This window comes from Melopsittacus undulatus, chromosome 9 (genome assembly GCF_012275295.1).
Source record: "Melopsittacus undulatus isolate bMelUnd1 chromosome 9, bMelUnd1.mat.Z, whole genome shotgun sequence".
NCBI classification, from domain to species: Eukaryota; Metazoa; Chordata; class Aves; order Psittaciformes; family Psittaculidae; genus Melopsittacus; species Melopsittacus undulatus.
In genome coordinates, this window is record NC_047535.1 from 16,554,779 (window position 1) to 16,626,052 (window position 71,274).

The 71,274-nt window shown below is 39.4% G+C and overlaps 3 protein-coding genes and 1 long non-coding RNA gene across 8 annotated transcripts; 2 read left to right on the plus strand and 2 right to left on the minus strand.

The window, feature by feature from the left end:
• Positions 1–6,319: 6,319 nt before the first annotated feature.
• LOC115945962 (uncharacterized) lies at positions 6,320–21,130 on the minus strand. Its single transcript, XR_004080128.2, has 3 exons — positions 20,930–21,130; positions 17,601–17,645; positions 6,320–7,551 (listed from the first exon to the last, which is right to left on the minus strand). It is a non-coding gene; the product is annotated as an uncharacterized lncRNA (long non-coding RNA).
• Positions 21,131–21,272: 142 nt separating this feature from the next.
• Positions 21,273–35,940, plus strand: BNIP2 (BCL2 interacting protein 2). 5 transcript variants are annotated; one of them, XM_031045975.2, is made up of 12 exons: positions 21,273–21,402; positions 23,059–23,186; positions 23,699–23,829; positions 24,556–24,623; positions 25,712–25,879; positions 28,334–28,510; positions 29,187–29,289; positions 29,580–29,711; positions 30,291–30,377; positions 30,501–30,599; positions 32,831–32,866; positions 35,378–35,940. In XM_031045975.2, the coding sequence occupies exons 3-12, from the start codon at positions 23,780–23,782 to the stop codon at positions 35,424–35,426; spliced, it is 969 nt and encodes a 322-aa protein (XP_030901835.1). In that variant the 5' UTR covers positions 21,273–21,402; positions 23,059–23,186; positions 23,699–23,779; the 3' UTR covers positions 35,427–35,940. The 5 variants fall into 5 exon arrangements, with proteins under 5 accessions (XP_030901835.1, XP_030901836.1, XP_005145737.1 ...); XM_034066236.1 differs by lacking the exon at positions 21,273–21,402 and adding an exon at positions 21,573–21,720; XM_031045976.2 differs by lacking the exon at positions 32,831–32,866 and having other exon boundaries at positions 35,378–35,860.
• Positions 35,941–41,038: 5,098 nt separating this feature from the next.
• On the plus strand, positions 41,039–45,737 carry GTF2A2 (general transcription factor IIA subunit 2). Its single transcript, XM_005145679.3, has 5 exons — positions 41,039–41,123; positions 41,605–41,737; positions 42,422–42,526; positions 43,644–43,770; positions 45,408–45,737. Exons 2-5 carry the CDS (start codon positions 41,666–41,668, stop codon positions 45,431–45,433), a joined length of 330 nt encoding a protein of 109 aa, XP_005145736.1. The 5' UTR covers positions 41,039–41,123; positions 41,605–41,665; the 3' UTR covers positions 45,434–45,737.
• Positions 45,738–53,061: 7,324 nt separating this feature from the next.
• On the minus strand, positions 53,062–55,031 carry GCNT3 (glucosaminyl (N-acetyl) transferase 3, mucin type). The gene has a single exon (XM_034066232.1). The coding sequence runs from the start codon at positions 54,888–54,890 to the stop codon at positions 53,595–53,597; it is 1,296 nt and encodes a 431-aa protein (XP_033922123.1). The 5' UTR covers positions 54,891–55,031; the 3' UTR covers positions 53,062–53,594.
• Between the last annotated feature and the right edge of the window lie 16,243 nt (positions 55,032–71,274).

Below are 71,274 nucleotides of genomic sequence, written 5' to 3' on the forward strand. Positions count from 1 at the left end.
AAATTTCCATGTGCATTCTCCTTGTGTCTCAGTAATGAGGAGTGTGCTTGTTCCAAAATAACCATACTGTAGCTAAATGTGAGAGCATGTGTATCTGATTCATTTTGACCTTGGAGTTTCTTGTACTGAAAACAGGAATACTCCCAAGAAGTAAATACTTAAATAAAAGCTGGTGCAAGTAAGAGGAATGCTGAATCCACAGAATGCATTATTAACAGCATATTAGTACACACACTGGCTGAGACACATCGGTAGTTGTGCATGCTGTAAATAATTCTCTGGGTGTCAAAACAGTAGTGTACAGGGTAATTGAACACATTTAATTTTCTTTTAAAATCGTGATTCATTCATGAATCAGTGGATAGCTGTTCTGAGGCTGTAACAATCTATCACAGCAGTTGGGCAAAAGCCCTTCTGGCTGGAGGATTACAGGTGACTTCTGTTCCTACTGTCCTCATCTAAACTGGTGTATGCCTGTGTCTATACACACCTGAAGCCTTTACTATTCCTTTAGGTTTCCTTGCAGAAATATCACAGTGTGGTTGCTTTGCCACATCAACTTGAATTTTGTTCTTGTGCTTCTTCACAAAAGTAACTTCTTTTCTAGCCTGCCTCTGACTATGTAAGAACTTCCCAAGAAGCAGCCAGAAAGAAATCTGCTTCAGATTGAGGTTTTTGAATTCAGGTATGATCATGCAAACCGCCATGCAGAATTTATTTAACCTTCAGCCAGTTGCTTAACCAAGTTGACATTATTGATAGCCCATCAGCAGTGATCAAGATGGAGAGACTAAATGAAGAGGTGCCTTTGCTTTTTCTTCTCCAGTCTCCCCTTCCCCCCCCTGCAGCCCCCCCCCATTTTTAATAAGAGAACCATTGATCTGATAACAGGACTTGAAATGCCGTGTCAGCTCAGCCAGCATGGTCAAGGAGCTCAGCTGTAGAAGGGAAATAAAACTGTTCAGTTACAGCTGCCCTCCAATCAGTCACAGGGGTAATGATGTTTGGCTTTAGTCAGGTTATATGTCAGTAAATATACATCTCTCAGACAGCCTTTAAGACAGCCTTAAGCTCATGCTTATTGTTTTATATAGATAGGGGTCGGATGCTGATATATGGTGGTCATAGGCCACTGAAATAAATTTCACAACATTCAGCTGGTAAAGTTAATCTCAATAGATGAGAATGTGACTGCAGTTTTGATAGAATATTCACTCCATTGACACTGATGTGATGGTTTTTTTTTTTTCTGTGGGGTTTTGTGCAAATCACTCAAATGCAGATATTTTTCCCTGCCTTGATTCCAAGTTTATCACACCTGAAGTGAGCAGTTACATTCAGTCTTTACTGTAGAACCTTGGCAAGTCCAAAATTCCAGGCTCTAACCACAGCTGTGTGCAATGTTCTGTTCACCCGCCATGCTCACAGGAACGTGTGAACCACACTGGAATGCAGGGAGACCTCAGCATTCCAAGTTGTGCCAAGTACTGGAAAATCCAAATGTCATCTCTCTCACATGTGATAGCGTGAACTCTGTCTCAGGAGCAAAGGACCGAGACAAGACCACACCAAAACAGACATTCTAGACTTACAGCCTTATAAATTAAAATCTTACTTTAAAAATCTTACTGTAGACTGTGAAAAATATTTTTTACCATACTTTTTTCTGATGATAATATTTGAGTTTCCACTTGAGCTTCCTGCTATTTGTATCTGTTTGCAAATATTGAATCACACCTTCCGTTACTGTAGATTGAATTAGTCAATAAATTTGCTATGTCTCTCAATAGCATTTGAGAGTTAAGATGTTTTACTCACATTTTTTAGTACCATACATTGAGTTGTTATAAAAAGCAGAAAGTCCCATTATGCCAGCTTCTGCTCTTACTAGTATCCAGTATTACCATTCCACAGAGCAAGGAGATGTAGAACCACAGCCTAGGCACATGTCATGTAACACCAACACAATTAGACCAGAATCTGTTACAGCCACATGTGGTATTTATTCCATAAGTAAACTTGCTTGGGGTCTTAGTGTATAATGTTCATTTTTAATTTAGCAAAAATGTGGCTGTAAGTCTAGGGTTAAACTAAAGCATTGAGCTATGGTGTAGCAGCTTTTAATCCAGATCTAGAATAACAAAACAGGTTTAGTTTAATTTAGTAGGATTTATCAGAGCAATGGCTTAGTCTTTTATTTTGTGATAAAGACCAGGAGTGGAAACACAACAGGTAATGTTCAGGACTGTAGACAGAAATGTTTGTAAGTTGATTGTATATCAGGTGTTCAATGTTAAACTTTGTTAATGTTGTTTTGCTGTCTTTGTTTGGGTTTTTTTTAAAGTTGCTGTAGTCAATGAACAATGACAATGAAAATAAACCAAATCCTTCCAGATATCCAGGTCCTTTGACAACAAAAAACCCCAAACCTCTCCAGAGATCCAGGTAAGCCCAAGTTCATTACCAGTGAGGGAATGGCACTGTTTGTATGTTTAAGACAGATGGAAATTCAGGAAGTGGGAGTGAGTTCAATTTGTATGTGATGCTGAATTTAATCTTCATACTACTTCTGGATGTCTGATTATAAGCATATATGTGTTAGTCACAATGTTTAAATAAGTGTTACAGAGTGTGCTTTTCCGTGATTTAAGTTCTAGATTGCTTCTCTGAGAGCCCAGCCTGCAGTCTCTGGTCCATCAGATTTCGCTGGAAGACTTACTACCTAAAGGGTACAGACAAAGTGGTTTATTCTGATAGCTTCAGACTGCCTTAAATGGACTAACAAATCTAGCTCTAGAACAGATCAGGTGAATTGATACAAGGCACATCCTATTAAACTTAAAATAGATGTTATTACCCGCTCCCCAATGGTCATTATTTTCTTATAATTTAAATGAAACAAAAAATACCCAGTTCTTTGATTATAAAATAGGCAGCAGCAGAAGTATTACTGCATGTTGGAAGAACCCATGTTCACATGATTTCCACTGAATAAAAACAGTGGACTGAAATTTGAAGGAGACGCTCGTTGTGGTTTTGGGGCAGACACTGACCTACTCAACGCATTTATGAACAACTGCAGCTTGCAATTTTTGGTGCATGTGCTGTTCCTTAAATTATTGCTTACTACCTTCTCACTTCTAAAGTAGCCATTAAAATAAAAGCCATCGCAGCTGTTCAGTTGTATTTAAAATGTACGTGGTCAGTATGTTAGTTTCCTACAGACAGGTTTTCCTGCACATTTGATAAGTTTCAATTGGCAATTAATATGATTTATGAAATATTCTAGATCATATGAAGATTGTAAAATTAATTTTTAAAGGAAATACATTTACATCTTTGGCAAAATTACAGCTTTTCAATGGTCCATGAAACATACTTGTATTTTATGACATGAAGCACTGTATGGAAAAAAAAGTTGTTCACTGCAGTTATCTTTTACAAAAGAAGTTTCCCATTTTATTTATCATGCTTGAAAGGTGATAATCTTTATTGGCTGTACAAAGATAACCTTATTTGTGATCTAATGTTTAGATGCAGTCAATGGACATTAAGTTCTGATGCATCCTACGTCATTGTTCTCTCCACTGGTAAAAGATAGGCTGTTTTTTTGTCCTCCATTTTATGTACAAAGCAATTCTTTCATAGTTGGCAATATGGCTCTCAAACAGATATTTCAGTTGTGTGGCATTTGTTTTAGCATACAAATTGAACAGATTTGGGGTTTCTGGTTGTCCTCTTAGAGCTCAAGCTGGCCTACATGTAACACTGTAGTTTTATGTCACTAAGCTGACATTTCCTAATGAAATAATGCCCCTTCTAAAAACTTTTGACAAACTGGTCCAAACTCCACACTAGCATCTAATGCCTTTGTTTCCCTTGGGCCAGTTACTGACTTCAACAGCAGTCAGGATAATACTGAAAAGTTTTGGAAACCCCAAACTAAGTGTATAATTATGGGCTCTGATATTTTTATTAAAGGAAATTTCTGTGTTTGCTTGAGGTTTTATTTACCACTGATGTAATTAATTTATGCAGCAGTGATTTGATTCTATAAATGCATGACCACCTTTTCTTTCACAGCTTTCTTGATGGATTTTATTGATAGTGTTACTGTATTATGTAGTGTTTATCACAACAGTTTGGAGAGCAAATGTTTTCTGATAGGTATCATGATATTGAAACAAAATTCTCACTAGTCTGATAAATGTGCCTTTAGGTAGCACAGTACAAGCAGGCGTTTAACACACAGGCCTTATTCACAACATTATTAATCGGACAGTTTTAAAGAGTTTTTAGAAATGTTCTATGCTCATCTGTCTGATGCTTTTTCCTTTCTTTACCCCATGATGTTACTAAGACGCTCTTCAAAGGTAGACAACTACACTATATAGATAATACCAATTTGTAAAACCAGTATCACTGGATTTGCTTCATATTTCAGGGCACGGGAAACATGCAAACAAAACCAACTTACGTGATCCGCAGCCAATTTGGTTTTGACAAAATGTGCTACAGATGATGTAATCTGTATTTCTGTAGCATTTTCATTTTTAAGATTTAGAGTTAAGCTTAGAGACTGTAATAATCAGAGTACTGCTGTTATATTTGCTAAATGCTGATCCAGGTCCCAAGGGAAAATGACTATATCATCAATATAAACCTAACAGATTTTACCTTTTAAATCTGCCAGGAGAATGTTTATGAGACTTTGAAATGTCGAAGAAGCTGGCTTTTATCCTAGTTGGTATTAATTTCTTTTCCCAATAGCTCATTTTCATTCAGAGAAGATGCTCTAATATTCTGGGATTGTATAGCACTTTTTCAAACAGGTTGTCTAAGGTATCACATGTAGTGAATGACATTTCAGAAGCTTTTTGATGCAAATGAAAAATGGCAACTGTTACTAGGAACCCCATAGTTAAATGAAATCCTCTATGTGTGGAAACTAAGAAACGAGAGTTTATGTTTGCCTGGACTATCAATAGGCATGAAATTATTCTGATACTTTCCATGTGATCATTATATGTTAAATTTCATGTGCTAAGGCCCGCTTTAGGAAAGTGCTTCGGTATTTCAAGCTATCGACTTCTTTGAGCATGTGATTAAGAGTTTTTTGAACAGTGACCCTAATTATCATTCCTATGACTTAAATAAGGTTGGCTATGTCTGAACACCTACTTAACTTGCGGAACAAAGATTCAGCATTTCATATTAACATATTAAAGGTTTGTATTTTCCTCGTTTCATGTATTAAGTTAATTCCTTCAGAGAAGGAGGAAATGTTTTAACTGGTTTTGACCAGTTTGTCAGGGACTGCTGTTTTTTAACTTCTCTTCCCCTCCTGGTCAGGTTTAAAAAGTGTTAAGTTATAGGTCTCTGAATTTTCTATTACAGATTTTACTATCGGCCAATTCTGACTGTTCTTGTGTTTAATATTGGATCAGTGTCTGGAAAGGCTTTCGTCTGACTGGAACATATGATCAGTAATGACTTTGATTTTTGGTCTTGCTGAAAGTTGGCTGTCTTTTAGCAATTCTTTCAAGGCTTTGAAATGGCTTCTATGTTTTGTAGCTTGTATTGAGTTTCAAAAGCTTCAAGTCTGTACATGGCATGCTTAATGTCAATGATTCCAGATCTTTCTTCTTTTACATTTCCTAACTACACGTATGCTATCATCCAGTATCATAAGCAGTTCTCCTGAAAGCTCACTTCTCAGAATAAGAGAAGTTCGGTTTCCTATTTTCTTCTGCTGTTCTAAGAAAATGCATTAAACCACTTGTGCTGTAAAAAGCAGCTCTCATTTAGGGCATGGCTCTAGATAAAAAAATAAAATAAAATAAAAAAAGCTACTGCTGCTTTATAATGATTTAAAGAAAAGTAAAACAAGTTCCCTTGAGTGCATAGGGATTGGTGTGTTTTACCTGGATATAGCTAATTCACCTGAAGGAAATACAAATCTCTTTAGATCTTAAAAGCACCTTTAAAAGCACTGTAAGTTACTATCTCCATGTATGCCCAAATTTTTGCTGCTGTGAAAAAAAACCCAAATCACACCCTTTTCTGTCCATACTTCGGTGTGACTGTTCAATATTGATTATTATTTCTGTGCTGTTATGGATCCTTCACTGCAACATGATGATCTGTAGAAAACCATGGAAATAAATATTTACTTATTAAAAATCTTACAGATTATTTTTGGCAACAGATATAAACTTCTGTAGTTGTTTTTATTATGGCCTGTTCCAACACAAAGATGTCTTCAAGAACTACTAATACAGATACATGTTTAATATTTCATAATGGGCTACATTAGAACTACACCGATGTCCAGAAAATGGAAGGCAAATAGTCAAGTAGTTTATATAAATGGTCTGGTAGTATAGGTTAAATCTGTGTAAAAATATTTGTAGATTGGGTTTTGGATTAAGCTTTTTCTACTCAGATTATGTTTGCTGAACAAATTGTCAACCCTTGTAAGTAAAGCATCTTTGTCTGACTTTTCTTATTCAAGTTTAACAATCTCCAGCTTATTCCCATATCTGGAAAAAATATGAAAATGTTAGGAAAAAGATATTAGGACAAATACTTCATTAATGCATATCCAGAACTCAGACGCCCTGTAAAATGTTGACATGGGGTTTATGTGTGCATGTAACAGAGGCAGGCTTTGTGCCAAGTTTGGAAGGTAAGTAACTCTTCATAGTATGTACTTCTAAATACTTAGCAGAAAGTAATTTATTAGCTACTTAACACAAAAGTTAATCCAACCACAGCTGGCTTCAGCCAAGACAGACCCGCCAATCTTTTGCCAGTGTTTTTGTCTGTTTCAAATATACCTAACTGAGGTACAAATTTATCTTACGACTATGAAGATGGTAAGCTATCACATTAAAAGGAGATATTTTCATGGGTTACTGTACAAGTTCAGTGTGACTGGTTTTAATATAAACTACTCACTGCAATGAATATTTTGCCCAGTTACTGCCAAAGAATATACTATGAAGACTGGTTGATGGTTCTTCTCAGTAAGCACTTCCTAGGCTATCTTTTCAAGAAGAGTCACTTTTGTTACAAGATGATTCTGATTCTGCTTTTAATGTCTAGTGGTCCTGTGGTAATTGGCATGGATTTGGCTTTGAAAAAACACTAAAGATTTCAAATTAAAAAGATCTCATGAAGCATCCAGAGATAAATTGCAGTCTTTAATCACATGGGCATCACTGTAGACACAAGCCATCTTTTGGAATTTAGTGGGATACTCTTAAGAGTAAAGGTTTCTGGAACTGACCTCTATTTTTCTTGTGTCTGGTTGCTGAAACATAGAGGTACTTTTATTAATTGAGATGAATTATCTTGATATTTTCCATAGGCAAAGTTTCTCAAGGCAACAATAACATTATTTTCCCAGATATTTCTCTTGCCCTACAGAAGGTGTTTCATCACTGTCAGAGAAGTTCCCTGTGTAGCTCCCAGTGAAGCCTCACAACCATTTAAATCGCCTGCTGGAGGGGAGGTTGATTTAAGTGGGAGTCAACATATTTGTTAAACCTACAAAAGAAAAAGAAAATTAAAAAATCCAGAACAGTTTTGGGCAGTTTTTTGGTTTTCTTTTCTTTTTTGGTTGGAGTTTTTTTAAAATCAACTCTGGACCCATGTGTGATTAACAGGAAAATCTCTCCACAGCATTACAAGGAATAATTAAGCTGTAAATTTAGCCTGTGTTTGCCAAATGGGAAACAATACTTTTTACCACAGGCTTCCCCCACCCCAACTTTATCCGTCTAGATAAACATAATTAAGTAATGGATGACGGTTTGTTAGCATTTTATTACAGATGTTTGCAAGGGCATTAAGAATAATCATAAAATGCACAACAAATATTGTGGGTATTGAGGTTTTCAGCAGTGTAAAACGTGACTTTTTAAAATCTGGGCTGGAAACATGTATTCCTACAAATTAACTATTTCTCAATGCAGAACAGCAATTGAGATGCTGCTGTCTTAGTTGATTTACATGCAGTAATTGCTAGTTCATATTAAGCACTGAGTGGTCGCCTACTCAGTAATATTCATAAATTAATACTTTCAGATAGCAGTTACTCAAAAATAATAGGAAACACTAAATTCACTTTAGATTTTAGCAATGAACTTGGATTATCCTTTTGTCTAGGAACCAGTTTGCTGGTTTGCTATTCAAACAAAATGACCAGAGTGAAGTCATCAAAAGCTGTGCTGTTTTGTGTGTGTCTATCATGTAGATGTAGGTACATATATTTGTCTAATGTCAAGCAGACAGGGATGGAAATATTTAGTTTTTTCTACACTTTGACTAAGGCACATGGTCAGAATGTCTCTACTAAAGTGACTCATTTATCTGGCTGGGAAATAATTATGTTCACATTTTGCTGCTGAACCTTTAAGCAGATGGAATTCTCCATATATAGGACCTACAGAAATAATCCATATTTATGGCTAATGCAGTTCAAAGGAAAATCTGAGCTGGCACTTGCAGAATTCCTTACAGCCAAACTTCTCCAAAAATCCATTTAACAGCTTAGTTCACTAGCATATGGCTCATCTGTATCTTAATCAATGCACAGCTGACAAACCAGAAGACAATATTATAGGCACATTACGCCTTGCCAGCCTGTGGCAAAAGGAAGCCATGGACTGGAAATGCATAGGCACAGCAGAACTGACACAACCTATACAGGCTGAACAACATCACACACACAAATCACTGCACTGGCCGTGATTCATCAGGTACCAGTGAGATTAAAGCACAGCACTGGCTCGTCTGCTTGTGACTGGGTTATGCAATTAAATATCACACTGAGTTGAGGCCTTTATATGGCGCTGCTTTGGGTCCTAGTTATCAAACAGATGTCCCAGTGGTGGTAAACCCCCCTGTTTTACAGCACACTCACTGACAGACATACTAAGTCACTTGGCACAGACACTTCACATGCAGGACAGGCAACCCTGGAGATATGAGGGCAACTTTCGGTACAAGCTGGAAAAACAGAGAGGAATTCCACCTTTTGCTTCAGTGACAGTGTGGAGGGATTGTTCTAGGAATAACAAGTTCCTCAATTTTAGAGACTCAATTCTGGATCTGACTGCAGAAGATAACAAGTTTTTGTTTTGTTACAGTGATACTTGTCAGTGAAGAATTTCCTCCCTAACAATCACCCTTCCCTTCCTGTAAGGAATTCTTGATTCTGTACATATGTAGTTTAATTTTCTAGAAAATTTAAAAACCAGCAAGAGAAGTAGATTTTTACCTCTGTTTAGTTCTTTGTGGTTTGAGTATGTTCAGAGATGAGTCTCTATGCTTCTCTTGCGAAGGTATAAATGTATAAGATACAACTGAAAGAAGCATCACACCCTCCCATGTGATGGTGACAAATACAGTTCTTAGAAAATGCTTTTAAAAGTAAGCATTATTTCTCTTATGCCCAAACACTTATGCTCAGTTGAAGAGGCACAAAACCATGGCTGCAGGAAGTTCAAGTGAAACCTCAGTTTGCTCCTAGAGGTTTGTGATTTTCAGAATCTCATCTGTGGCCACAGGGGCTGAATTCTGCTCCTGTCGTGTTTCTGTTGACTCCACTGAGAACAGACTGGAGTCCAAGAAGCCATAATTAAGGAGAAAGAAAGTGCAAATGACTTCACAGGATGACTCTGAATTTAGGACACTGTTGTAGAATATTTCTGTACAGTTTTAATGGTAAATGTTGTCCTGCATGAAGCAAACTACTAATAACTCAATCTGATGAATGTAATTAGTTCCCTTTTTACCTAGTATGTGTATATGTGTGCTGGTAACAAACACTGTTACTTGTTTATAACAGTAATACTTCTAATGTTAATCATTATTATCAGCTCAAACAGTACTTCATCCCAAAAAGGTGTGTGAAATTGTGCATCAATCTTAATCCCAAAAGCATTGTTGCAAAGATTCTGAATGTTATCCCTCTTTCATAGAAAGATAAAACTAAAAATAAATTTAAATAATTTCAATAAGATAAAGGCAACAATTCATGACACCACTCAGTGCTGGTCTGCTCTTTGATACCTCACTATCCATTAGCTTTCTCCCCTTACCTTTACCAAAATGTTTGCAACAGTACAAATCTCAGAGAACCTCCAAATTAAAGCCATAAAAGCCAGGTTCATGGCTCTTGCTGAAAACAGCTGAGATTTAATTTTGGTCAAGTTTCATTTTGAATACGTTTAAACCCAACTTTCCAAGCAAAAATTATAGTGGCAACATTTATAAAGGACAAGACCTAAAAGAAATATTTGTTAGGAATAGCTGTATCTCTTTATATGCCTTCATAATGATAGGAGGCAAGTTAACAGTATTGCAACTTTGCTGAAATCTGAATGCATTCCACGTTCACTTTTTTTTAATAAGAACTGTAAATAACGGGCCATTTTGGTGTGTTATAAATGATCCCTTCTGCAGTGCAATGATAGCTTCCTTTAGATACAGCTTCTCTTGTAGCGATAGACAGCTTGAAAAAAATCGTTCTTGCAGCATACACATAATTTTAAAGAAGTGGAATAAAGTTTTGGAACAAGTCCATTCATTTAATTGATACAAGGATAACAAGTATTAGGAGTATCTTTGGTGACCTAAATCTCATCTCATACAGGAAGCTGCCTTATCTTTTGGGGTTTCAGTTTGCACATAGCATTCTTTTCACAGGTATTTCATATTCTAAAGATTGCCTTTCCACTTAAAGCAGTATTTTTGCTTATCCTCAGTGATCAAGTCTCATCAGTTGGATGCTAGAGAAATATGAAGTAGATTTAGAAATAATAAGATCTTAAAAATTAATGAAGTCTATATGAAACATTTCCCTCTGAATTTGAAGTATCTGAAGAATCCTATTTTCCAGATTTTTACTGGAATCCTAAAGAGTAATATTATTTTAATTAAAGCACAAGCTCCTGCTTAATCACACAGCTTTGGAAGTTGCAAACTTAAAAACACAGCAAGTTTAGTGAGGGGTCAAAACAATGCAGCCATATTATTAGCACTAACCACAGCATTCTGGTGTTCTTATATTCTGAGCAGTTTTCAAGCAAACCTAACTTCCACTGCTCTGACAAAAAAAAAAAATCAACTCTTCTTCGGAGAAACACATGCACCTTTTTGCCTCTGGTGAGGCTGTCATGTTGTATTCAGACCAAGACACAGAAAGCAGAAGGATAAAAACCACCACAAACATTAATGCTGTTCATCATGACAACAAATGGTAAGATTGACTTCAGTTTGAAACCACAAGTATCTGGCTTGGGAGAGGAAAACAAATGCTCTGTTATTATAATGTTTTGCTCTTACTGTAGCTGTAATAGTGTCCCATCACCACAGGATGTATAGAGGCTACAGCCACACAGAAACACTCCAGTTAGAGTTTCCTTGTGTCCAAGGAAGAAAGAATGAAAATTATATTTTCTGAGTGAGCATTTTTGTTTTCCCCTTCAAATTTTACTACATGGTCAGATTTATTCTTGAAGAGAGGGTTACCACATTCTTGTTTCCCAGCTTTGTGCTACAGGCTAACCATCAACTGGCACAGCCCATATTGTCTTCTTTGCACTGCTGTAGTTTTTTTTACAAAGTTTAACTTTTCATGCTAGTAGAAAAGATGAAAAGCTATTTTTGGAATAAATAGCAACAAAAGCTAGCCAGCTCTACACAGTATAATGGGATTTTAATGTATTCTCCTTGTCAGCATAGTGTATTTCTGTGATAATTTTATGTGACAGTGTAATTAAACTGGAAAACAATTCCCATTTCCTATGTATTTTATCTATTTATCATCATTTATTTCTTTACTTTCTTGCTCTGCTATAAATATTATTGTAAGGAGAGTTAAATAAGTTAAACCAATGCAATTACTTTTACAGATTGAAATTAACTTCATATATCAATTTATACTGGTTTGTATATAGCACCTCCTATTTGCCCTGTACAAATAAATGCATTTGTTGCAGTATATTTATAGTGTCACTATGGTTTCCATGTTTGCACTCCTTCTGACTAATGCTCTATATGTTAAAACCTGACATCTTAACAGTATTTTCAAACAATTTCATTCATTATCAAATAACCATTTATTACACTGTGGCAATTTCAAACCATTTACTGGACCCTTTAGACACTGCTAAACAATGATTTATCAAGGAGTGTGCATATTTTAGTGCTTATCACAGCAGATACAAAAAGTAACATTAAATAGTGACTTGACAACAGCTCTGCCTAAATGATTTTTCTTTTTTAATCTTGATGAGTCATATTTAGTAATGGCAGTTTGTAAATCTGCTGGAAATTCAGGGCAATATTGCAGATTGCTCCATTGTAGAAGACTCTGGGCTGTTCAATCCTTTTGTATGTTGGGGAATAAACTGAAGACTGTGGGACGCAACAGACAAGTCTCTTACTCCCCTTTTTTTTTCTTATGGTGTCTACAGTGCCCCAATGTTATCATGTGTAACAGAGCTTTTCACATTTTATTTGACCATGCATCTAACAAAAGCCACCTTTAGCCAAATCTGCATTGATTTTTTCTTACCTAGAGTCAGTAGCAGTGATGCAAAGGCTTTTCAGTTCTGCTTTCAGGAAAAATCTCCTTGCTAGTATTGTAGCCAAAAATAGGACTGATATAATTTTGTATGTGACCACTGACTGCAAAATGCTGTGCTTATATCTCCATTCTTTATCTTCCCTATTTCTGTTGAACTTGAGATCCACAGTAGGTCTGTGAGAGAACAGGCTGGTACCCACCAATAATAATTAGGTCTCTGGAAGCATTTAGGTGCAAACTTTACAAGGTAACAGTATGTGAGGGAGACATCCCCATTCCCAGAGATCTCATTAATCATTGCAGACCTCACATTCAGCTCAACATTAAGTAAATTGAAAGGCTTAAATATTACAGAGGATATTCATAGAAGGATTTTCAATGACTTGAGAGTATTATTTCATTTGTGAGGTTCATACGCCCACTACAGCTGAACAAATACGATTAATACTGAATTTAAATGATCCCTAAATCAATAGTTTGGTATTGCTGATTTCTATTACAGTACCATTAAGTAGCTCCAGATAAAGCCAAGGCCTCACTGTGCAAAAATAACAGCTTAACATCATCCTTGCTCAGAAGAATTTATAATCTGGACAGTTTCTTTATGAACTGGGGTCATGAGGAACCAAACCTTAGATTGCAATCATCCTTGGCCAAGGTAATGAAAAGAGCAGAACTGAAAATTACACACAGATTTCCTGCATGTCAGACTTAATTTCAAAGGCATTCCAAAAGTGTTTCATTATCTCCAATTCATGAGTGCTTATTCCAAGCACTTATTATCTTACTGCCTCCACAGTAGAGCCAGCAGAACCAGCTTTAGCTCATTAACCTAATAATGTAATGATTGAGTCTGAATTGCCACAGTTTTCAACTTTTGCTGCTAAGATAGGCTATAAGCTATAGAAGAAAAGAACCAGTTGCAAAGCTTCTGCCATGAAGGCACAGCTAGGCTCGGTAACTTCAACAGGCAATGCAGCAGCAGCCAAGATGCATGAGAAACTGGTGCTCTACACATGCAGAAAGGTAAAAACTTGTTTGCTTGCTGAAGGTCCCACTACCTCTAGTTGAAGATTTCAACTCTTTAATTTTACTCATGTGTATCCTATGATATCCTAATCTTAGGATCTCAAAGTTTATATGTTTACTTGTGATAACAGTAGCTGATGTTTGGAGTTGGGGAGGGAGGTGGTTTGTTTTTTGTTCACCAGCTCTACTAGTATTCTACGAGAATTTTGTTAGACCTGTAGGATATGACCAAGGCCAAAATACATTTACAGAGCACACAAGAGAAGTTCATCCAAAATGGGTAAAAAATAATTCAGAATGGATTTTACTCCAGTAGAATTACTTACTTGTCTTCTCAAACTTCAGAGATTGTTTCTAGAAATTCTTCATCTATTCCTGAAGCACATTAATCCTTAACACACTACTGCTTTAAACAAAACAGTCACTGAAGGCCGGTAGGCCAGATAAGGTACAAAAAGAAGTTTTGGCTAAAACCAGTCATTTAATCAAGTGATGCCATCTGAGGTCAGAATAAATGAACCATTACACACATGTCCCTGCTTATTTAAAAAAAAAAAAAAGAAAGAAAATTGTCTGAGAAAATGAAAGTGTCTGAGGAACCTGAGCAGACAGGAGTAAGCATTTAATCATCAGAGAAAATCACACGGAGTTCAATCCCAGGTCAGAGCTGAAGGCCTGCCTAGAATCAGGTACAGCAAATTAGAGCACTTTGGGCACAGATATGTCTAGAGCCAAACAGTCAAATGAGCCACAGGTAAGTGGCAGTGTGTTTGCTTCCTTTTATTTGAATCAGTCTCAATGACAAAGTCGTAAGATAGCAAGGTATGTTCAGACCCAGCTCTTGTTGATCCAGACCCTATTCCTGAGATGACTGGTCTCATAATCCCATTTCCAGCCTCCTTCTCTCCATTAGTCTGCCTACTGAAGATTACTATTCTTTGATTTCCACTAGTTAAGCTGATTATTTGGCTGCTCTTTTTTTTTTTTTTTTGTGGTAATCTTTGTACGTTACAATCCATGGAGCTGCAGCAACCCTCCCCTGTCAAGTGCTCACCTATTAAGTGCCAGAGATCAGGCCTGAAAATGGCAAAAAATGGTTTTTAACATAACCATTATGTGTGAACAATACTCCCCCTCAGAATCCAGAGATGTAAGAAGAGAGTTAGTTTTCCCCATAATCAAAGATATTACTTCTCTGTGGACAGCAGCATAGATGTGAGGGAAGGAAGTCATCGAAGCAAGCTCTTCACTCACTTAAGGAGATATTATACAAAACATTAAACCCAATGAGGGTATCTGTCAAAATCTAAGAGACTCTATCTCCTGCTGTTATCCACCTTCCATTATGGATTAATTTGACACTAATTGCAAAAATGATTTAATTTAGCTAATCTTTAAAAAATACTGTTTGGAAATTAAAATTAATGGCTAGGATAAAATCTAAGTATTTTAACTGAATAAAAGCTTTGAGATGAAGGAACAGGGACTGAGAGAATGCTTAGAGGGGAATTACCTCAAAAAAAATGCATTTAATACATAAAATAACAGGGAACCAAAAATGAATTTAAAGAAGAAAATGACAGGTACCAGTGGAGGAAATGTCAGAGAAATGCGTGTAGATGGAGAGGGATGGATAAAAAACAAATTTGAAGCTTTTAAAAAGGACTGTGGGGCTATATTTTGTTAATTTAAAAAAGCACAAGAAATTACACAGTTTAAGAAGATTTATCCAACTAGCAGAACTTAGATAATAATTTATGAACTCTGCATGGGACAAACTGGAGAATGTGATTTTTGGGGTGTTCAGGCTCTTCATGTGAGGTTTTTGGACCAGCAAACTCACCGTAGCTTTGTGTTCTTCCAAGTCCCTATTTCTGATAAAGACACTGTGTAACATGATAGGCTGTCATCTGTACCAGATGGTACTGGTCCCTGATGAATCATATGACAGCTGTGCACAGCAGAGTACCACACACTCCAAGAGCACTTCCTCCTCCCTCTTACTGTGTGCTCAGCGCAGCAAGGCAACACTGAGATGGGGGCTCATGAGCATGCAAAGCAGCACAACACATGGACTGGGGGCTCTCTGTATAGTAGGTGTATGAGAGCTGATACCTTTCCAGAGCTACATGCTTTGTGCTACTAGTTTCTTCCTTTGCCAAACTTAACAGGGGAAAGGAATGCAAAACTAGCCTCCTTTGTCTGTTGTGCTGGTTTTGTCCAGGGGGGTGGAAGGGTAATGTTCTCCAGCATACAGAATGTGGTTTTCCTTATCCTTATGTTAGCATTGAATTAAAGGCTGCCATTTCAACATCACCCCAGTGCCACCAGCCTTGCCTTACTATACAGCACAGTGGAAAACCTAACTGCCCCACTGCAGCACTAATGCTTGCTTCCCTTGTGCTCTTGTGCGCTTACCTAATCTAATTAGCAATGTGTGTAGCTTGCAAGGGAGAATAAGGTTGATTCTAACACACAGTTCATTAAGATATTACAGTTAGCTATTTGCTGTGCTGACTCAGGGGAGCAGTAATAGGATATGGAGTCTTTCACCTTAAGTTCAGCCATTCTTACCCCCAAATTCCCAAGTAGTGATCAGTAATTTTTCATTAACCCTGGCACAAGCTGAATCTGACTCCACCCAGGCATGTGGATGAGTTCTGAGCACATGTCTGTCAACAAGGAGTGTCACCGTCTCTGATAGTTAAAGACTCTGAAATTTCAAAGTGAAGAACCCCACTGCTGTGAATGAACAGCAGTTGATGCCTCCCTGTAGCATTATTTTAACTCCTGGAATTTTGTTGTTTTGGTGGTAGTGGTTGTTTCCAGACCCTACAAGCTATCATAAGATATAATAGTATCAACAGATACAGGTTTAGGTTTTCAAAACTACAAATTACTGTTGTCCTTAGGTTCCCCTGCAAGACAAACAACTAATAGTAATACAGCCATAAAAGCTGGAAAAATATAGCTTTAAAAAATACCCAACCCAATACCTAAATTATTGTGAACCTGCAAGAGGCCCCTCATTTCATGATCCTACCTGCACTGCCAAGAACATAAAGAATCATTGGTTCTAGACATAGTTCTCTTGCCGAAGGGCAGTTACCTCTTCTGTATGCATTGCCTTAATCATGTCAAGTTGTGTCCCATAAATTTGCATGTCTCCGAAGGAAGCACAGTGCATTGCCAGCAGCCTGATAGGCCAGATCAAAACAATTTCCTAATGTGTGTTTACATCAGCTTTGGTATCCTGAGCTGCTTTTGCTCTATTTTTTTTACACAAAAAGAGCAAATTACCCCTCTAAATTGTGTGTTGCATTGGGGACAGCAAGTGGAATACGGATGGATACATTGTCCTTACCAGAATTGGGCAAGGCTTTCTAGATTAATGAACTACAAATCAGCTACACAAATGAAGCCACATGCTGGATATAAACACAGTCCTCTGAGATGGGCTTGTTGTCATAGTTAGAGAGGGAGAGAGTGCACATGCCTATGTGTGATGGGGGGTGTAATGAATGCCAGACCCCTCCAGACTCTCTGGGATATGTGAGGATGACAAACTCTCTGAGGAACAATTCCTTTGACTGGCTCGTTGAGGAAAGGAAACTTGTCACTCTGCCAAGAATAAAACTGCTTCTGGGCTTAGTTTTGAATTTTATAAAGTGAATAAGTGAAAAATGTATACACATTCACTTCAGACCCAAGTCATGAATAATTAAAAGAATATATAATTGTACCCAGTTTTCCCCTCAAGCTCAACCAGCAAATGTATCTTCTGTCCATGTAACAGGGTACTTCATGTTTTTTTCAGAAACTGTTAAGAAGTGAGCTGAACCAAGTCTTACTGAATTCATTCTGCATGCATGTATGAGTAACAACCTGACCATCAGAACACACAGAAATGCCAACTGAGAATGCCACACTTTCATATGGAGGAGGCTGCAGATTTTTTGATTATACTTACATATTTTCCTGGCGTGATTCATCCACACTTCATATTGGATTCTGACTGCAATGCGATGAAATCTGTATTATTAACACAGCATTATAGCAGACATTCAGCTGATATGGCAAATGGCAACAATCACAAGGCACAGCAAGATAAGAATGTTTACATGTCAAACCTACCAATGCAGAGAATAACCTCAGAAAACAGAAGTTATCTGTATCTATGTGTACCTACCTCCTTTTTCTGAGATAGGCAGACTTTCTAGTACAAGTTAAGGAATGTGAGTTAACAGTATATAGCCATGCATTTGTCTGAAATTTCATGTGTGCATTGGAATTGTCTGTATTTTTATCTGTATTTTTTGTATTTGTGTTTGTATTCCAGATAAAAAATATTTATCTGGAATATTTATTCCCACAGTTAATGGGCCCCTCAGTTTTCAACCAAAGTGACATTTAGGATTAGTATCTATTTTTCTTGAGGGCATAGTAGTTAGCAAATACTATTTATTTAATACTAAAGAAGTATTTAAATACTAAAGAAGATCAATAACTTCTGTAAACAGGGTAATTATTGCATTTCCCCTCCCCCATACAGACATGAAGATTCTCATGGATAGGAAACTGGTGCTTGTTTGCTTTTATATGGGTATGGCTGTTTGTACCCAAGAAACCATGATGCTCTGATAGAAAAAATGTATGAAAAAAAATGAAAATCTTACACACACAGGATGAGCACATTCTCTCTTGTATGCAGGTAACAACTATGTCCTTTGCCTTTGAAATGCCAAAGGGTTTGGTTTGATTATTACAAAAATTGTGCATGCTTTTTAGTTTTGTACTTCTCCAGCTGAATTCCAAACACAAGATCTTCACTTAGACCTGACTTAGACCATGACTTCTTTTCAACAACAAGGTATTTGTTCAGAAATAGAAAAAGACAAAACATCAGGAAGGAATGCTAGGAGATGTGAAGTGCAAGTCTGCTTAGGAACCGGTCCACAGTAGCATCATGGGTTGTGTCTGAAGTAGCTTAGGGGGCTTTGGGAGAAAGTACAAAAGGACATAGGACTGTGGTCCTTTCTGATCAGTATCTTATCCCACAATATGCAAAGAGGATGGAACTAGAATGGCTCTAATGAGTTGATGATGTATCTGACAGGAATATCAGAGGCAGAATACTATACATTACCTACTTCCTATACATATCTGAAGGCTACTGCTCTACCACGTGTTGCTCTTGTCATTTTCTATCACAGGTATCTAAGACAAGAGCCAAGTTTTATGCATGGACTACAAAAGCAGAGGTGAACTATAGCCCCAAAGCCCTTATAATCAAAAAAGGGCAAACTAAGTTGGGAAGACCCCCCCCCCCCCAGTATTCATACTTTGTGTATAGGGAACAGGGCAAGATGGTATTCTACACAAGTGCAGTCTCTACACCCAACCCTATAGAGCCAAATTTTCAAATGAATGTTTTAAAATTCCAGCGTTTCTGAGCTGTTGCTTGAACCACTGGAAAGGAGCCAATTATAATTAGTCATTATGTAGGGGGTTTTTAGCTTACTATAAAATATTTTTGTAATAAATATAACGGGAAAAGGCCATGAGAAAGGTGAATGTTTTGTATTTTGTTTCTTTTAATGACTACTTTCTATTTAACGGGTGATTGTGTATTATTTCAGACCTGAAACTGTGTAACAGTTGATTTTTTTCCCATGTACAGGACAAAATTCATGTGACAGAGCATTATTCCTTCAAGCTTGTTCTCTTTGGTAAAGCCTTCATGTGAGAAACTGCTTATATTTGCAATTGTCTGATGTTTAAAAATAGAATTATTCAACATTTCCCTAGCAGTTGGCTCTGACCTGTTTGCTTGTTTTCTAGGTTACATTTGAACACTTGATAGATTTCCAGCTATATTGTGCCACCCAGTGTAAGAGATGGGAAATTGCACAACTTTGCTGATCATGATGACATGAGTTTGGCATTGGTGTCCTGCAATGTGCATTTTGAAGTTTTGAGTTTATCATCAACTGAAGCGTATTTAGAAAAGCATTAAAAGTAATTAATATGAGACTTAATTATTCTTAAAACATTAATGTGCTGGAAAACATTCAAACTTTTGACTTAATAAGTCATGGTTGCCCATGGTAGCAGGGACACTAGTAACATTAAGTTTGGTGTGCCGCTGGGAGAAGACTGAAAACTACCATGTCCTTAAGCATGAAGTATTTGGTCAGTTTCTGCTGTGTCCTACAAACTGCTGAGTACAGAACCTCACAAAAAACTTGTAGGTCTATGAAAAAGAAACAATGTAGATAATGTAATAATTTGTTAAACCTTTAAAAACTTGCTTAGCCTCCTGAAATCTTACGTGAACTGTAGGTTGTGCACATAGAATGAAAAATTCCACTACAGGCAGACTGGGCAGCTGCAACCTCTGAGTATCTAAGCCGAAGGAGGAGGGACTTTGTGGATGAGGGAGGTATAAAATAGGTAGATACTTAAGGCAAATTTAGAACCCTGAACCAGGTGTGTCTGGTGGGGATCTCCCTTTATCTGAATAAAGCTTTAACCCTCACTCTGCCTCATGAGTTACTCTATTGTGGAAACCAGGTTTTCTCAAAACTGTTCATTTTGTGCCTCCTTGTTCCGCTTTTTAACTCTTTCCACACTTCACATCTGTTGCATTTATTTCAAGTTCCTTCAGTACCCTACAATAAAACAAACTTCGTTGCCATTGCTGCATCATTCACCTGTGGGCAGCAGAGCAGCTGTGATCAAGTTAGTGTCTGCCTATGTATTATAATGAAGTATTATAATAATTATAGTGGCAAGTTTTAAACCTTAGCCAAAACCTTCCTGCCATCTTGGATCTCCTCCTCATAGTAACTCCCACTACTGTCACCGTGTGGTGATAGGACAAGGGGGTATGGTTTTAAGCTGATCGAGGGAAGAATGAAGTGAGATTTCAGTCAGTCCTTCTCTGTGAGGGTGCTGAGGCACTGGCACAGGGTGCCCAGAGAACCTATGGCTGCCCCATCCCTGTCAGCATCCAAGACCAGGCTGGACTAGGCTTGGAGCAAGTTGCTCTAGTGCAAGGTAACTTTCTTCTAACCCAAACCATTCTCAGATTCTATGGTTCATCCTTAAGTATGAAAAAAAGGAAAAAAAAAGATATTTATCTAACTTCTCATGCTTCTATCATGCATAATATGCCATGAGGGAAGGCTGTATGCTGGATGCCGTATTTGTACACCTCAAGTTGTAGGTTCAAATGCTGTGGAGATTCGGGTGCTGTGCTTAGCACTGTGCCCCACCAGCCTGCCACACGGATGTTACCTGCTCACCAGGTCCCGCTCTGGTTTCTGACTCTCCTCTCGCCCGTTCCCGCGCCCCGGGCGCAGCACACTGCTCCAGCACACGGAATTCAACCACTCTACCTCACGGCTTCTGTTCCGTGCCCCGTTTACCGCCACCCAGAACTCTCGGTTATGCTCCCTCGGGAGCGGCTGCCCCAGCCGGGCGGACGGAGACACCAACAGGAGCTGTGGCTCCGCCCCCCGCCCCTCACGGCGCCACCGACCGCCACCTCCCCTCAGCGTGCCGCGAGGACACAGTGCGCACGCGCACTCTGCCAGGGGCAGGCGGCAGCGGCGTTATTTCTGGGCATGCGCCGGAGTATGTCAACTCCTCGCGGAGGACGCTATCACGTGAGTCCGGTGGTGCGTGCACTTCCGGGTGAGCAGGGGTCCGCGGCCCGGCTCCGCTCCGTGGGGGCAAGGTCCTGTTCCCCCACGTACCTCGAGAGCCAGGTACGGCCGTGACGGGCCGGGGACAGCGAGACGGGGGCTGCGAGCCGCGGCCTGGTGGGGCGGGCGCGGGGCAGGCGCAGGGCGGGGCCGTGGCCTGTCCGGCCGCGGGGCAGAGCCGGGAGGCCTGTCGGGGTGTCGAGCTGAAGAGCCGCTACCGGCTGGTGAGCAGGGACCGCCGCCGCGGGTGGCTCCTCAGAGCACTGCAGTGCGGTGAGCGGTCCTGGGCACGTCGGACTGGAGGATACCCGCTCCAGCCCCCGCGGGCGCGCCTTGAGCAGCACGAACCCCATTTCTCTTCCACGGCTGAGGAACGAGCGGGTGCGGGGCCTGTTTTTTTTTACATGTAGGTTTAGTGAATGCGGAGCGTAGAATTGTGCCGTGGAGGTTAAGGTCTGCTTTCCTTATTTTCAGCTACTAATGGAATGCACTATGTAGTAATTGGTTAATTTTGGTTAACTCGTACACGTATTTAAACCTTACAAAGGAAGGGAACTGTTCAAGTCTTGGAGCAAGACCTTACTTTAAGCTATCTTGTGGGAACTGCCTTGTGAACACAGTGCAGGCAAGCTCGAGTAGCATTTTATAGCCACGAGCACAGTGACAGGGATGGTTTGTGGTGTTGATTTTTGGTTTTATTGCTGTGTGTTGGGTTTTTTCCTGTCTGTTTTCTTCAGTTCTGCATCCGTTCCATAAGAATGAGGTTACCAGTTCAGGTTTTCGTTTAGGTTTAGTGTCTTTTCATTTACAGTTAATTGCATGTTTGCATCAGATTATCTGTTCCAAGGAAAGCTCTCATGCTTCATCTCAGTGTCTGAAACATGCACAAAGAATTATGTGCATATCCACTTCTGTTACCATCAAAATTTCATCTCAAATATTTGATTTGATCTCATGAAGCAGATATTTAAAACACATTGCTGCAAACATTTAGCAGGTTTGTACCCAGTAGAAACTGAATGCTGAGGATACCATCATGTTAATGAAAGAGAGGACATGTTTCAGGAGGAAAGTAGTATGATTCAAGCAGCAAGGAGCTGCTTCAAATAGTGTATTAGTCAAAAAGAACAAACAGAACGAGGGAGAGCTGGGAGGACAATTCCTAGGGGCAGCTTTTTGGAGGTTGTGTGCACAGGCACACACTGTCAGCACCTGAGTGCTGCAGGGGCTGAGCTGTTCAAACCAGGGCAGTCTGACCTTGAAGAGGAACTAGGCTGCTGCCTCCTAGAAAATTAATTTCAGCTCTCTTGGTGAGGGAAGCAACAAATACCAGTAAAATAAGCTTGAATTTTTGTCTCTGGTACTGCGGTTTTAAAAAACCCAGTCTCTTGTGTTTGTTTGCTTTTAACTAATCAGCTCATACAGTGTAGCTGTGCGCATTGTAGGGCACTTTAAAATCAGTCTGTGGCTGTAATCAAGTAATGAGAAAAGAAATGGAGACTTGTTGTGAAAGGTGATCCTACAGCATAGTAAGTGTATCTTTCTTCTTTTTGGGCATGTAAAAAAAAAATTAATGTCTTAATTAGCAGTATGATTGCATTCAAACTTGTTTTCTCTTTTTATTGTTTCTCTACTTTCAAAAGTAGCTTCCTGTTTGGATTAGTGTTGGTTTTGTTAACATCCTCATTGATAAGTGTACCTGTTCCTGCTAATCTTTAGAGCCAGCGCAGCCAAGAGCTTGGACTTGCATATCAGCAGAATGGTTTATTATGTTCCATTATTGGGGATTTCTTATTGCTGGTGATGGGTGAGCGTGAAAAAGCAGAGCTTGACTTGCACATCACAGGGTGAGATTGCTTTCTGAAATAGTTATCTGTAGAGGTTTTCGGGTTGGTGTGGTGGGTTTTTTCTTTTCTTGCTCTTTTTTGGGGGAATAGGGGGTTAGAACTTGGTTGTGTTTTAGATCTGACCATCTGGGTGGTTGTTATTAAAAATATACACTTAGTATCTCCTATAGAATCTAGAGAGCTGTCAAGTTCCTTAAAGTTTGGAGTGAACTGGAACGGTCCTAAATGATACATCAGGTTGCTTTTGGGCCTTCAACTGAAAAGCTGCTCCTGCTTGAGCAGGGCATTGGGCTGTACGATATCCCTTTCAACCTAAATCATTTATGATAAACCACTCCATAAGCAGTTCAGTATGAGGAAAAAAGTATAAATAGAAGCAAACCATAAACTTTTCCCTGCTTCCTGCTGCCCCCACTGCATAGTATCATAACTTGGTGTTAAGTAAAAGGATGTGCTGCAAGTGTGGGACTTAAAATAGTATTGAACTAGCATCTTCTTTTATGTTCCTACAGCTCCTCTTTAGCCTACTGTCCTGAAGGCAAGAGCTTCTGGCTTATAAGGAGTCTCTATTAACAATTCAAGTTGGCTGGAGAATGGAAGGTGTTGAGTTTAAGGAAGAATGGCAAGATGAAGATTTTCCAAGGTTTTTATTTTTTTTTAAGTGATTTAAATCAAATGCTTAACATCCAGAATAAGCTGCCTCTTTATCTTCCATGTGAACTACCACTCAATAATAGTCTTGAAGTGACATCCATTAATATAGATTTTTTTCAAAAGCTCTGTGCTCTGGAAGAGGGAACCCTTACTTCTGTTAAGTAATACAGGAATGCCACTGTTGAAGTTGCCAGTGTTACTAAGGTTAAAATCTGCAAGTTTGGCTTTGTTCTCTGTGGTGATCTTCTGTAACTACATTGTTTGCATATTATTACCTGTGTCTAAAGGCCCAAATATTTCATTAAGCAACATTTCTGAGCAAAATTAATAACAGTTAAAGACTGCTAGTAATGCTTGGGCTTGCAAACAAACTGAACCAACTTACATCAGAGGTATTCCATAATAACATGACTGAATGACTTTTGTAATGTATTTCATGTCAAATGTGCTCAAGCAAAAATGTGACAGGTTTCCTTAAGGATGAGGCTAGTAGAAACCAGTATTTTGGCACTTATCACATCAACAGATGTTTGCTTGAATGCAGTAAAGGAATTTTCAGTGACTTGTGTGCTTTGTTTAGTGAAAGCTTGAGCTTCAGCTGTAAGTAAATTAAGTTTAATACTAAGCAGTGTGTAAGTCTAAATAATTGGCATTTAGCTGGCTATTTAAAAAAGAAAACAAGTTTTGTAACAACAGTTTCCACTTCGTGCACCAGGCCTCTGCCAGAGGATGATCCTGTGGAGTCGGATGTATTGGCTGCCACTGGAACAGAAAGCGAAGCTGGTGAGAATATTCCACTCCAGTCAAGCTGATGGCTTCCTACTTATATGGCTGTCTTAAAGCTCTTTTTTTGGTGTAGGATGGTTCTGGGCTGTCTTTTTTTTTTGGGTGGTGGGTGGATTTTTGTTTGGATTTTTTGGTGGTGTGGGGTTGTGGTTTTTGGTTGTTTTTTTTGTTGTTGTTGATTTTGTTTGTCAGGCTTTAGGAAGCAGCATTCTGAACAGCCTCTTTGTGTGTGAAGGGTAGTATAAATATTTTGTCTAGAAAAAAAGGGTTTGGAATAAAATGAGACTTTTCATCTTCCCTGTGAACAGAGCTGTCTACCTAATACTGGACAAAACTGAATTACTGCACTTCCAGACCCAATTTAAAACTTTGGTTCACTTGGCTTTGTGCATCAGTTAGGGCCTGCTTTAGTTTCACTCCAGATTTCAGACCTCTGCAGCCTTTTAGGAATGTTGCCTGAATGGGCAGGAGGGAAATTGTACAGATGGGGTTTTTTATGTTTTAATTTTTTTTTTAATCTCATTTGTCTGCTTCAGTTGTGACATTTCCAGTTCTGGATCAGTCATTTTATTTCCTTCTTTCAACTGCTGTCTGGGTCACACAAGTGTTTGCCCTGCGTCTCAAAGCATGCTGCATATTCTCACCCAATAGTTTCTTTCATGTTTTCTTTTTGCTGTTGTCTGTCACCCTTTTTTATTCTTTTATTTTTAGCTTGTATATTCTTTATTTCATCAGAGATGGTTATGATGTTTTGAATACCTAACAAAAGGGCTAAGGACATGAACCAATTGCATTATTTGCAAGACTTTTGAGGCTTTTCTTCTGTAGGGAGTGTGGTGGTCTAGCACTGTGATCACAGTGTGTATGCAGCTGTGTAAACTTACAGTCTTGAGAACTCTGACCTTGAAGTGCTGTTCTTTTCACCCTGTGTTTAACTCTTATTCCAAAGATAGGTTGTTTAAATTATGGGTCTTAACATATAATACATTATGACAAAGCACTGGGCTCTTCTATCTTGTCAATATGCTTAGCTCAACTTCCTTTAACTGTGAAATTAAATAATTTGTTTTTTTTTTTAAATACAGAGGCTAATGGAACCAAGGTGAGGAAGAAACTGACGGCTCCAGATATTAGGTTAACTTTGGATCATAGTGAGGAGTCTGTTTTGTCTGATGACTTGGATGGGAGTGGAGAGATTGATTTGGACAATTTAGATACTCCTTCAGAAAATAGCAATGAGTTTGAATGGGAAGGTAAGTATTTTGTTACTTTTGTCTGAGGCTCTGAAATATTTCTGTTTTCTTACGTGCAGGTCAACACTATTTCAGGTGTGACATAACCATGACCAGTTTTACAAGCGGAAAAAATATAAAGGGAGTTATTAGGTTATAAATTGGAAATAGGTGCAGTGGATTTTTAAAGACCAAATCAGACCTTGATTGATTAGCAAGCAGGCAACAGAATAACTGTAACTCAGACTTAAGTGAAGATCCTTAAACACCTGTAAGAGTCCAAGTTCCTCTCTGTTGCAGTATGTTTTTAAGAACCAACCTGGGGGGGGGGGGTAATCCCACATGCGTTACATGTTCTGCAGATACTTTTAAGTGGAGGTGAACCATATAAATGGGTATAGATAAGCTAGTCAGATATCAATGAAAATGCAAGCCATTGTGTCTGAGGGCTGAATGTTATTTCTTAAAATACTCAGTAATACCTGCTGTCACATCTTACTGCGGTGAGAATGGCAAATGCTCAGTAGCCCTAAAGGTTGCATGCTTTTCTGCATTGACTGGAAGCTGTAAAAAAGTCTCTATTTTGTGTCAAGGAGTTCTGATATTACTTAATAGTGTATTAGCTGTAGCCACACTAGAAATGATGTTCATTTTAAGAAATGAATAGATGCCTCATTTGTATAGGCAAAACCTGAGGATTCTGGCAAATTTGAGATTAAGAGTTCTGTGTAGGAGAGTGCTGGGTTCAGCTGTAACAGTTTTGTTTTTGTTTTTTTTCTACTGGTGCTGTGCTGTGTTTCAGCCTTAGTCTGAGAACTGTGCTGATAACACACTGATGTTTTAGTTGTTATTAAGTAATGCTTATACTGATCAAGGACTTTTCAGTCTCTCATGCTGTGCCAGCGAGGAAGGGCACAAGAAGCCAGGAGGAAGCAGAGATAGGACACCTGACCCAAACCAAATACCCAAGCCAAAGGGGTATTTCATACCACAGCACATCATGCCCATTATATAAATGGGGGAGTCACCCAGAGGGGCAGATAGCTGCTTGTGTTGGTCTTGAGTATCAGTCAGCAGGTGGTGACCAATTTGTGTTTATTATTTGGGGTTTTTTTTTCCCTTTCATAGTTAGTTTTATATTCTCTGCCCTTGTTATTTCTGTTATTATTATTATTAGTAGTAATATACTGTACTTTAATTATTAAACTAAACCTGTGGGGTTTACATTCTTTCAGTTCTCCTCCCCATCTCACTTGGAGTGGGAAAGTGCAGGAGTTAGCAAATGCCTGTATGGTACTGAGTTGCTGGCAAGGCTTAAACCGTAACAAGAAGTTAAAGCACAAATTTTACTTGCAGTTAAATTTTGTTTTAGGGCCCTTTTATGTAAGCCAAGAACTGTTGTGTTGGTCAGCAGCTGGAGTCTTCAACTTCTGCAAACTTCATGACTTAAGAATGTCTCTTACTGAATTATGTTAACTCGGTTTCTTTTTTTTTTATTACTCTGGACATAAAATAATTTTAATTCCTGAGTAAACAGGAAGCTCTTTTTACTGGTCTAAATTAAACATTGCCTGTTCTTCATTCCAAGATAGCTTATAAAAGGAGAAACACTTTAGAATAAGTTGGGTGGGTTTTTAAATATATAAAAACATGTTGCAAGGGAACTTTTCATAACAAACTGCTGGTTTACTTATGTAGAAGGGTTCTCATCATCGTAGTGAAGAAGTAGGGTTAGTTTTGCAGTGATGTGAAGGAAATGTTCCAAATGTTTGTGTCTTGTTTTTTAAAGTGGCTGAAAAGGGTTTCTGTCTTTTCTTCCTTTAATGCTGCTGCCTTCATTTTCCTGGAAGGATAGTTTCAATTAACAGCTTTGTCTTGGGAACAGACAACTAACTTGCAGTAGGTTTTTCTCACTTTGGGTAAGGTCTATGCCACAAAGTCAAGAATCTCATTTAATTGGAGCAAATTGTCTTACAGATTGCTGTCAACATGAATTTCAGATATATATTGATTACACGCATGTGAATTAGATTTAATCCCTAATAATTTGGCTGCATGTCTGCTTGCAAGGTGCTCAATGTTTTAAATCATGCTTTTATGTAAATCTCTGATCTGGCAACCTGTGTAATTATCGTTGGAGTTAACCACTTTGTTTATTTTGGTGAGATTCATCAAGGTCTGTGTTCTGAAAGCCTACAATTAAATAGGCTTCTTAAACAAATGGAGATTTGTCACATACTTTAACATAGAATATTACAGTTGATGGATAACTGCCAGCATGGAGTATTTTGATAAACTATAGATGACACCCGTCAGATCATATTCTGCAATGACTGAGGGAACTAAGTCAGCTGTTATGTCTGACTGGCTAGAGAATATTAAAATAGATAGCAAAGTGGTTAACCCGTGTTGTAATTGATTGTCACTGTATGTAAGTATTCATAATGAATCTTGAATGTGTGTTAACTTTGGCAGATGACCTTCCAAAACCAAAAACTACTGATGTCATTAGGAAAGGATCACTTACTGAATATGCTGCGGCAGAGGAGAAAGATGATGGTCGACGCTGGCGAATGTTTAGAATTGGTGAACAGGACCACAGGGTGGACATGAAGGCAATTGAACCATACAAAAAAGTTATCAGTCATGGTGGTAAGGATATGTGATGTGCTGAGAAGGAACTGTTGAGGAACTACTTCTTTAAGCTGAGTTGGGGTGGCACAAGAAGAGCTTTGGGCATGAAGACTCAAGTAATGATTCATTTGTTGCAGTATTAAGGCACATGGTTGATTTAATCCAGTTGTTTTTTTTCCCCTCTTAAATTCAAGTTCCAAAATGCACGTTCAGATGAAAGTATTAACATGCACCTATGCCGTAAGATGTCCTTACCTGTTCTACAGTGTCAGTGCTACCAGTAGAATTTTTTTGAGTTTTTTTCAATTTTAAGATATTTTTGCTTAAAGAGTGTTTGAGGCATTAACTGTAGCTCTACTAAGGCATAAATCAATTTAATGACTTTTTCTAACAGTCTGTGGAGTTTAGGTTGGAAGAAAATTTGACTAAATAAAAGTGTTATTAAATCTTATTAAATATACTGAGAGTCTACACTAAGATGTTGAATCGGCATTCGACCTACGTCAGCTTCACCTGTTTCTTTAGAAGCAGACAAACTTGAAATCTTCTGTAACTGTATGAAACCATATAGAATAGATGTTTTTAGCCTCTTTAAGGTAAATAAAAAAGTTTACTGAATGTGCCTGGCTTGGTGAAAATGTAATCAATGTGCAGTTACCTTGGTCACTCCTACTGCTTTTTTCTTTGTTTTTAGGCTACTATGGTGATGGGTTAAATGCCATTGTTGTGTTTGCTGTTTGCTTTATGCCTGAAAGCAGTCAGCCAAACTATAGATACCTAATGGACAATCTATTTAAGTAAGTCTTCTACATCTTAGTACGTAATTTTACAATGTGAAATTTAACATTTTACTGCAAGGGAAATAATTCTTTTTAATGAAGTTTTTTATTTTTCAGATGGGGGAAAGAAAATAAATGGAGAAGCAACTCCATCTGCTTCCAGGGGAGAGGGGGAAAAAAAGTTACTAGATGTTGCTCAACACTGTTGACAATTCTCTCGATATATTTTTTATTTATTCAAGCACTACTAGCATTTACTTCAATATTCACAGATCTCACTTGGAAGTTTTCTCTGCTTGTCTCTGTAGGTATGTAATTGGCACTTTAGAGCTGTTGGTAGCAGAGAACTATATGATAGTTTACCTGAATGGTGCAACAACACGGAGAAAAATGCCAAGTTTAGGCTGGCTCAGGAAGTGTTACCAGCAAATTGATAGAAGGTAAGAAGCTCTGCAGTGTCTTATATATTCGCGTGATCAGTGATCTACATACTTAAGACAACTCCTGTTTACTGTGGTGTCTGATACCTTCTAGTTAAGATTTAATCATACAGATTACTTGGTGTATTGAAAACCTCTTCCTAAGCTAGACAGTGTGGAATAATGCTACAGGTATGCCTAGCTTTTTGTTGGTTTCTAGTGAAAATACTAGTGTTAAAATACCAAATGCTGTTACCATGTACAATATCCTTAAAACTTCATATATTAATATGAGAGGTTAATAACGGGGGATCTTCCATGAACAACATCATTAGTTATGTAGAAAGATTCAAAGAAACTTCTCTTTGGCATATTATTTCCTTGTTATTATTGTCAAACTCTGTATCTTACATTTTCATTATGCAGTTCTGGTGTTCTTTTTCTTCTGGCAGATGGTAATTTCTAATAAAGGAGTGTCAGAGTACGAGATTGATATGACAGTTGTGCTTGCAAAAACGTAGGTTTTAGATATTGAAAATCCCCTTGTTGTCCTGCTGATTTTTTGTGCTAGTAACTATGTCTGCTGTTTGAATTCTACAGGTTAAGGAAAAATTTGAAATCATTAATCATAGTTCATCCTTCTTGGTTCATCAGAACACTTCTGGCCATCACAAAACCCTTTATTAGGTAATCTGGAAGCTGTTAAAAAAAGTCCTAACTACTGTTTACTTTAAACTTCAAAAACTGTTTTAATTTTTGCAGTAGGTCAATATTAAGTTGTAACTGTAGCCTACATTTGTTCTTCCACAGCTCAAAATTCAGCCAAAAAATTAGGTATGTCTTTACCCTGGCGGAACTAGCTGAACTCATCCCCATGGAATATGTCGGCATCCCAGAATGCATAAAACAGTATGTTTTATTATTCAAACATGTCCTATACTGATCATGTTTTAGAACTGGTATATATTGTAATCTCTCATGAGCTTGAATGTAATACTTTGCATTTAATAATTTAACTCCAATCATTGCTAGCTTTAGGAGGAGTATCCATGTTTGACCACATTGCTAACTACAGTTTGGTGTGATAATGTATAGGGATTTTCACAGATAGTGCCTTACCTAATTACTAAGTTATGTTGTGTGAATTAAGTCTTCTAGAACCAAGGCCCAATTCCATTCACCTCAACATACTAAACTGGCTGGTGAGTGAGAGATTCTGGGCATGTTGATACTGCAGTTACAGCATCTGCAGTGTTGATGCTATAATGTGGAACAAGCTAAGTGGTGACATATCACTTGGGTTGGGATGTCATTTAAAAAAAGAGCTGTGGAAAAATGCAGAATCCCTGCCCAATCAGAGTTCTAAAATTATGGTGCCAGAGAGGTGAAGGCAGCATCAATGTCCTTGTTTTATTCCTTTTCGTTCCCTCCAAGTAAAAATAGCTATTTTAACATCAATAGAACTCCTCTCTCAAATATGTCAATACATTTGTCAGTAGCACTGGTGGGTGCAGTAATAAAATAGAAACCATAAACCTGAGTATTAAAAAGGCCAGATGAAGCTACTAACAATTCTGATTATTAATTGATTGGCCTGTTAGAGGTTATAATGTACAAAAGTGATAGAGTATGCATCACAATAGGTGATCACAAACTGGGAACTCCAAATGGAACAATGGCATAGTCTCACTATCTGGACAGAAGAGTACATCCATGTTGGACAGATCCCCACTGCACCCCTGCAGATGTCTGGTTATTGCAGTACACACTTGATATCAGTTGCACAATTTAACTTTTCATAAGATAGAGAAAACGCAGTTTTCTTGGTTCTGGGAGGAAGGACATGAGAATGCTGAAGCAGCCTTTTGCTAGGTTTAGGATACTTCTTCTACTGGGGCTTTTGAGGGATATCTTATGAAAATTCAGACTGTCATTCCAAGTTTTGAAATACTCCTTTCTGTGTTCTGCAAAGTCTGAACTTGGTGCTGTGATCTTGGCCTGCTGATTACTCCTTGGGAACTGTGGGGGGGAGTTTGGAGTTTTCACCTGTGTCAGTTTTACCTTCCTTTCTCCCTGTAAATCAGAAACCCATAAATAGGCTCTAGATGAGAAGGAGTAAAAAGCTTGTGCTGAATCTCCTCTCAACTTGGAGCAGTAAATTCAACAGGTTAGATATTCTTACTCCCCTCTCAATTTAGTAATTACTGCTGTGCTATATATTCAGCTCAAGTTAATCCCTGTGCTGCTCTATTTACAGCAGCGTAGTTGATGCAGCAGGTGACACCAGTTTGTGCTCGAATCCTTCAGACCTGGGACTGTAGGTGCAGAGGCTGGAGAGAACAACTCCCAGTGCTTGTGGGTTTGGTAGCAGCAGACTAAGCTGTCTTGAATACATCTTACAAGCTTTTCTCCTTGCCTGAGCCTGCAGCGTATTCCATGGCTCTTCTGATTTCTGAAGAGTTCCAAGGGGTATTACTCCTTCCCAAAATGAAGTGGGTCCTTTTCTCTGAGTGCAGCTACCACTGCCTGTGTGACTGAAATGCTTCTGGCTGGCAGCAGTGAGCTGAACCACAAAAAGAATATCTAATTAGCAGCTATACCTATTTTAATGGTATCTTTGCTTCCACCATGTGAATCTTTAAGTCACTAAGTCAGTGGTGGAGAATTAATTGACCAGTTGCTCCATCCCTGGCAGTGTTCAAGGCCAGGTTGGATGAAGCCTTGGGTGATATGGTTTAGTGTGAGGTGTCTCTGCCCATGGCAGGGGGGTTGGAACTAGATGATTTTAAGGTCCTTTCCAACCCTAACTATTCTGTGATTGTGAACTTGTGGAGTTAATTCTCAGACTTCAGTGGAGGAATATATCTGGCTTCAAACTGTTCTGAATACAGACTTTAAATTTTAGCAGTGAATGTTAATACTGTGCAAGAAGTTGTATTGAGTTCAAATGTCATTAAATCGTAATGCTTCTTGATTAATGGTTAGAAATGGCGGAGGTACTATGTATATTTTTAATTATATCAGTTTCAAAACTTGGTATGTTTCTGCAAACTGTATTGACACTAACACCAGTTTGCAGCTTCTGTTGAATTTGGCCTTCATATGTTATGTTTACTGAAATCAAACTTTTCCTCACCAAGGTATGAAGAAGAAAAGTTTATAAAGAAACAGAAAAGGTATATTCATATTTTGATTAGGGTTGCATCTAGATAAGATGATTTGCACTGCAACTAACTCCCAGTTGATTGGCTTGCATAAAGGAATAAGCATTTGTAAATATAAACATGCACTAGTGACCAAGTTTTTATGCATTAAAGTAATTATAGTGCCTGTGCAATCTGTCGTCTAAAAGAACTCACCCTGGATATTCAAACACACATTTGTGAATACTCTTGTTACATGAGATGCTCACTTTTTAAGAGGATTACATCGATTCTCTACTGCATCTTCAGGAGGCAAAAGTAGTACTTCTGTATGAATCTATTAAAGCAAGTTTCACTCTTTCTGACAAGAAGTGATGTCTGAAGGAAGAGCTTGTTTTAGGTGCTGAGCTGTGGCTCTGTATCAACAGACATGCAACATTTTGCATCTCATATTTTGTATTTTTAGTATTCACTACTTTTTTTAGTTATTAACTAAATTGCACAAATGCAATTCAAGTCAGTAGTGTTTAGTGCTGTTTGTATTTGCAGTGCCTATGTTCCTAGCTAATAAACACTGAATTTGCATTTTGTTAATTTTTAATCTCCTGCTAACTGTTCAAGCTATTTCAGCAGCTGCTGAGATTTTTGCAATGGACCCATTTTTCACTCTAACAAATGTACTGAGAGGTTTTACTACTAACTTAGCTTTTTATTATTATTATTATTCTTCCTGAGTGCATAACTACTGAAGGAGGCTTATTGTCTAAATTGGGTAATAGACATAGAGAAGAACACAGAGATTAAAATGAACTGAAATTGTTTCTGAAAGCTATCAGGTAAAGTAGTAACAAGTGTTGAATGTTTTAGGAATTATTCCAATTCAACCTGAAGTACTAACCCTGTCAAATTTAAAAAACCTTTCCGTACATATTAAGCAGAAGTTTTGTTCAGTTTTATTTGCCTGATTTTGTTGCAAGGCCCATTGTATTCAGGATGCACACTTGAGACATTCAAACAGTAATGTGTAAACACTTTTAAAAATCTCCAGTACAACAAGCACTCTTTAGTATTCCTGTTGATACCATCACTCATGCTGCCATCAATAGTATGTTCCTAAGTGAAACTTAAGTATAGAGATTGCCAGCCACTGTTTGATACTGAGATTTTAATCACCTCGAAAGCAGTTATAGGGCATTATTTATTATAAAAGAGGGAAAGGAGATGTGTTGAAGTTTAAGTACTATAGCTGTTGAGGATGGCAGTAGGAATTCTTTGGCTATGTGTATGAATCACTCTGAAAGGTAGGGTATGATGTACTTCCATGGATTTATACTGTCAGCTGTATGTTTAGGCGTAGCTTGTTTTCATTAGCTCACCACAATTTCGTGCATTTTGTGTGATTAGTCCTGTAGATTGTGTCAAAACACGCTTTTCTAAGGTATTGCAGTGAGGACAGGAGTGAGTTGTAGCTTCATACTGTGCAGGTGAACAAGGTATTTGATGAGGACTGTTGCTTCTAGACAACACTGCTCCAGACCCATTGGATCTTTCTGTACTGAGTTGACTTTTACAGTTGCAAAATCAGAAAAAGCCCAAAATCCTGTCTCCCCTTGTTACGGGTTCATGTCCTGGAATAGCTGTCATTGTTTGAATCACCTGCAAAAGCTGCTAGTTACAGTTTAAGAGACTGGACACATAGATTAGACAAGCTGTTAGAAGACAGACTTGGCCTTGGCCTCTCTAGCTTAGAAATACTATTGGTTTTAAAAGTAACTGAACTCCACACATGGCTTATTTTCCAGAAGATGTAGTTAAGATGAGCTGCTTCTTCCTGTAAAGAGGAAAAGTACATCTTGTGCAGGGCTGTCAACCATCCACTGCTTTCTGCAAAGCAACATTTTGTTTGCTAGTCCCAAGGCAGATACAGGTATATTTAAAAAACAAAAAAAGTAGGGCACAAACAAAAGCAGGAACCCAACAGCTGTAGCAGCATGATGGTGATTTTTATTTTGTCCCTGGATAATTACAGGAGTCTTAGAATGTAATAGAAAAAATATTGCACTTAAGGAGCCACCTGACTTTTGTTGATTCTACTAGTGCTGTTACCTTCTTGGCTTAATTACTGTAGCATTAAAGGTAATTCTGTGCTTATTCATCACAGCAGTGGTGCTTGCAGTGTTGTCATTTTACCTGTGAACCTTATTCCTGCTTGTATTTGTTAATACAGTCAGTCTGGGTTGTTTTTTTCCCATATTCACACTTAACTTACACTTTTCAAATGCTTCTTTTTAAATGCTATTTGTTTGTTTGTTATTTAACTGGTTTCTCAACAATTTTAATTGATTTTTAAGGGGAGGTAGGAAAATAGATTTTAAAAAACCCAGACATTGTCATGATTACATTCAATAAAAATCTTCATGTTTATTTACTAAATTTTTTTCCATGTAAAAGTTTCAAGAGGAATAGTTTTGCTTAATATATCAGCAGTCAAACTAAACTATTTACTAACATAGTTTCAATTTCACTGCTTTCTTTGATAAGCAGAGTTGACCAAGAGTTGAATGGAAAACAAGAGCAGAAGAGTGACCAGTAAGTTTGGAGTCCAGCTAAGACTGAAGAATATGCAGATGGAATGATGCTATCTTTGCTCCATTTACAATGCATTCTCTGTGTGTGTATATAATATAATCTGTTGCAAAGGGTGCTTAATTCCTTTGGACTGGCACACAACGGACTGCTTGCTGCTGTATTGGTCTGTCTTGACTTCAATAGCTGCGTTTATGTATTCATTTTATACTGCTAAATATCAAAGAACCCTGTGTCTTCAGAGGATGTTCTTGCAATTGTTTATCTAAATGATGCATGTTCTTCAGTAAAATATTTATATACCTAAATGTTAAAGAGATAATATATATATATTTTTATGACTGAGCAATATATTATGTGTACCTGCTGAAGGAATTCATTTGCAGGTAGACAAGGCCATAAGTTACTTGTTGTTATTGTATAAAGATGTTTTGCTGTAAATGGTCAAGTGCATTTCTTGGTTGTCACAAAACCCTTAATTTGTTTGGCTATTAACAATCACTTAATGTTGTCTTTCACAAGAGTGGAGGTGTGTATTTTTGTTCACAGTGCTACTACAAGCAGTACTCAGTTACCTCACTAGAGTGAGTTTTCATTTTGTGTCTTAATCTGCTGTTCCACATGCAGAACAGCAGTGCTGTGCACTTCAGCCTATTGGCCAAAGGGTTTAAGCAGAAGCCACAACATCAGCTGAGCTGTTTCAGTGACTGGCAAGGTATCAGCCTTCCTCAATTTTAAGTTGCAAATATAGGTTCTGTGTTAGTGAAAGCTGTCGCAGATACCAGCAGGAAATGAGTTCATTGCAGTCTTTCCTGCGTGAATATTGGTTGTCATCAGCAGGAGCTCTGGTAGTGCTCAGTAGAGCTTGGGAGTTACACAGATATTCTAGCCATAATAGCAGTTTGCAGGGATATGGGGTATCTTTTGCTACCTGTGTGACCTGGGTGCAGCTGTAACAGTTATTTTTCTCCTTCTTAGTAGCTTCTGCAGTGCTGTGTTTTCACTTTAGTGTGAGAACAATGCTGCTAACACACTGATGGTTTTAGTTGTTGCTAAGTAATATTTACTCTGATCAAGGACTTTTCAGTCTCATGCTCTGCCGGTGAGGAGGGGCATGGGATGCTGGGAGGAAACAGAGACGGGACACCTGACTTGAGCTAGCCAAAGGGGTATTCCATACTACAGCTTATCATGCAGCATATATAAACTGGGGTGGGGGGGTCACCTGGAAGGCCCAGATCGCTGCTTGGGTTGGGCTGGGTATTGGTTGGCAGGTGGTGAGCAATTGCATGGTGCATCACTTGTTTTCCTTTTCCCCTTTTAGTTTTGTATACTCTTCCCTTGTTATTTCCTTTATTATTATTGGTGGTAGCAGTAGTAGTTTTGTATTATACCTTAGTTACTGGACTGTTCTTATCTCAACCTGTGGGATTCCCATTCTTTGGATTCTCCCCATCCTTCTGGAAGTGGGGGTGAAAGAAGGAGGGAGTGAGTGAGCAGCTGCATGTTTCTGAGTTGCTAGCTGGGTTTAAACCACGACACTGGTCATCCTTGTAGATGAAGCATCAATTTCTAAAGCACTTGGATTGGCACATGAGACAGCACTAATTTCATTTGAAGTAATTAAGTGAAATTGGGTTGTTGTTTTTTTCTGTCTCCCCACAATGGTGTTGAACTTGCATCTGTAAGAGGTGTTCTTGGATTCATAATGTGTTCATAGGTTTATCAGGTCAACAATGTTGCACTAGTTAATATGTTGCAAAAGTTTGTAGCATCTTTTGATAATCACTGCTATTTCCCTATAAGGACAGATGTGTGCAGATACCAATTCAGGAGCTGAGCAGTAGGATATCATAGCAAATATATTAAATCTTCACTTTCGGTCTTTATTGCGCTCACAATTTTGTTTTAATGCTGAAGATATTGGTTCTCAATTCCACTAAAAGATAGTTCTCTTATTTAAAAAGATAAGATTATGTTCAGATTATTTTCTGATGCTGATAAATAGCCGTCAAAGAGATAGTTCCATGGTCAAGACTTATTACCAATTAATTTCCTGTCTCTAATGATACGTGTATAGACTCTGAGAGCATATTTCATGTCAGATGAGGGCAAATTGCCCAAGTATCTAGGAGTTAAGTTTGGAGCTCTGTGACTTAAATCTCAAGATTTAGGTACTCTTATAATAGTTTCTCTATCATTTTCAAAGAGATTACCATGCAGGCTGTTCTCTTTCAACAGGCCATGCTAATTTCCAGTTACCTTGCATCCATTTGATCAGGTCCAGATTTTGCTCTGAAAGCAGAACACAGATGCAAACAGTGTCTTTGGGGCTGTCTTATTTCCTGCTTCCGTTGTGATGTTGGTCCAGGTTCCAGTCAGTAAACTGGACACAGCTTGTTTACTTCTGACATCTTCACAGTGCAGTGTGTGAAAATGCAAACCTATAAGCCTTCTTGATCTCTGTTGGTTCTGTGTGGGTCTGAAGCGAGATGCTAACATTCTGATCATCTCAGTTCCAATTTGTCATATTTTAAGAGTATTACTCTCAGTAAAACCATATTCTTAGCGGATGGGCTGTGGCTCTCCTATGTGCTGTTGCTTCCTATGTCTATAGTGCAGTATACAGTAGCCAGTCCTCTCTATAGGCTGCATTATCAAATTATTGGTTTTTGCCTTTTCTAGTTTCTGAGTGATTCTGCAGTAGTACTAATTCTTTTGGAAATGTGTATGTGCTCACTGAATGTTTTATATTTCTTAGTGTAAGTGTATATTTTTGTGAATGAATACAGTGCACATCAGTTCTGTCCCCAAAGATAGCAGCTCGAGAAACAGGCATACTAAAGAATTATTCCCCTCTGACCTTTTGCAGCTCATCATTTAATGCTGAGGTGCTCTTTAGAAATAGCAAAGAGGTTCCAAAGTTATGGGTAACTTTTTGTCAAGCTCATTTTTTAAATCTATAAAATAATATTTTAATATTTAAAGCCATTAAAAGTTGCAATGTCATACTTTAAGTTATTTCTAAACCTGAATCACTTTGTCATAACAGTATTGTAGGGAATTCACCTTCTAAAAGTGAAACTCATGTTGCTAGAATACAGTTTAAGCCCTGTCAAGAAAAGAATTTCATAAGTCACTAATGTGATTTGGAGGTCTCCTTGATTTGTTTATATGGATGTGTGTTAAGTCAGTAGTTCTCTTTCATTACTGCTGTGCACAACTGAAACAGAGACATTTGAGGCAGTGACTTCCCTGTGCATGGATGTGACAATTTTGAAAATTGATGTCTACAATGGGATAAATCTTCAGAAGTAGAGAAGATGTTTTGGAGAAGGTGTCATTAAAACAGGATGTGAGTAGGCTCTAGATTGCTTGGGTGTTCTTGACAGTCTGTGCAGAATGGCAAAGCCATGCTCTCTGGGGAAGTAATGGAGAGAGGATGTGTAAGGGTTTAGTGCTGAAGCAGATTGAAGTCTTTGAGGTTCTGGAATGTTAAAATGAAGAATTGTGTTTCCAAAAAAGCTTAGAGCTAGTTAGGATAATATGTAATGTTCATAACTATGAACATAGTTATGTTCATAGCTTTTTTTTTTATCCTATTTTCAGTGGACAAGTGAAGAATAGTACTGCTTGCTGTGAGGAGCTTTGTGCTGAGAAACAGCCGTTCTGGTCTGAATTGCAGTTAGTACATAGCCTGTTCTTGTTAGCATGTTTCAGCAAGGTTTTTGCATTGTAGATTTTGACAGCTTAAAACCTTCAACTGTTCATTTGTGGCAGATTTCAAGATTAGATTACATGTTGGTGGTAATGGAATCTTCTACAAAATTATCTCTGTGTCACAGGGAGGACAGCGTGGCATTGGTGCCTACTCCTGTGTCAGCTTCACTGATTTCATCTGCTTGAATGTCTGTAGGTAACTCGAAGTAATGGGAGCAGATGGTTAATGGGCACTTCCTAAACTTAATCTGTCACAAAGAATTTTCTTGGTGAAAGTCAAATATTTGTGTATCCTAGGGATTCATACAGTTTATATTGTGCAGAAATGTGGCTTAAATGCATCTCTTGTCAAAAGCTGTTGTCTTTGGAGAGGACTTTAATGCTCAAGTCATTCCAGTCACTCTCAGAAGAGTCTCTTAGCAAGAACAGAGGGGAGAGGGATGATAAGTTGCGTGCTTTTTTAGCCTGTCTTACAAAGATTTTTGTGAAAATTTCTGTTCAGTCCTTGTGGATGCAGGTCATTCTTTAGAGAGCTTTTTGTTGCGGATGCATGAAAACAGTGCTTTAATTATACTTTTTAAGGTAGCTGGGTTTAGTCAGAGTTGCACTCTAACATGTAAGTAGTATTTAAATAATCTGGAAAACAGATCTTGCAGCTTTCCTAGCACCAAACCTCTATGTTCCTTATCATATCTCACTTCAGCCTGTATCCAGCTAACAGGAAAAAAGGACATTTGGAGTGAAGAGGGTGCAGTTGTGTTACAGGTTTTCACTCTTGTCCCCAAGCATGACTGAGATCAGGGAAGATAAAGCCATTCTTTGATCAACTAAATTTATTTTTCCCATTTTGCAGTTTGGGCTGCCTAGATCACTGATTTAAACATACTGATTGATTTTTATTGTAGTATTGAAAGTCATCTGAGGAGAAGCTACTGCAGTGTTTTCAGAAAATCAAGTTCTGATTTTGCCATGCTCCTTATTGTAGCTTGCTAAGCTGCCAGTTAATATTTCTGACATGGAATTCCAAGTTAATAATTACAAAATGAAACAGATGCTTCCCCTTTGGCTCTGCAGGCCTGCTGTGTTTTAGTCATCTGAACAAAGCCTTCTACTTAAAAAGCCTGAGCAGTGGTTTAGGATGCTCTGCCAATAGATGGGTTAGGACATTGTCTGTTGGTGTTGGTAAACTCCAGTGTATGATATGGGCAGTGTGCAGTGCTGGACAACCTGAAGTTGCAGTAGTCATGCAAAAACATTGATGATGAATCCCAGATGACACAACTGGCTTAACCTGGCTATTCTTCAGAGATGTAACTATTTGCCCTTCAATATCAAACTATGTCAATACAAGACTCTTCACCTACCTCTCAAGAATGTCGTGATCCTTTATTTTTAAATGAGCTTGTTTGTGTTCCTGGGTGTTCCAGTGTAACATGAACGTATCTGTGAATGTGTCAGCTGTTAATACTTAGGGGAAAGTTTTGAACTAGGAAACAAGTCCTGTATGTGATAACTACTTTTTCAATGTTTCATTTTGCTGCTTAGTCACACGTTGGTAATAGGAGCGTCTTTCCGTGATTAAGCAGCACCACCTCCCACCTCTTCACAACATTTGAGTTTGGTTCCCAGAGCACTGTCGGTGCTAGTTCACTACTGCGGTGGAACTGAAGCATCTTGGAGTTGAGTAGTTCGAAGGCGTTCGGCAGCTCTAACAGGCTCGGGTATCGTGGCAGAGGAAAATGGGAGGGGTTCCGTCACTGAGGAGGTAAAAGGAGCCTCACGTGGGAGCTGCAGACACTGAGCTGTGAGTGTAAGCTGTTCACTTTCAGTCGCTGTGCACCACCTCAGTGTTCAATGGACGCGGTGAGCCCCGGCTCCTGCTGCTGCTTCCGGGGACGGGCCGGGTCTGGGTCCCGCCCTCGCTATTCCCCTTCCGGGTGACGGGCCCGCGGAAGCCGTGCTGCTTTTCGGCTGCTCGGAGCGGGTGAGGCTGATGCCGCCGAGGGGCTGTCCCGAGCTGGAGCCCCCGTCCTGCGGCGCTGCCCGTGGCTGCTGTGCAGCGACCGGCGCCATCCGCCGGGTTCGGTGGGGCGGCCGGGGTTGGGATTACGGCGCTGGGGCCGGAGTGCGGCAGCCAGCCCAGGGTCGCTCGGTGCCCAGTGCCGGCCCGCAATTCCCGTGAGGTTTCCCGAGCGCGCCGTGGGGGGCGAGGAGATTTTCGGAGGCCGAGGGAAGGGCCTGTCGGTGTCGGCCCAGCAGGGACAAGGCCTCCTCCCTCCGTGTACCGCATTCCTGGTCTGCTCGTTGTTGGTGCTTTGTGCTCTGAGCGCTCGTATTGTTAGTGGAGGCTTGCGGAGCGATCTGTCAGTGCTGCTTGCGCTCACCGTGCAATGTACAATTAGGTCTTTAGAGGGTTTTTTTAGTAGTATTGGTTTAGTTTTGTTTTGTTTTGTTTTAAACGACAGCGAGTACACAAGAGCAGTGGATGGTGAGGAGGGTTCCTGTCCTGTCCCATCCCAGTAAGCCATGGCCTATCAGCTCTACAGGAACACCACGCTGGGGAACAGTCTGCAGGAGAGCCTGGACGAGCTCATACAGGTATGTGGGGGGCCCGGGTATGCAGTCAGCTTAATAGAGAGGCTTGTTACTCAAGCAGGTTTGTGGCTACTGTATTGGGTACAGTACAGCCAACAGCTGGAAAACCTGATTGAAATCAAAAGCCTTTGGTACTCAGTTGTCCTGATAATTCTTTTTTTTTTGACATCCTGTATGAAGGAAAATGTTTTCTGTAGAATGTGTGACTTCCTTTTGTGATGCTCAGTGAACAAACATCAGGTTAATCCAGAACACTGACTGATGTCCTGCACCTCTGGTTGGTTTCAGTTGTTATTTACCAGATGAATTCTTTGTGTAGCACAAAAATCATGTTGGCACCTAATTCCTTTTCTCAAATTTAAAATGGTGAAAAGGCAGTAAAATTATTCATGTGTTGATTGTTGTTCTAGAGGTCATAGAATAGTTAGGGTTGGAAAGGACCTGAAGATCATCCAGTTCCAACACACATGCCATGGGCAGGGACACCTCACACTAAACCATGTCACCCAAGGCTCTAGCCTGGCCTTGAACACTGCCAGGGATGGAGCATTCACAGCATCCTTGGGCAGCCCATTCCAGTGCCCCACCAGCCTCACAATCTGCTACATGGGAACTTTGTTTTGAGTTTTTACAGCTTTTTTGAGTTTACTTTGAAGTAACTTAAACCTATTTTTTCAACGACTTTAGTCCCAGCAGATCACTCCTCAGCTGGCCCTTCAGGTGTTACTTCAATTTGATAAAGCTATCAACTCGGCACTGGCACAGCGCGTCAGGAACAGGGTCAACTTCAGGGTAAGGTAACGCTATATGTAAGTTCTTCAAGGGGTGTAGTAACCAAGCTTTGGTACAGAATGCCATTAAAAGCTGAGTGCTCCAAGTGAAAATTCAGGTCTGTTTTGACTCTGAAATAGTGAATGCTGACAGGTTTATTCTGTATGCAGTTGTGAGGCTTGTTATTTTCTTACTCTGCATTTGATCTTTCAAATGAACTTCATAGAGATTTGGTGGGTGGATGAAAACAGGGGAAGAGGGAAATGCTTTGATGAGTAGCACTGCCATTTTTTGTAGTCTCTCTGCATTACAGACGTAGCTGAAAGTCTGGCCTCATCTCACTTCTGCTAGGTCTAAGAGAAGCAAGTCTCCCTCCCCACCTGCAAGACACTGAGTTGTACATCTGCCCTTGTACAAGACACTGGGTCATTTTGTAGCTATTTTCTGTAGGTATCAGAAAAATAAGAGTTTTTTTTTTTCTCAGCCAGCCACCGTAATGAATGCCAGATAGCCAGCACATTGTAAAATGTCAATTTGATTGTAATTTTAAAGAAAAATCCCAAACCAGTTATTAAATGGTCCTAATACTTCCTCAGCAGTTTATGCAGAATACATTAATGAAGTGAACTCTTAAGATTTTTAGATACTTAAACCACACAAATATATTAAAAAGAGCATAACTACTTTTTTTGTAACCCCCTTATGTCACACGGGTCAGTTCTGTCATGATTTTTTAAACTGGCTTTATTTGAACAATTGCAGAATTCGTATCTTGTTACGATCACTTCTGTAACTGATTCTTCTTATGGCCATTCTTTTAAGAAATTGTGCCTGATTCTGATCATTTACACACATTAGAAAAGTTACGAAACTCTTTAACGTACCTGTGAAGCTTCCCCTTGGATAAACCATAATGGTCTTGGAATGGTCTTAAGGATTTCAAGACCATAATGGTCTTGAGAATTTCAGCCACTGGAGGGCAGTTCTCCTCAGAATTGCTGCTTGCCGAGTTTGCATGCATTCAGGTTCGTGGTTGGCTTTATGGCAAACCTAATGGTAGAAGAGATGTGGTTCAGTAAACACTTTCCTGTTACTTTTGGGATGCATCCTACAGAAAATGTCTCTTGTCTCTTTAAAGGGGTCTCTGAATACATACAGGTTCTGTGACAACGTATGGACATTTGTACTGAATGACGTTGAATTTAGGGAGGTCACTGAACTTGTAAAAGTGGATAAAGTGAAAATTGTAGCATGTGATGGAAAAAGTAAGTATGGAATATGATATAAATAAACTGACACACAAGACTTGATCACTTATAGAAAGCTTTGACCAAATGTTTGATTAAGGCTAGGTTGATTGTATTTTTCAGGCAAAAGTAGTGCTCTGCACTCCCTTTTACATATGATAAATGCAACAAAACCAAGCTAAATGCTTGTTGACTCATAAGCACTGAAACAGTAATGTGTTAAGAGACTGCTCTAGACCTGGTGTTGGGAAGCATGAACTGCTGGAACAATTAGGAAGTCATAAGTAGTCTTCATTGAATTTCTGTAGGGAGATTTTTCTTGTATTAACCTGGTTGTGAGAAAAGCACCATGTTTTATTGAATTCAAGGAAAGCCTCTTCAGTCTGAGCAACCACTTGTCAGAGAAAACTAAGAATTCTCTGCTGGATTTGATCATAGGGGACATGACAAGTTTATGCAGACATTTGCAAATAATACTACAATACTTATATATTGCTCAACAGACCCACTGTATGTACACTGCTTATGGGAGTTTATGTCCCATATCTGCTTGACTGGGTTACCTTTGTCAGTGTACCTTGAAATTCCTTACCAGAAGAAGTAATGTAATGACTTTTGTGGCAAGCTGGTTTACAGCTTTTAAAACCATCCCTCTGACAGAGTATTGCTCAAGATGTGGGAAATGGTGTCACCTGTTTCACCACTGGGGAGTGATGTGAAAAGAACTGAAAATGGAAAGGGTTTTATTTAAATATACTCTAGCCCTCTGAAACAGATTCTTCATGACTTCCTGGTACTGGCGTGACTACAAGTCATAAAGAATTGACATAATTGATTGCTTGCTCAACTTTTGGTATTAGTCAAGCATAGAATCTTAACTCTGTTTATTTTTTGTGTGCCTATTATAGCTAGCAGAAGAAACCTTACTTTCCAAGTATGAACAGTTTTCACTCTTGATAAAGGATGCAAATCAGATTTAAAGAATGGGGTGATTTAAAGTTGCTGTTAACATTATAGCTTTTTTTTCCCCACAAGGAGCTGACTTGCTAAAAGAAACATCATAAACACTGCCTTGTCTTTCTCCATATCTGTGTCATGTATTTTTCTCATAGCTCTAACAAGAAAGCAGTGATGATAGTAATACCAGCAGTTGCACTGGTGTTAACTGGGGCTTCTGACAAAAGTTCAGAACAGAGAATTGCTCTGAGTTATTTTATGAAGATCATGCCCACTTTTGCATCTGTTTCAAGATGGGTAATAAACTATAACCCACACTTAATAGGAGCTTATGCTACTGGATGTGCAAACCCCTTTCTCTTTCATAGTTTGTGTGATTTAGCCAGATGTGCTTATGGCCTTCCACAGTAAAATTGTTTGTGCATCACTATAAGTCAGAGTAAAGCTGCTTGTATTTTTAATACCTTGAAGTTTTGTGCTGGCTAACTGAACGCTGCTAACTGAAAGAGCTCAGGCAGCTTGTGCACCACATCAATAGCAGTGGAGAGAAGTGGGTAGGTACAGAATATGTCCTAAAATGCCTGTGGAATGCTTTTGAGCTGGGCAAAGGTATCAGGGAGTGAGTCTTACTTCTCTTTAAATTATACTCAACTGTAGTGGATGTATGTATTGCTTACACTTTGTTTTTTCTTTCCTAGACACTGGTTCCAATACTGCAGAATGAACAGGACTGGAGTTTGTCTGCAATACTTTAATATGCAGCACTTTCTGGAGAGAAGCATGGAGAGAGACTGTGTTCATTCTTAATTCTTGTGATGCAGATGTGAGTTAGTCCATGCTAGGAAGTCTCAGAATGACAGCGAAAGAAATACCTGTAGCATTTCTTCACTTCACCCTATAGGGCATGAATACAATATTACTTTTGGGTTGTTTTTTTTTTTAATTAGAACAGATACTGTTAGTTTGGTTTGTTTTGAGGTTTTTTTGTTCAAAGTAATTTCTGTAATAAATTTTTATTTAAAAAACTTGTGAATGAGTGATCATTGGAAAACTGTTTAAAACCAATCTTTAATATGTTTGTTAAATTTTCTCAATATTGTGTGTGTTTAGAGTCATGTTGCTAATGCAGAGGTCATCCAGTTACATGGTTCTGAGTGTTGTTTCACTGGTAAGTATTGCAGGAAATGTCTGTTTCGGGATGGAGGAGGACATCAACGAAAGCAACTGATGCTGGCCAGTATATTTGTCTGTTACTGCATCTTTCTATCTATAAATTTGTCCATTTGGTATTCTCAGCTAATAGTAATAATACAGTAACCCAAGTATGAAAGTTATTGCACAGCTAATCAAATTGAAGTAATGAAACTGAGTCTCGTAAGATTGTTTTAGATCCTCAGCAAATGTAGTGCTGCTTGGTTTGTTTTTCTAATTTTTAATTTATGTGGAATACATTCAATGAGACACCTGGCCAGCAGGATTTCAGGGAAGGAGTTATGAATTTTGAGATATCAAATGGATAACTTTGTTCTTTTTAGACTTACACATGAAATAACTGATCAAGAAACCCTGAAAATAGTTTAATCACTAGAAGTATGAATATAATATACTGGCAGCTTGTTTGGCTGACAGGGACGTTCCAGGGTGGTCATAGGAATGCCTGTTGCTTCAGTACTGTCAAATTCCATTTATTTTTGACAGTAAGCTACTCAAAGACCACTAGAAACTGGAAACCATACAGAAAAAAGTCAAGGGGTAACTGTTTTCATATCAGTCTAAATCCTTAGTTTGTGGTGAAAATTGAGCATAATTTTACATTTGAATTAAGGAAATTAAACTTTCATCTATGTGTCAGTGGCCCAGTCAAATAATTAAAGTAATAAAGCTTTAGTATCTCTCCTGATGCCTTTCCAGATTGACATGTTACAGTTCTCTAAATCCTACCTTTGGACATGAAACTATATCTATCACACTTGGTTAACTTCTGCTTCTCTCACTTCAAGCAAGAAAGGAGTTCACAAACTTGCTTGCAAGACTGTTCTAAGTCTTGTGTTTACCATGATTTTTTTTTTTGGTCTTATATCTATGCCAAATGTCCCTCACTACAAACTGCAGGTTGGTAAGTAACTTTTTGAAACCAGAACAACAGTGTTGCTCTCATTTGAACAGCACACTATCTGTGGAGGCTGTTATCTTAAGGGATGTAAATGTGTATCTGTGGTTTTCTCTTTTTCTACATCAGACTCAACCTTCTAGGTTTACACACTTTTTGTTCTCTAATAATTATGTGGTAAGCTGAATTGCAGCCCTTGCAAGTATAAAAGTTTGTTGTACCTGCCTCCAACTCTGCTGTTTCTTCCTCTCTCTGGACAGAAAGTTCTTAATCTCCAGTTGTCTGTAGCCTTTGGATTCCCTTCCAGTGTAAATTATTATATATTTTGCTTTATTCCAATTAAGTTTTCATTAGCATATTTATTATAGCATTTTTCCATTACAAGCAAATTTAATAGATTAGCACAATTGTACTGATGATGTAAGGTTATTGTGTGGAATAGATTTATGTTAACATTTCATTCGTACTTCTCTATCAGACTTCTATGTTTCAGCAGTTGTCTACTACTACTTTAGCACTCCCAGCCTTAGTGCTGCCTTAGCTGTTAACTGAAAGCAGAAGAAATATTTAACTGGAAAAGAAACTAAGGTAATGAGTATATATATATATACACTAAGAAAAAATACAAATTAAAGGAAAAATGATTTTGTTGAAAAGATGTCTCCTACTTAGTAATTGGTGAAATTCAGACCAATTTGAGCAGGAGCCAGAAATTATTATGTTCATAATTTGGGACAACTTTACTGACTTGCTTAAAAAAAAAAAAAAAGCAGTGGTCTCATTGAAGCTCTAGATGTGGTCTTTTGGAAGGAGGTGATGGCATATTCCCTGTGCTGATGCATAACCATAACACTGAATTGTACACCCTACTTATGTGGTTCCTATTCAGTGTGAAAACAGATTTGACTGTTGCCTTGCCTTGAAAGGAAGCATTTGAAAATGAGATGGACGTTCTGAAATGGATGTAAATGCTCTGTATTGGAGTCTTACTGCACTGAAACTGCAAATGCTGAAGTGACACTGATGATCAGCTTATTTTTCATCCTTAGTTAATTGAGTGGCAAAAAGTGACATAGATGAAATATAAAAAAAATGTTAATATATGAAATAAAATATTATGGATGCTTCTGAACTATTCTAAGACTTTTCCTTTTGCTAATAATAATGTAGTCTTAGAAGAAATACACAGCAACTTGAATGGCTGGGACAGGAAACAATCTGTTCCTGACCACAGTGATTGTGAAGGGACTGTGTGCCAGAGGAATCTGTGATTTGGTCTGTGTGGAAGGCTAGAGACCATGCATAAATGGGGAGTAAGGGAATGTTTTAGGTGAAATAACATGAGTAAGAACAAGTGGGTATAAGACATGCTTCTGTAATCTAGACATTCCCTTCCTCTCAAGCTGAAAGTCTGAGAAAGCCTTTCACACAAACCAAGAAAAATTATCAAACACAAACAGCAACTGAAGAAAAGGCAGTCAAGAAGGTTCATGTACCCTGAACTTCTTGTATTGCTGCTGCCTGGCTAATGATTGGTAGTATTAGAAGCTTTATTTCATAGCTGGTTAATGTTTTATTATCACAGATTAAAGTTTCATGGTTACATAAGCTAGCTCTTTTTGGGTATGCCAAATGTGTTAAGCTGTTGTTATGCAGACCACTAGTTTTCCACTCATGGCACAATCTTTAGAATCAGAATAGTTAAGGTTGAAAGGACTTTAAGATCATCCAGTACCAACCCCCTACCATGGGCAGGGACACCTCACACTAAACCATGTCACCCAAGGCTCTGTACAGCCTGGCCTTGAACACCACCAGGGATGGAGTGTTCACAGCTTCCCTGGGTAATCCATTCCAGTACCTCACCACCCTCACAGTAAAGAATTTCTTCCTTATATCCAACGTAACTTCCCCTCTTTAACCCATTACCCCTTATCCTATCACTACAGTCCTTAATGAAGAGTCCCTCCTCAGCATCCTTGTAGGCCCCCTTCAGATACTGGAAGACTGCTATGAGGTCTCCATGCAGCCTTCTCCAGGCTGAACAGCCCCAACTTAAAACATCCAACTTAAAAACATCCTTGTTTTCAGTGTGCTCTGTATTTAATTTACAGAATACTTTCTTACAAGTCTGACTCCTTACTGTTCCTAAAATGAGCTAACATACACATCTTCCATCTCCTTGTCTGTACAGTGTTAGGCAATGCAGGTATCTGGTATTTTCACATATGTGGGATGTTTCTAGGACATGGAATTCAAATTTGGATGCAGACAGACTACTGAGTTTGCCTGGATACACAAAGAATACTTGCACTTTTGTGATCAATGCTCCCCATTCAGCAAAAGTTATTTACCCTGTTAACTCTGCCATCTCTTTAGAAAACAGCTCTTGAGGCATAATGAGGTGCAAATAATTCTTGGGAATAACCTTTTTGGTGTCTAGAATTGGTCCAATGATGCCTCGGAGAAAATCTGCTTTATGGGATGAAGAGTGCTGCCTGCTCACTGCAGGAAAGAAGCTTGCCTATGCTTCTGGAGGAATTAATTTCTACAAACCTTAAGAGCTGTCAACAGAAGCTTTGACACTAGGTTAGTAGCAAGTGGCACATTCTTTTTTGTTCTAACCACATTTTTTGGATGGTGTTTGTCCCAGCCCCAGATCTGCTACTTCTGTGAAGGCTGTTTCAGTTCATTGAAGGAGAAGGGAGCAAAGAGAAGGTAAGGGGATCTGGTGTCATTATTCTTCCTGCTTTTTATTGCTTTGCTTTCCATAATTTTCTTGCCACTTGCTATTTTTTGTGTTCAAATTTCAGCTAATCCCTCCACATTCATATGTTTAATGTGCCTGGTGGTCTTGGAAGATATGTTGAACTTATTTGCACCATAAGTGTTAACTGCACTTTTATTATACTAAGCTATTTCAATACCTAGTGGAAGACAAATCATCTTGCTTGCTACAGCATCAGCATACTTGATGCTGCCTGTTTGGTCCTTCCTTGCTGGTAGTGTTATGGACTGACTCATTCATTTGGGGATTTTTGTTGGTTTTTTTCTTCAGAAAGGTCCCTGTTACTTCCACCCATCAATAGCAGAAAGTAAAAGATACCTTTGCACCTTGAACTTAAGCTGCAGTGGATGCTTCTATTTAGAAAGTAAATTAGCTAGAAGAAGGTGAAGAAAAGGAAATAAACACCAGAACAGAAGTGACTGTAGGTGATTGCCTGTGTTTAAACGTGGCTTTTGAGAAAAAGGGTTTTGTGAATTCCACAAGTGTGCAAAACCAGATGTTATCTGAAGCAAGCTGTTTGCTCATTGAGGGATGTCAACACCTGACTTTAAATGTTATCAGAGAGACACAAAGGAAAGTGTGGAGCAGGAAGGACTTGAGATGAATTCCCAGAAGACAAGTTTAATCAGGATCATTATGTACTTTTACACAATGACTAGGTACTGTGAGGTAGATGAGAGTTACTCGAAACACAGATACTAAGGATCTCAGCAGCTTAGGAGATAGTGTATCAGTCAAGGTGTTAGTGACTTGGTTTTGCTTTCTTGTACTCTAAACGTTCCAGGGGCAGGGAGTAGGAACATGATAAAAAGCATTTTAACTTTATTAAGCTGTACTGATAGATGTGGACTTTTCCTTCACTGTAACTTAAAGGGTGATCTTAGGAAAATAGCTTTGCTGAAAGATAAATTTACTGTATAAATAAGCTCTTATGGCTTAGTAGGTTTTAAGTCAAAGATCTATTAATATTTTGGTTTTTGCCTTGTGCTAAAAGAGCCTGCACCCTTCAAGGAAGTGGAAAATAGTTCCCTGAGAGTCTAGTTAATGTTCCATGGTTAGTGCTGATGCAGTCAGAAGAACCTCCCTAACCCTGATCCCTGTATCAATTTTACTCTTGACTGCAAGTACTTTATTGATGTTTTGCTCTATAGGTCATGTTTGCTTCTAGTTTTTCAGAATTTATTACCGGCTTTCCTCTGAGTTTGTTTCAGTTGACTCATCTCTTTAGAGACTTCAGAGATCATAAGGTATGAAAGAAATGCAAAGCAGCTGGAAAACAGATCCTCTCAACTGAAGTTAAGAGCTGTTCATGGACCCATCTATGTCTAAATACCTATTATATCAGTTTCGGCTCACATTAGGTTGTTCTTGTAAAAATAAAGCAAAATCCACTTGGAAATAAAATATAAATTAAAGCCAGATGAGTTTAGAAGCAATTATTTGATTTCAGAATTATAGTTTCAGCTTCCTCCTGTGCATGTTGTGAAAGATAAATGGTAACTTGCAGTATATTTCCTCATTGAACAACTGGGAGTTTGTATCAAATTCAGGTTGCTAGTTAACAACTGATTGTAGACAGAGTGTCAGAAGTAGATTTTTATCTAGTTTTCAATGAAAAAAAAAATATTTTGTTGTGGTTGCTATTGTTTGGTTGGGGTTATTTTTGTCTTTTTTTTTCTATCATAGTAGTTTTTTCACTGGATAAATTTAACACTAATGTTTCCATTTTAGATATCCAAGATTTTACTGATTAAGCTTATATGTGGTTTAACCTATTGTTTGGAGGTGATCCTGTATTCTGATATGTGAATGCTACTTTTGGCTAAAGCTTGCCTTGCTCTCTTTGAAGGTTATTCTTTTTTTTTCAGTTCTGCAATTAACTTGGGCAAATATCTTCCTATCTTTGTGCCCTCTTGCCAGTTTTCTAAGATGCTAACTATTTTAGTTCTAAGATGCTTTGAGATCTCTGGAATACAAAGTTCTGTCTTAAGAGCTGAGTGAGGTTTTTTTATTGTCATTTGAAATGGTAAGGAAACAGTTGTTTTTTTTTTTTTCTCTATTGCTGCTTTGACATGTGACTGCACTCAAATCTGACATTGCTCATGTCTTTGGAAGAGGAATTGCTGAGAGTATTCCTTTGTAACAATCTTTTTGTCTTGGTTTCTTCTGAAACAACAAATTCAGAAGGTGAATTAAGTCACTACTGAAAGAAGAGGGTGAATTGAAAATAAATTTGCACAAAGATACACCTTTGGTTTTGGAAACAAATAATCTGAGCTAAATTGTGAGTAACGGCCCCAACAGAAACTGAACATTTTCTTTGAATCAAAAATGTTGAAGTTTACAAATTGCGTACATCTCTAGATAATGCCAGAATTTGTTTTCATACAAATCAGTGATGTCTGAATGGAGAAGGCTGCGTAGGCTATGTTCTTAGTAACTGCTGTCCCAGCTGGTTTGGTTTTTTTTTGGTTTGTTTTTTTTTTTTTTGTTACGCTGGTTTCACTTGAGACCTTCCTGTTCTACAGGCAAGCTCTTTCAAATGTGGATAAATGTCTAACCACGAAGAGCATAGATTTCAACATGTAACATTAAAAAAAAACAAAAAAAACAAAAAAAAAAACCCAAACAAAAAAAAAAACCGAACTTCGGCTTTGGTAAAGACTGGCAATGGAACAGATTTTAAGTGATGTCTTTGTTTTCCCCAGAACTAAGTATTTTTGTCTGTCTCTCCATCTATAACCTTTTCCGTCAGGCAGTGTCTGTCAATAACAGAAGAAACACTGTTATTTAAATAGTATGTGCAAGCAATACTGTGTATTTCTGAGAGAAGAAATAGCTGAAGAATTAAACATACAGAGTGAAGGTAACAAAAACTGCTGTTAACACATCTGTAAGTATCAGTCTTTCTTTACAGGTACTTCTGTACAATAATAAGGTGCCTTTTTCAACAGTGTTTCACTATTTCACCTTGAATTTATAAAGGTGTCTGCTGACAAAAAGCACGTTTTGGTAGTACAAAGACAACTGAATTAATCCCTCAGCATTAATAGGTAGTGAAAAGCTGTTAGACCCATGGAAAGTGCCTGGCTTTAATATGAGAAGGTGGGAAAAATACATGCGGGTGAAATACAGATGTTCACAAGTCTTTCTTTTGGTTTCTAGAAACTTAAACAACAATGTGTTGGATGACTTTTTTATTCACTTGAAAGGCCAGACACACCACTGGATATGGCAATTAAATTACTAACTCCCTAACAAAAGTGTCTTTCTTTGGAAGAGGAATATGTTGGAAAGCTGTTGGTTCGCACACCATAACCTACACTACCTCTCTGCCCTCCACTTCCTCTACCTGTAACACAGTGGCAGGCATGTTCAGTTGGTTTAATGGCTCTGCCTAGAACACAACCCATCCTCCTGAGAGGACAACAGGACCCACAGTACCAAAGAACCATCTGTTTACTGTATTTCGGTTTATTGAAGGGTTTTTAATAGTATTGACAGAACTAGACTTTAAAGTGGTACAAAAGCAGCTGCCAGCTGTTCGGCTCAGGCATGCAGCAGGTGCAGTGTAGAAAAACAATTACCATTTTACTTTCAGCTCTGGTTGTAGCAGGACCCGGAGTCTCCGCGGCCCGTGCCCTGGCCCCGCCTGCCGCAGGCTGTGTGAGGAGAACGGGACACCGTGCGGCTCGGTGCGCGGCCAGCCGCAGCCCGCCCGCCGCCCCTCCTGCCCCTCGGCTCCGGGATCCCTGGGCACCCGGACCGCGCTCGGCCCGTCCCGACCGTCAGTTACCGCGCTCGGCCGCTCCCGTTCTCCTCGGGGGACCTCCGCCTGAGGAGACCCCTCCGTCAGCGCGGGTGAAGCGCCCGCGCCCCTCTCGCCTCAGGGCGCGGCGCTCCCGCCTCTTGCGTGGCCCCTGAGGCGTCACCGCTGGACGCGCCTGCGGAAGGAGACAGGTGCTGGAGAGGGTCCTGCGAATCGTCTCAGAGCCCCTGGCCGTAGAGAGCCCTGTGGCGCAGGTGCTCCTCCAGACATTGGATAGCGGCGTCGTCCACCAAGGGGTCGAACTTGTTGGCCAAGAGGTGGTGCTGCTGGAGCATCCAGGGCACGTCGCCCACCCCGTAGATACAGACTGAGCGCTGGTGCCGGCCGGTGCAGGGCGGGTAGGGCGCGCCCTTGCTGGTGTCCCCCTCCAGGTACTCCCACTTGACCAGGCGGGGCAGGGAGTTCATGTCCGAGAGGTGGAACTTGTCACTCGAGGGCATGGCGCCGGGCACACCGGGCACACGGTTGAGCGTGGCCCAGACGTGCTCGTCAGGGCTGTAGGTGTCCTTGGCCCACTCGAGGAACTGCTGCGCTGCGTGGTCCTCGAAGATGTGCTGCACGAAGGCGCGGGTGACCACGACGTACGCGTTGCCCGTGAACATATGGTAGTTGTGGGGCGGCGGCAGTTTCTTGGTGGCTGTCCGGGAGATGACCTTCCCCACCTCATGGTGGTACTGCCAGCGCTCCCGCTTGAGCGCCGACGGCTTCTCCGACTCCATGCTGTTCCGCCCCTGCAGCAACTTCAGGGCACGGACTATTTCGGCATTAGTCTTGATGGGGAAATCAGTGCCGCAGGTGTTGAGGACATAGTGCCAGGGCATGGGGCTCTGCAACAGGTCCTGCATGCAGTTGAGGTCGGCCTGCAGCCGGGACCAGGAGGCATAGACCACGTCTTCCAGGCGGCTCGCCACGAACACATTGGGGAAGCAAGCTGCGATGGCCCTCACGGCTTCCTGGAAGGCGGCTGAGGACTTGTTGTCAATGTGGACGCAGTAGACGTTCTGGGGGGCATAGAGGGACCGCAGGAGCCTCTCGAACATCTCGATTTTGTCATGGATGACCATGGAGTAGGCAATGGGGAACTCTTCCTCTTCTTGGCTCAGCGGGAACTCGATGAACCGCCGGCTCTCCTTGAAGGCACTGCAGTCCTTGGCCATGTTCAGGTACTGGTCGGGCTCCAGGGAAGCCCTTCTGTTGGCGACTTCCAGATTGCTGAGCTGTGCCTCCTGGATGGCCCGCTCGTCCCCGCGGACCACCCCCGAGCAGTTGATCCTCCTGCCGGGGGACAGCTCCAGCGCTCGGTACAGGCGCTGACGGCAGCGCGGGTGCCCGGCGGGGCACAGCCGGGTGGCGCCGCGCAGCGCCAGGGCGGCGGCCAGGAGCAGCGACCCGAGCAGCACCGCGCAGCGCCGCCGCGCCGCCGCCGGGGGGGGGCTCTTGTTGCACAGCCTCATGGCCCCGCGCCAATACTACACGTGCGGGGCGCCCGAGCCCCCCACAGAGTCTGGTCCAGTATGCGGTGGCCTGGAGCTGGTGCTGCCGGAGTCAGCCGGGTACCTGCGTCCTGCGTGGTGGTGAGCAGTGGCAGGGCGATCTTGGCGTACCCACAGGTGAATAGCAGGTGAATAAAAGGAAGTCTCCTCCCTCCCCGTGGCGTGGCTGTTTGGCTTTATCGACACTGCGGGTAGTTGTGTATCTTGTACGTCTGTTTGAAAGAAGATATTTCATCTTACCCTTCTCCAGGATGTAACACAAGGAAACTTCCTCTAGAATGCAGCCCCATGTAATACACTTTTAAAGAAGTCTTTACTAGATGACTTTATGATCTAACCTGCTTTTCTAGTGTACAGATCATTCCAGTTTGCAGGTCAAGGGAGTGACAGCAATGTAGTGTAGAAGCCCAGCTGCAGCAGGCTTTCTGCTGGCTTGGAGCTTTTTGAGCTTTGGTGAATTACTGCACAAGACTTTGGATAAGTGATCAAAGTAGAATCTCTGTTTCTACAGTGGAAGCAGAGGGTGAAGAGAGAGACTATGGTTTATAAATAATTTACCTCTTGAAGGAGCGAAAGAATATAGGAGGATGTCAGGACCTCTTACATGCACCTACATAGACATCCTGGCTGACGCTCACTTAACAGAAAAAGAGGGCTAACTGTGGGTGACTAAAATACACCTTGTATCATGATGAACAGAATAACATCCCCTAAGTTGTAGTCCTGAGCCACTTGTAGTTTGAACCAAACGTGGTGTTTGGTACCATATAAAAGGAGGTACCTTTATAAAAGGAGGCTATTTGGAACAGTTTCAATGATGACTCAACATTTCTAAGATGTGTGTTCTAAGACAAACAAAGGTTTTATTTTTTTTCCCTCCTTTTTCCAGATGTACCAAGGAGCCAAACTCACAGAATCTGTAGCTAGACTGAGGACTGTTGATGGAATTAGAACTCTGCACAGGTTCTAGCAAACAGCAGCAGTTACTTCCTCAATTTCAAACCTGAGATTATTTTTTGAGGTATTAGCTTTACCCAGTTTAGCAAATAATTGTCTTAGATGCTGTCCAGAAATTCTAATGGACATTATGAAATGCAGTGATATGATTATACGTATTGGTTGTAGGCACAGCTGTCAGTTTGCCTGGGCTTAGTACCAGAGTTAATGTGCTTGAGAGAAACATGGAGAAAAAGGCTTACCTAAAAAGATATGAGAAATGATAGCAGATTACAGTATAAGAGGAGGATGATTTAATCATATTTAGGTAAAAATCTTGCAGAACACTGTGAGAAGTTGCATTATGTCATATTATTGTGGTATACTTTTTGCAGAAATATAGAACAGCCGACAAGCCTCTAAAGTTGTTTGTATATGGCAAAAAGGAGTGGCATAGTGAGGAGTTTGGGTGCTTGGCAGTTATGGCTGTGGTTTAAACATCACTGTGCTGTCATGAAACAGGCTGGTGAATGAATTCTGTTCATTCCCAGAATTCCTCTGTCGATACCAAAGAATGCAGCATGAGGACTCTCAGTTAAAACAACTTTGGTAAGTCTAGGTGCCACATCTTTCTAGTGCTTTTTTGTACTTGCTTCCATTTTAATATGCCATATCGAGTCATAAGTTCCTGGTTTTTAGCTTTCCTGTTAAATCCTCACAGGGTGACCTGTTACCTACTTGCCTGATTGCACAATTTTACATTGTGTTTCAGATAAATGCATTGAAGAGTGGAGAAGAAATGTGTTCTGTTTGCTTCTCCAAGGGGGGAAAAATTACTGTGTGATTGTTTGGGGATGGTGCCACACCTGGTGAAGCACCTGGTAGAAATTTAGATTGTGATGGCAGGGCTCATAGTCTCAGTGATGCAGTTAGCTTGTAGAAAGAAGAGGGTTTTCCCTGGGAAAGCAGCATTAACAAAGAAGGACAAACAGAATTGAGTTGGAGGAATCAGTCTGAAGTCATGGTTACTAAAATATGTAAGGCAAGAATTTTTATATCTATAAATATACTGCCAGTTTCTTTACATAATCAGACATCTGAGACCAGGCTTGTTCATGCTACAAAAAAATCTTGTGTTCTGCTCTGTTGCTTGGATGAACTGATGATTTTGTTAACTTATGATTAGCTGCTTCTTGGTCACAAGGGGTTTGATAGTACTTTTAAAATTAGTATTTGATGCAGTGTGTTACAGACCAGCCAGTAGGGACTTTGAAGGATTCCCCCTCTAAGTGATAACACCACTTTTAAGCTATCAGGGCATTGTTGTCTTTATCATTCTGCTTCTTCTGTATTTTATATCCTTTTAGTTGTCAGAAGAGAGTTTTATTTACTGGTGTAGCGTGCATTGTGATGTAGTTTCTCCCACACTGGTTGACTGCTTTGTAGGCATTACTAGCTCACAGTTAAGTTCTGTGTTCTCCAGGACTTTGTGTCAACAGGAGAAATTTTATATTCACAGCACAATGACTGTTGTTTAACCTTTGTGTTTGACAGGTATTTTTATGTGTCATCTAGATAGTAAAGCTTTAAGTAAAAGGAAGTACATGCATGAGGCAGTTATAATCAGAAAGCAATGCAATACACTTGCTTTGCCAGCTGTTCCAGTGCATGTCCTCTCCACAGGTTACAGTCTTTCAGGATAAACCTGCTCCAGTGTGAGTCCTCCACAGACACCACTTTCTGTCAGGAAACCTGCTCTTACCTTGGCTTTTGTCCAGTGGCCTCAGCTTCCTTCAGGACTGCACCCCCTGCTCTTCACTGACCTTGGTGTCAGCAAAGTTGTTTGCCACACTTTCTCTGCCCTATCAGCTGTTGAGCAGCTTTTCTTTTTAACCCCTTTCTGAAACATGTTTTCCCAGAGGTGCTGACAGATTCACTGATTGGCTCAGCTTTTTATGTCTGGCAGCTTCTGGTCTCTTGTCACAGAAGCCCTCTCTACCTCCTTAAAAAATCATTGACACCTTAATCCAACAGATGAACCTTTGTAACTTGATCCTCTTGTACTGATGACAGGGGTACAGTTTGCAGAGTTGAGTGACAAGAGGGTGACTTAGATAAGGAAAAGGTTGAGTGTGATTTCTTTGGCTTTTGTTTTTCCCCTATTTCCTCTCCCACCCTCAGCTGGCTATATACTTGCACAAGAGGGGCTGATGGCTCTAGTCTTTTGGAGTCCACTAGTATATTTTACAGGTATCATATGATTAATGATATAGTTAAAATGCCAAAGAAATATAGTTGATTATCCATCATCTGCAGGTAACCTAGACCTCTGGAGAATCAGCTTGCTAGTTAACTGAATGTAATTTATTACCTGATGTTTTACATGAAAGCTGAACTCTGCTAATAAGATATGATGAGTTTCCCAAATCCCAGTATGTATAATACAGCAAAACAGGGGGATAAGGCGTTACTCACCTTACACAGATGCTGAAGAGACAGGCATATGAGCAGGATGGTGCTGGTAAAGGTGTTTAAAAATAGTTTCCTTTAAATCACTCTTAAAACTGGTGCTGTTTCTGACTGTGGTGCTCAACACTGAAAACTGGACTGTTTCCTGGGGGAAGAAAATAACCTGATTTTTCTTGGAGGATGTAACACAAAGAAAACACAGTGATACTGGGGATAATAAATACATTAGCTCATGCCTCATTGTTTCCCGAAAGGGATTGCTTCATACAGCATGGGAAATATAAACAGCAAACAAAACTCTTTTAGATAGCGGAGCTCAGGGCCATAGAAATACAGAACCAAAAAGAATGAATTTAATCTTGTACATTTCTCACAATGGAGAACTCCTGATAACTAACCTATTGAAGAGATTATTTCTTAACAGATAAAAGATTTCCTGAAATATACAGCAGTGTTACTGAGAGTTTTTATCTGAAAAAAACAACCCTTGAAAGCACGTTAGCTTTGTTTCTTTCCTTGTTGGCCACTGTCTAAATGGTATTTTGAACTTTCAATATTTCTTATCTGTGGTAGAACTGTATTCATTTATCAGTGTTCTGAGCAGGTTGTTTTCATCATAAATAGATTCTGCCATTGTAATATCTGTGCACAGATTGAAGGCTAGCATGCAGACTGTATGTCCAAAGCTTGAATGTAATGTCATACTTTTCTTTCATGTCCCCGTGGCTGCTCAGAAACACATCTGAATATGTTTAGAGCTACAGTTGATCTAATTGCCTTTGAATGTCCCACAGCTGTTTCAGGCAGAGAGTTTATCCAGTTGCTGAATAGGGGTGTCCTGGGGTCAGTGAGTCCAATAAATTTTCCTTCAATGCCTGTGCTTCATGCAGAGCACTGCTTACCTTCACACTCCTGAATGCAATATAGGCAAAGCCACAAGAGGAATCAGCAGTGGAAAGGTTATTGTTACTCTAGAACAGTTGTTGTGGGCTGTTCAGTTCCATCTAAGGTTCCTGCAATGAACTGTCCTTGTTTTGGCTGCTATTCTGCAAAGAAACCAAAGGGCCTGTGCCTTCTTTGCCACATGTGATGCTACACAGCAGTGGTCAAATATGAAATTGCTTGGTGGGGGGAGTGGTTGTAGGGGTAGTGTTGTACTACTTTTTCCTTATTTCAAGTGATCTGTTTGCTTCCTTTTTTTTTCCCCCTTTAAAAATCTCCTATACACTTAACATTTTTGCTTCCTGTCATGCAAAGCTAAGACATATTAGCTGCACTTATTTCATGTCATAGAAAATCTTTCAGGTTTTTTACTGGTTATTATTTCGTTCCTTCCATGTTCATAGTATTTCTCTGTGGACATTGTTCCACATTGCTGTGAACTAACTCCAGGGATAAAGATAGCAATACCATAAGATAAATTTTGTGTACATTAGGTAAGCAACTGAGTTCTAGAGCCACTAAGGTATTTGACCATCCCACTAGGAAATAATGAGAAGGGCCTGAATACACTGACCTAGACTGTGGAACAATTCTGTTCAAGTAGTGCTAATGAGACAGGCAGCAATTTCATCTTTCCTCTGGCATTTATTATGTGCTATATAATTATATCATTATGTGCATAATAGATGCTACGTGCATCTGTTATGTAGTGCCCCTACAGAAGGGGCCAAAGGTGAAACTGTTTGGATGAGCACTTAGTGTTGGCAGACTGAAATGTTAATGGCTGCTGACTGAAGGTTGTGGTTGTCGGCGCTTGTGGGTGAGCATGACTGAGCACATCTTAATGTGAACCAAATAGTTGATGTTAGTGCTAGATATCAGTATCTTCTGACTCATAAATCAATGAATAGCATATATTTTTCTATTTAGCAAGCTTATTAAGTGAAAAAACCCACAAAACAATTTCTAACATTCTGAACAGTATCTGAAGGGGGCCTATGAGGATGCTGGGGAGGGACTCTTCACTAGGGAACTGTAGTGATAGGACAAGGGGTAATGAGTTAAAACTTAAACAGGGGAAGTTTAGATTGGATATGAGGAAGAAATTCTGTACTGTTAGGGTAGTGAGGCACTGGAATGGGTTGCCCAGGGAGGCTGTGAATATTCCATCCCTGGCAGTGTTCAAGGCCAGGTTGGACAGAGCCTTGGGTGACATGGTTTAGTGTGACATGTCCCTGCCCATGACAGGGAGTTGGAGCTTGATGATCTTAAAGTCCTTTCCAACCCTAACTATTCTATGATGCTATGATTCTAACATTTATTTTCTGCTTAAAAGAAAATGCCATTCTTTCTGATTTTGGCACTTGATTTGGGTCAATACTTAGCTCTTCAGGAATAGCAAACTGTAGGCCTATGGGAAACACCATTACAAATTCAGCAGCAGGAAGCAGAGTTCATTGTTTAAAAGTTATGACACTGGCATGTCCCTGTCTTCATGTTATTTTCACTTCTGAACTTGCATAGAGTCTTCTGCTGTTTCTGCATTCAGCAGTGTTGGTGGTAGAGTCCAGTATGTAAAGCAGTGACAAGAAATCTGAACTGAGGTATATGAGCCAAAGAACTCTTTTTCGTTGAAGACAGGTAGACAGGTGAGAGAAAGAACAGAACTGGTTTGCATTTTACTTCAGACAGGGATGATTTCAGTGGTTTATACCTGAACCTGCTAGTTCTAGCTTACTCATCATTAGTTAGCTACAGCAGTGCAGTGTCTTAATCTCTCTTGTTGGAATAGTCCATATATCTGCATAAGTTTCAGCTGGGTTTTTTTAAAATTACTTTAATTTTGTCTCATGGCAGCAATGAACAGCATTTCCAGGTCATTTCACCCACCTATTTCAAACAATTGTGCTGTTGTCTTGAGTAGCAATTAATCACTTTGTCTGGACTGTGTCACAGCAACTGAAAGTCATAGATTCAAAGTCGTTAAGGTTATGGAACAGATATGTATTCCAGTAAGGTATTTGCATCTCTAGTTGTTAGACAGCTTGCAGAAGAGTGAGATGGTACTGTAAAACATATTTTCAGTTAAAAATTGATTCACATGAGTTAGCTGAGCTAGCTTATAAGGCAATTTTCTTAATTACAACCGAGATGAAATTTTGTAGGCTGTTTCATAGAAGAGCTGCTGGAATTGTCACTAAAAGCATTTCCCTCTCTCCTCTCCCCTTCCCACACCCTGTGAAGATTCCTGGTGTAAGTAAGTTTAGACTAGAGAGAATTTGCTGTATGTAAGCACATCAAAGATGAGAATGTTTGGAAGATGTGTGTTTGACTAATCATAGAGCAATTCTTGTGCAATAAAAGGTGGTTTCAACTGAATTGGTAAGTTTGAACTGTGTCCTTCCCCCAGTTCCTTCCTGAGTTAGATTTAGGAAAAACAACAATTAACAACAAAACCTACCACCTTGTGCAAGGGTACATTTTAGCAAACAATAGGTTACATACTCAGACAATGTGTTTTGTAAGAGTAAGAATGATACTTTATTTCAGGAAGGCTGTGGTTCATGGGCATCTAGAAACTACTTGAAAATGATACAGCAAAAAGGGCTGCAGTTTTCTGCATTTAAAATGGTGAGGTCCTAGGACTGGTGTGTAAATACTGACTGATGGTATGGCACGATGCCCTCTGCCATGCCTTCACAAGACAGAATTGCTAACATACTGACAGCATTGTCCATCTGCTGCTGACACACAGACATTATAGCTAAAGCTAATGTACAAGAGGAAATAGGGGGTATAGTCAATAGTTCCATGTTTTGTTGTTTGATTGGTTGTTTTTTTTAATACACTTTTATATTGTTTCTTGTGAGGGTGTTAGTGTAATTGAAAAAAGAAGTCTGCCCAGTGATACTAGCATGGTTTTGATGCTGACACTTGACTGACATATTTGTACTTACTGGCATGAATATTTAGCATGTGGCAGGAAATTGAATCAGTAAATGTGGTGCTTGTGGTTGTGTTGATTTTAATAAAAATTACATTTCACAGACATAACTCTCCATGGAAGCGGAAAAACTGTTTTTCACACACAGGAGGATATGAACTGCAGTATCTGTATCTGGGTATTTTGCCATTATTACATCATCATCTGCCTGGAGCATGTTGAAAATATAGTTGACTCCAATCTGAACTAAAATGGCACAGTCTTTATCAGTCAGTGAAAGCTGACTCTTTTTCTTTGAAGTGACCAAATATGATGTTAAAGCAAGTGCTTGCTAATATCTGAGATTAAAAATCCAGCAAAACCACACACAGGGTTCAGAAAAGGTTTTGTGTGCCTGCCTTTAAGGAATTACACGGTTTTGATATGTGTGTTCTCACCTCAGATCAGTAGAGAAAAAGAGGTGTGATGGTGATGAACTTTCTCATTTGTGATTGCCATATTTATACTGTTCTTAGAGTTGTGAATACTAGGGGGATGTGAGGTAATAGAGTACAGAAGATGGCTGGGTTTGTGTGCAGAGTTTCACAGCTGAGAGTGGTTAGAAAAATGGGTTATTTTTCAAAACAACTTACTATAACCCACAACAAATACTAAATGGTCTGGAATCTGTAAAGTTTTCTCAGTTAGATTGAGCAAGAGATTTTCTTTTCAAGGCTTACAGCAGAAGTTCATTTTTCATTCATTTCTTATCATTCATTCAATCACTTATGATTCATTCCTATCAATCATTCCAGATTTATATAAATTGCTTGTCCAACTTTTTGGCTTTCAGTTGTGTTTGGAGCTCCTGTTAGTGATTTCTTTGGGATTATCTGTATGCCATCAGTTTTCTGGTTGCTGTTGGGTTTTTTCACATGTTTAAAACTGCACATGTGATCAAAAGACTCTTAGGTGGAGTGCCAAGTTACACATGTAGATACAAATAATGCCTGCTAAGTGCATGTGCCGCATTTTTAGTGCAAGGTGAGTAAAGCTGTGGGGAGAATACAAATTGTAAAAAAAAAAAAAAAAAAAAACAACCAAAAAAACCCCTTGTTTTCAAATCCCCCAAGAACCTGATTTAATGTGTGGTGTCCCTGCTCATGACAGGGCATTGCAAGTAGATGATTATCAGGTCCTTTCCAATCCAAACCATTCTGTGATTCTATGATTCTGGAAACTACACTCGAAGCATATCATACCTGTTAACAAGCAATTTCTGTGTTCTTGAGTCATCTTAGCATTGGTTTTCCTTTTAACTTCAGGATCTATTAAAACTTGGAAAAGTTCTGGTGCTGGTGGGTATCTCTGCAACCCTTAACACCAAGTGATTGGGCTAAATAGTGGGACTGAATTAGACAAAGACCCAGTTGAAGTAGATGTGGCATTTCCAACTTACTGTGTCATCAAACTGGCACATCCTGTATATATTGCAGGATCTGCCTCTAATAGTGCTCTGCTTGTATGTCTAAGTAAACTGAAGGTAATTTACAGCTGAATGAGCTGGCTGCATTCCCTAGACTAGCCCTGGTTTTCAATTGTAGGTGAAGAGTTCAACTGTAGCTGAAACTCTTCTATTGTTTCCAGCAGATGATTCAAATAATGAGTGTGAGACTTTCTGCCAGTTGCTAATTCTGAGCTTCAATTAAATAATTTTTATATTGTGTACACATAAATATACTTAAAGATAATATGCCTCTTCTGAGCAGTGTCAGATGCAATAGTCAATAGTATTACACATTTATGATGAAAAAGCTGTATGTGTTTTATTACGTGATAGAAATATAATCTAGTCATTCCCTATGTTCCTTTGTAGCCAGTTAGAGATTTCCAATATGCTGTTGACTAGCATCTGTTCAAAAGTATTATGAGAAAGAACTTTGATCCACAGTCAACAAATCCCATTCTGTCTCTCAATGGCTATTTGAACTGGACACTGCCTCTAACACTCAAGTTATGTAAAGCACGTTGCCTGTTAACTTTTGTGTGCTCAGTGTATATCCTTGAAGATTCTTTCCCGGCTAGGTATGACTGGGCTCCTACCTGTTCAAATCTCTATCCTGCTGAGACACAGGCATCTAGCTTCCTTTTAGTGCACTGTAATTTTCTGAGTTTGAGTTAGTTCTACTGGAAACAAAAGGACAAGGAAGTTATTTTCTTCAAGGAAAAAAAAGTAAATAATTCCTGACTAAAATAATCACCAAGACCAGTATTGCTGGTTATAAAGGAAGAACAATTTTGTATCAAAACTTTTCTCAAACACTGCAGGTTCTGTGTGGATTTATTTGCTTTGTACAGCACTGTTTTTGAATTGAATTGCAAAATAATCTAACTTTATCTTTTTAAGTTAAAAGTACTGTTGGCTGTGTACATGTGTTTCAGGCAAACCCAGGTGTGTGTTCTCTTGCAGATTTCTAATTCATTCTATGAAATGAGTAGACAAAGCTAATTAGTTTTGTCACTTTGCAGAATCATAAATTACTGCAGAACAAGTTTTGTTTTGTTTTTTGAAATATGTGCATACAGTGTTCTTGGGCAAGTGCCTGCTTAGTAATGCAAGAAAAACTTCGTGTCTCTTTTTCTAAGGAACACTGTGGTTTTTAGCATAGCACTTCTCTGGATGAAACAAGCCCACTCAACTTCTGGCTAACGGAAAGGTAGATCTGCTTGTTCTGTGTTCTCTTGTCTATGCAAGCATGGAAGGGATGACTGTAATGATAGCAGTCATACCAGAAAAGAAGTCAAGATTTTAACTTGATGAAGAAGCCAGTCATCAGCTGCAGACTACATTCTTCATATAGCCACATACCTGTATAGGATTACGACAGTGGCCTAGAAGCTTTTTTTTAGCAGGGAGGGGCAAGGATGGCAGACTGGTTTTTCTCTGCATTCCACATGTTTTCTCTCACAACTGTGTAGCTGAACTCCACGCTAGAGTTCACTGAACACACTAGAAATGCTTTCTTTCATATGAGCTCATCAATTCATGCCTATGCTTAGAAAATCTCCTTCAAAGTTATTGGAAGATCTAAAATGAAGTTATTCTTCAGACAGATTACATGTTCCTTTAATTCTTTCAGTCTTTCCATATACTTTGTGGTGCTTTTTATTGGGAATAGAAAACTGGCTTAAAAAGGAAAAGCTCTGTGTGTGTGCGTGTGTGTGTGTGTTAAGAGATAAAGGAAGGTCCACATTTATAACCAGTAAAATACAAGTGTGCACATAATCTTGGCTAAAGTCTGAACTTCTAACCATCTGATAGTTATTTTTCAGTTAATAGAGAAAACACTTTTCAAGTTTCTTTTTATAGCTGTGTTGTCTGACCTTGCTCTGTCTTAATTAATGACTGCCATAAGTTTTGGTCATGCCATCTTTCAATCAGGTGTCTGCAGATTTCACTGAATACTAATCTAATGTTTTGAGAAAACGTGCAGCTGGGTGCAGTCTGTACACATGTTTTGGTATTTTTCTAGGGATACTACTCTCTCTAGCAATAAAGATAATGTAAGCAAAAAAGAAAAGAGACTATCTCTGATAAGGATGTTCAGAATGCTAGCATTGTACCTTGGACAGCAAGATTCAATTTCATGTTTAGTGGCAGACTTTGCCATGGTAAAAAGCCATGTCATTTAATTTTTCGATACTTCATTCTTATACTAATTTTGTGGAACTGAACTTTCATGTCTCACAAGGTGTTTCTGAAGTTAAATATTTTCACTGTGTAATCTCTTCTACAGTATGAGGTGCCAGGTCAGTGCCTAAGCCTTAATCATAAGGATAATCTTTGTCATTTAGATTGGCATTTTGGCTCACGGATATTCTTGGGAACCCAGAGGAATTGGGTCTGCAAATGTAAGAGATCTGCTGAAAAATGCGCAGTATTATCTTCTCTGACTAGGACCTATGAACTTAATCAGAACACGAGATATACAATACAGGCTTTCAAATTCTCTGTCTCCTTCAGAACCACTTGTAATCACAATATTATGGCCCCTCTTCATTCTTTTCAGTCTTCTGCAAAGCACAGACTCTTATGGAAATGCGTCTGTCATCTGGAGTTCCCTTGTTTGCTTTTGTGACAGCTGCTTATCAGCTTGGCTTCAATAAAATGAAGTTGATGTCTATTTATCCTGCTATTCTTCGTGTGCTATGAGGATGGGGAAGTCCAGCAAATGCAGAAGTTCCACAGTCTCTGGCCTCTGTTTGTTCTAACATGTTGTATGCAGTTCTTTGTGATTTGACCTGGAGTGTGGGTCATGAAATTCTTTCTGATACAGCTTCTCTTACATTGCAAGACTGGGTCACACCTGGATCTCTGCTGCTGTCGAATGGCCGTGTCACCACATGCCTGTGGTGGGACAATTAAGTTAGAGTTCTGTCAACTGGAGGCTGATCTTGAAACTAACAGCCTGGCCTCCATAGAGAACTGTCAGCATTTGTGCTCACAGGGCAGCAAAGACAAGTTTCCCACAACAGATACAGGGTTTAGCTGAAGTTGGGATTCGGTTGTCTGGAGTCTCCTGTTCCTTGTTTCTCTACATCTGGTCCTCTACTTTGTGTAGTGTCTGCAGTTAGAATGTTTTATCATGTCTGCAGCAGCAGAACAAAGAGGATGGAGGCCAAATTTACAACCAGTGTCAGGAGCTGTGTTAGGAAAGGAAAAGTGAGTAAGTAGAACAGGATTATCATCCAGTTTAGATGTTAATATTATCTATCAACTTACAAAGGACAGAACTTGCTGAAGCGGCTTCATCCTCCACCTCAGAGGAAGTGAAGTGTAGTCAGCTTTGGGATGACAATAGTGAAGGTGTCACTTCATTAACCACAGGGAGAAGCTGCATTTGTGTGAACTCAAGTGTAGGCTTGGTGTGGCAAAATACCCATCTTGGCAAACCCTCAAATGTAAACATAATTATACCAGCATAAAAGTATGTGATTAGATCAGCTCTACTTGTGGTACTCGAGCAGGTGGCATAACAGTGCATTTCAGGATAAAGTGTTCCTCAGTACATGGGTTGATCAACAGTCTGTTGTAGTGATATAGTCCATTCTTTATATCTTTGTAGATTACTTGTCATGCTAGTAAAGGCCTTGCAGTGTAGATGTGCCCTCAGTATTTATTTGTATTGTTTTCTGATCATCCTTAAATGATTTTCTTCTATTTGCTATGGGAATAGTACCAACACAAAGAAGCTACATCATGATCACTAAACTTAAATAGTGAAGCTGTTTAGTAACTATATAGCTGCATTACTTCATTGTATATGAAAAAGGAGCAGACTGTAACAAATTATTATTGTTAATTTTCCCACATGAATAATCAAGCTTTTGAATTTTCATTGGACTTTTGTTCTATCTCTTTGCAGCTAGATTCATGTCTGTTGTTTATACTGTTGACATTTATAACACACTTCTTTTTAGGGCAGCTCAATGCTATTCCTTTTGGGCAGTTTAATTCCTGAGAAGTTCTGTGATACCTTTCTGGGGTTGCCAGTTCCATTTCCCCTGACAAGCTGGCAAAGAGTTTTAGACCTCATGAATGTGTTTATTTTGATTTTGTTGTTTTGTTTTTTTGTGTTTAAAACAGAGTAAATATGATCAGAGCAGTAAAAGGCTTATCAGCTGAATGTAGTATGTATATCCAAGAAGTGTTCTTTCTTGTAGTTAAAGCCACAAGCTTTAATCTCTTTCACCCCAAAAAAGCACCCTGATGATACTACCGCCAAAGTTTTAGCTTAGTTAGAGGAGGGCCTGTAGTCTCCTGGGGCAGTTTTATGCCATGATGCATCCTGAGTGGGAAGAGTCTTCTCAGATTTGGTTTTCAGGTCTTAGTTGTTAATATCTTAGGCGCAGTCTCCTTTCTTTTTCAGATCTTTCCTAACCTAGTGTTCTTCCTCCCATGTGCTGTAAGGGATCTCTTGTAGTTCCTGTAGCAGTTCCTGGTTTATTTCATAGGTGTATGTGTTACTCAGCATTTTTTTCCCTTTTTTTAGTCCAGTGTTCACGTGGAGGGGAGTTAAGCTGGGTGGAGTGCACTGAAGGTGTGTGCTTACTGAGTGTTATCTCACATACCTGATTAATTAAATAGTCTGTTTGACGTCTACTAGCTGATAGGAAATTTACCTTGTCTACATGACTGAATTCTAATGTTACCTCAACACTTCCTTTTTTCTTGCAGGCTTAAATGCACATTACTCTTATTTGGTTATAATCTGTTTACTGATGATCGTTAAAAATGTGTTTTGGAAGAGCATACACTTTAGCCTTCTAGTTCTGCTGGAACTCAGAACTAAGTCAGCTCAGAACTTCCTATGCTGCGCATCTAGAGCTGGTGAAGACATTTTGTTTTATTTATGTTTAACCATGTTTGTAATAAATGGTTCCTGTGACTCCTGATAAATGTTTAAACAAAATCACTAAAATAAAAACCCAGCCACACTTGACTGCCAGGATTGGCATAACTAACCATTTTAGCTGCATAGTAATACCTTTGACCCACCACACTTTCTTCAAAGTTAGGAGCCACAGGAGATGAAATAGCAGGCCCTAAAAGAGGAGGTCAGGGCACAATAGAAGCCAAGTAACTGGGTCTGATCCCCTGTAACAGGAACTAAGAGACTTCTGGCAGTCATCATGTTAAAACTCATCAAAATACACATCTTCAGGATACTGTGTGGGCCAAGAGAAAGTGAATGCTGAAAGTGTTATATGACTCTCACACATACGTATACAAAAATACTTCACAGTTCTGGAATATAGCATTATTTTTAAATGTACTTGTCCATTCAGCATCTGGCTGAGGTTGCAAGTACTAATCAACAGCCCTGTAATTTTGACTTCCAGGTGAGAACTGAGGTGCAGTGAGGTGAGGACCCTTGCTTTTGAGTTTACTGACTTGGTCTGCCCAGCAGAAGAGGGAGTTGAACTTGAGTTTCTGAAGTCCAAGAATAACATTCTCTCTACCCTGATCTGCAGTGGAGGCCACCTTCTCCTCCTGTAGCTCTCAGAGAGCGATCGTGGTTGCATTACTGTTCAGTTTTCCCTCAGATAAGCAGCTGGTGTTCTGTCCTGTTTAAAAGAAATGTCAAAGAAAGGAGTTAACTATTTTCCCTAGGGGAAAGCTACTTTGGCTGCTGTTTTGACAGACACATTATAGAAGATGCACGCTAGTTATGTGTTTGTCTCAGAGCACGTTGGAAGCGGTAGGGGCCGTGCAGTAGGGTGATGAATAGTTTAAGCGGTGGCACCATCTAGTGGGAGCTTTTTAAAAGAGCTGCTCAATCATATAAAAAAGGAGAGAATCGATTTAATTTCCCAGTTCGAATTCCAGCTGCATGGGTAAATAAAAGCAAGTGGTTACGTTAAGGTGAATGGAAAAGCACCATCTTCCCCTAGGGAAACCTGATGTCATAGTCCTTCTTAATGTGTATTTGCACCTTTCTTGAAAGTATATATTATTCTTAGTTTTACCTTCTCATGCAAGGTCCTCTTAGTAGCAGAAGAGTTAGCTTTTCAGAGAAGAAAAATGAAATTATCTTGTTGTAAACCAAAAATTACGTTAAGCTCAAAAGCTCAAGTGTTCTCTTTAAGAGTAGGACTTTTCAGAGAAGTGGATTAGCACTCTGAAGAGTAGGAATATCCGCTGCATAAAAAGAGCAGTGAAAGTGGCATGTTTTGTCCACGTAAAAATGCTGATGTGCCTTGCAGCTGCTCAGGAGATATTCCAGTGAGCAGTCAGCTCTCGGGAGCTGATGCATTATTTAGCTCCTGTCACTCAAGGAATTGCCTTAGAAGTCATGAGGGGTTATTTAAATAAACCCAAAACCTACCCTGTATTTTTTTTATTTTTCCACTTTTTCAGCCTGCAGGTTGCACTGGTTTCACACTGTCAGGATTTTACAAGGATGGAGGGGAGGGGAAATCTTTTCTTTTAAAATTAATGCTAAGACTCTCGGGCATGATTCCAGCAGCAGAGACTCAAAGAAAAGCACTAAAAATAGAGAGTCATGATAAAATTGCAAGAGCAGGAAATGTTGCCTCTGAGAGGAGTGGGGAGGAATCTCAATTTGTATGCATTCATTAACTTGGCTTCTGAAGTTAAGCTTCATTTTCTAGAGTGCTGCTTCTTTCATTGCTGAAAGGATGATAAAAATTGTTTAAAACCAACTCCTGGGTGAATGCTCTGAGGAAGTTTATAACCATTACAATCACTTACTATTTACAATTCATTATTACAGATGCAACATGTAATTCAGATTATTTGTCATTTCCTGGGTGCTTTTTTAGGTAGACTGAAGCTGTCTGCATGCTTAATTTTTTTGATAAAATGTCATGGGTGCTAATGGTCTAGAGTGTGTTGGTAAGATATCTGCATACTATGCACAATAATATCATTGATATTGATTGTGCTACTTGGTCTCCATTGTAAAACCTATGGCTTGGAAAGATGCTGTAATAGTACTTCTGCGTAGGGAATACTGGCTTTGTGTGGGGCAAGAAGGTTCTTCACATGCAGCTCTCTAATCTTGCACTCTTTTCGTTGTCACTGAAGTATAGAAGCTTTATGAACACTGCCAGCTGCAACGCAGACAAAATGCAATTACATCTCACTTAGAAGGCAGGAGGGCACAGGGTGCTTATAATTCTATAAACAACATGAAAGAATATATGGAAAAAAATTTGGCCAGCAACTTGGTTTGCAGATTTGTTCCACTCGGAGACCTAAGATGTGTGAGGCTAAGGGCTGAGCCAAGTCTTTTCTACTTGTGAATTGGAATTCTCTGTTATGACACTTATATCTCAGGTTAGCAGGTAGAGTGTGCAAATCTGACACTGGACCTTCTAAAGAAAAAGCCTTTGAAAGTGGAAATGGCTGTTTCGAAGCTTATGGGTACTGAAGCAAAATCTGATCTGCTTTGCTGTTAGTGCCAGATGTTTAGTAAACACAGAGAGAAAGTTTTCAGGTTGTAATGCACAGAACTTTTGCTCCTGATCAAAACCAGGCTGTCACAAAGA

What these genes read in the sequence shown, in the direction of transcription:
- BNIP2 (XM_031045975.2), top strand. Translation starts at nt 23,780, where the DNA reads ATGGAAGGTGTTGAGTTTAAGGAAGAATGGCAAGATGAAGATTTTCCA. An exon ending in CAAGATGAAGATTTTCCAAG is followed by an intron (nt 23,830 to 24,555) that starts GTTTTTATTTTT and finishes TTCGTGCACCAG; the next exon opens with GCCTCTGCCAGAGGATGATC. An exon ending in CTAATGGACAATCTATTTAA is followed by an intron (nt 29,290 to 29,579) that starts GTAAGTCTTCTA and finishes TTGTCTCTGTAG; the next exon opens with GTATGTAATTGGCACTTTAG.
- GTF2A2 (XM_005145679.3), top strand. Translation starts at nt 41,666, where the DNA reads ATGGCCTATCAGCTCTACAGGAACACCACGCTGGGGAACAGTCTGCAG. An exon ending in GCCTGGACGAGCTCATACAG is followed by an intron (nt 41,738 to 42,421) that starts GTATGTGGGGGG and finishes CAACGACTTTAG; the next exon opens with TCCCAGCAGATCACTCCTCA. An exon ending in TGTAGCATGTGATGGAAAAA is followed by an intron (nt 43,771 to 45,407) that starts GTAAGTATGGAA and finishes TTTCTTTCCTAG; the next exon opens with ACACTGGTTCCAATACTGCA.
- GCNT3 (XM_034066232.1), bottom strand. Translation starts at nt 54,890, where the DNA reads ATGAGGCTGTGCAACAAGAGCCCCCCCCCGGCGGCGGCGCGGCGGCGC.